This window comes from Saccopteryx leptura, chromosome 1, assembly GCF_036850995.1.
Source record: "Saccopteryx leptura isolate mSacLep1 chromosome 1, mSacLep1_pri_phased_curated, whole genome shotgun sequence".
In the NCBI taxonomy this organism is placed as follows: Eukaryota; Metazoa; Chordata; class Mammalia; order Chiroptera; family Emballonuridae; genus Saccopteryx; species Saccopteryx leptura.
Window position 1 is genome coordinate 270503854 of NC_089503.1, and position 71413 is coordinate 270575266.

General features: G+C 43.3%; 2 protein-coding genes and 3 pseudogenes across 4 annotated transcripts in view; 3 read left to right on the plus strand and 2 right to left on the minus strand.

Annotated features, from left to right (window-relative positions):
- Window positions 1–4121, plus strand: part of RNF187 (ring finger protein 187) — a 4638-nt gene extending 517 nt beyond the window's left edge. Inside the window, exons 2-5 of the mRNA XM_066360239.1 lie at window positions 1–421; window positions 2732–2824; window positions 3017–3238; window positions 3796–4121. The exon at window positions 1–421 is cut by the window's left edge and continues 177 nt beyond it. Coding sequence (XP_066216336.1) covers window positions 1–421; window positions 2732–2824; window positions 3017–3238; window positions 3796–3798 — 739 coding nt within the window. The 3' untranslated portion in view covers window positions 3799–4121. The remainder of the gene's footprint in view (window positions 422–2731; window positions 2825–3016; window positions 3239–3795) is intronic.
- Window positions 4122–9948: 5827 nt separating this feature from the next.
- Window positions 9949–19167, minus strand: LOC136388331 (putative butyrophilin-like protein 10; annotated as a pseudogene).
- Window positions 19168–25912: 6745 nt separating this feature from the next.
- TRIM58 (tripartite motif containing 58) lies at window positions 25913–49620 on the plus strand. Of its 3 annotated transcripts, XM_066361111.1 has the most exons (6): window positions 25913–26340; window positions 36539–36634; window positions 40937–41167; window positions 43434–43456; window positions 43547–43647; window positions 48790–49620. In XM_066361111.1, exons 1-6 carry the CDS (start codon window positions 25921–25923, stop codon window positions 49377–49379), a joined length of 1461 nt encoding a protein of 486 aa, XP_066217208.1. In that variant the 5' UTR covers window positions 25913–25920; the 3' UTR covers window positions 49380–49620. The 3 variants fall into 3 exon arrangements, with proteins under 3 accessions (XP_066217208.1, XP_066217210.1, XP_066217209.1); XM_066361113.1 differs by lacking the exon at window positions 40937–41167; XM_066361112.1 differs by lacking the exon at window positions 36539–36634.
- LOC136397505 (rRNA-processing protein UTP23 homolog pseudogene) lies at window positions 38133–38962 on the minus strand (annotated as a pseudogene).
- Window positions 49621–68341: 18721 nt separating the features above from the next.
- LOC136389303 (olfactory receptor 2W3-like) overlaps window positions 68342–71413 on the plus strand; it is a 4914-nt pseudogene continuing 1842 nt past the window's right edge.

Genomic DNA, 71413 nt, shown 5'->3' on the forward strand with positions numbered 1-71413 from the left:
CTCTCTCGGAAGATCCCCCGCCGCCGCCGCCCTGGCGCTCCCCGCGGGCCCCGCCGAGGCCACCTGCGCCCTGTGCCAGCGCGTGCCCCGAGAGCCGGTGCACGCCGATTGTGGCCACCGCTTCTGCCGGTCGTGCGTGGTGCGCTTCTGGGCAGAGGAGGACGGGCCGTTCCCGTGTCCCGAGTGCGCCGACGACTGCTGGCAGCGCGCTGTGGAGCCCAGCCGGCCGCCGCTCAGCCGCCGCCTGCTGGCGCTTGAGGAGGCGGCCGCAGCCCCTGCGCGCGATGGTCCAGCCTCGGAGGCGGCTCTGCAGCTGCTCTGCCGCGCGGATGGAGGCCCGCTGTGTGCTGCCTGCCGGATGGCGGCGGGGCCCGAGCCGCCGGAGTGGGAGCCCCGCTGGAGGAAGGCGCTGCGCGGCAAGGTGCGCTGCCATCCCCTTCCCGATCCGGTTTACCGTCCCCAGACGGCGTCCTGAGCCTCCCCATCCTACTGCGGACGGTGCCCTGTCCACCCTCCCCGTCCTCCGGACGATGTCCTATACCGAAATTCCCCACCCCGGGTCAGTGTCTCTCCGTCTTAAACCCATTCCCTCTTGCCCATCCTTTTCCCTTTGGACTCTCCTTTCCCACCTCCCACCCGCAGATGGCGCTCTGCTGCCGGTTCCGCACCTATGCCTAGTTTTCCCTAAACCTAATCCTTGCATTTTACTGCTCCTCCTTCGGGCATGACGTAATTCTGCGGCTTCCTACCCGTTACGTGTGAATACTTATTTGAGCCTGTTTAGCGGATAAGACCCCTCTGAATTCCAGTATCCTCCTCTCAGCCCTCCCTAGGTCTTTCCAATACTTTCTTCTGGTACCTTACCTGCATTGCATATGGTACCTGACCCTGGGTGGAAACCCACCAACTGGCGACCCAGGGACCCGCCCTTGGTTGGTTGTGGGTGCTCAACGTCATTTATGAGAGAATAGCCAATCGGACTGTACTATGTATTAACTCTTGTTGGGCGTTCTTCCTGCCAGGTGGTGAGGGTCCTAACATCTGGGTCAGTGCACACAGCCAGTGCCAGTGGCTAGCGGACCCTGGGTGTAGCTGTGCTCACTCTGAAGGGGCCACATGCAGTTTCATTGGGATTTCCAGAGTGACCCTGCCAGGGCTGTACCTCCTGAAAAGGATGTGGTGACTACTTTTGGCAGAAACCACCCAAAATCTTTTTTTTTAAGACAAAGCTTTTTTTTTTTTTTTTTGAGACAGAGAGGGATAGACAGGGACGACAGACAGGAACGGAGAGAGATAAGAAGCATCAATCAGTTTTTCGTTGTGACACCTTAGTTGTTCATTGATTGCTTTTTCATATGTGCCTTGACCGCGGGCCTTCAGCAGACCAAGTAACCCCTTGCTCCAGCCAGCGACCTTGGGTTCAAGCTTGTGAGCCTTGCTCAAACCAGATGAGCCCGTGCTCAAGCTGGCGACCCCGGGGTCTCGAACCTGGGTCCTCCGCATCTCAGTCCAACGCTTTATCCACTGCGCCACCACCTGGTCAGGCAAGACAAAGCTTTTTTTAAGTGATTGATTTTAGAGAGAGAGGAAGGGAGATACAGTGGGAAAGAAAAAGAGAGAAACATTGATCTGTTCATTTATTCATGTATTCATTGATTGATTCTTGTGTGAGCCCTGAGTTGGTATCAAACCTATAACCTTGCGGCCCTGGCTGGTTGGCTCAGTGGTAGAGCGTCTGCCTGGCGTGCGGGGGACCCAGGTTCGATTCCCGGCCAGGGCACATAGGAGAAGCGCCTATTTGCTTCTCCACCCCAACCCCCTCCTTCCTCTCTGTCTCTCTCTTCCCCTCCCGCAGCCGAGGCTCCATTGGAGCAAAGATGGCCCGGGCGCTGGGGATGGCTCCTTGGCCTCTGCCCCAGGCGCTAGAGTGGCTCTGGTCTCGGCAGAGCGACGCCCCGGAGGGGCAGAGCATCGCCCCCTGGTGGGCAGAGCATCGCCCCTGGTGGGCGTGCCGGGTGGATCCCGGTCGGGCTCATGTGGGAGTCTGTCTGACTGTCTCTCCCCATTTCCAGCTTCAGAAAAAAATACAAAAAAAACAAACAAACCCTATAACCTTGCTGTGTCAGGATGATGTTCTAACCAACTGAGCTGTTGGGCCAGGGCTCTGGTTAGATTCTTTTTTTTTTTTTTTTTTTTTTGACACAGACAGTGAGAGAGAGGGACAGACAGACAGGAAGGGTTAGAGATGAGAAGCATCAATTCTTTGTAGTGGCTCCTTAGTTGTTCATTGATTGTTTTCTCATATGTGCCTTGACTCCAGTAGAGCGAGTGACCCCTTGCTCAAGCCAGCAACCTTGGGCTCAAGCTAGTGAGCCTGTGCCCAAGCCGGATGAACCCGCCCTCAAGCCAGCGACCTCGGGATTTCAAACATGGGTCCTCAGCATCTCAGTCCGACGCTCTATCAGCTGGTCAGGCTCTGGTTAGATTCTTAGCATGGGATTTTGTATAAGGCTTCCTTTCGGAGCAAGCTGTGTGGGGTCACTAAGATCCCTCTGGTACCTGCAGACTGTTTGTACCATTCTAGCAGGCCAGGACCATGAGGTGGGGCTTTCTGGATAGCCAGGCCTTTACTGAACTTGGGAGGTATGATGTCCTCTGGCCTGGGTTATGGGAGCGGTGTCCTAAACTTTCAAGTGTGGCCACCTACCAGATAACCAGTGTCTCTCCCCAGGAGAATAAGGGGTCCGTGGAGATCATGAGGAAAGATCTGAATGATGCTCGGGACCTACACGGCCAGGCTGAGTCTGCTGCTGCTGTGTGGAAGGCAAGTCAGAGTGGCTTGGGGTCTGCACGAGTGAGGGGACACGGGTATGTACTCTGACCCTATCTGGCCCAGCCTTGGGATGCAGCTGAGCCCTCTGTAGCAAGACACTCCTTGAGATGGTCAGCAAGGGGCTGTGGGCTTTCCTGGGTGCAGCCTGAGGACACCGGTGTCCTTCCTGCCCCCACCCTGCAGGGACACGTGATGGACCGCAGGAAGAAGGCCCTGACAGACTATAAGAAGCTTCGGGCCTTCTTTGTGGAGGAGGAGGAGCGCTTCCTGCAGGAGGCAGAAAAAGAGGAAGGGTCCCCCGAGGATGAGGATGCTGACCCTGCAGAGAGGTTCAGGTCGCTCCTGCAAGCCCTTTCGGAGCTGGAGCGGAGGCACTGCAACCTGGGTCTCAGCATGCTGCTCCAGGTGGGCCTCCACCCAACCCTGAAGGCCTGAAGCTACCAAGAGGAGGCTTAAGGCTGGGCCTGGCCTTTGTTTTGGGCTGAATTTCAAGAATGAATGATCCAGGAGGCTCCCCAGCCTCCACATCACTAGCGGTGTTGCATGGTGGGAGTACTGGGTCCCTGTCCTACTCTAATGCTTTGTAGGCAGGAGCTGCCCATGGGGTTCAGGCTGTCTGAGCATCAGGCACAAGGACCCCTAGGAAGGCAGCAGTCACCTGACCTTTGCCCTGCATGTCCTCATACCTTATACCTAACCCTTAAGGCTCTGGGTTCTTTGTACCTCCTCTTATCCTGAGCCAGAAACCCCTTCCTTCCATCCCCTGGGTTGGGAGGTGTCATTTTACTCTAGGAATGCTGGTGGGTGGTGATTTTGGGTGATGCTTGGGGGTTTGGCTTCAGTCTTGGGGAGACGTCTATGACTGGTGGGACTATGACATGGTCACCTGGGTTTCAGGACAGCAGCTCCCTCCTTCCCCCCTCCCTTCTACCCCTTTTTTTCCTGTCTCTTTCTCCCTGCAGTGATGCCAGGCAGAGGAAGCTGACTTGACCCTGGCCCAGCCCCCAGCAGCTCCTCCAGCCGCCTCCTTCAGGACCCTGGAGGGTCTTCACCTAGGTATAGACTGGGCTTCCTACTGTAGGTGCCACCCTTGGTTGTCCCCTCAGCAGCGTGTGTTTTTCTTTACCCTCGAGTATTTGTGTTTCTGGGCTATAAAATCAGCCTCACTGTGGAGACCTGAAGTGGTGGTGGTGGTGATGGTGGTGGTGGTGGGGGTGGTGGGGCATAACCTGACTGTGTCTTGTTCTGTCTCTTCATAAAGCTGTTGTTGCTGCTGTCTGGTCTCTTTCGATCTGCCTGGGGTCTCTGGGTGGCTGGGTTGTCCACACCTGGCATCTGCCCCCTTTAAATGCTGTTCCCAAGGGACCTGTTCCACCTAGGCTTGAAGACACCTGTCTGAGCATGAGGCACAGGAGTTAAGGTTAAATTTGGGTTGATCATCAAAGGAAAGGCGGCCTAGGGCTTCCAGCTGGGGAAGGTGGGCAGTTAGGTGGATCTGTCACTCATGCTTGAGATCCTTACAGTGTGTTTCTTCCATAAACCACCCATAGCTCAATTTCTGTGTGCAGGAATGCCTTCTAGGTTCTTATGGGTCTAAGAAGTCAACCCCCTTGCACCTCACGTTGCAGCTCTGTCACCTGTGTCTCCCAGTGTGTCTGTTGGCTATTCTTTCTTCTCCATCATTGTCCCTTAGGAGCTGGGTGGGAGTGCTATCAGTCCTGCTGTGCCCCTATCTTTCTTTGATTCATAGTTCCTCCCATGGGGGAATTTAGTAAAATCTCTGACTTTGTGGCAGTTTCATTGTGTAGATGAGTTTCAAGGGACTGAAATGCCACATAGTTATAGGACAAAGGGTTTGTGCATTAGCACAGACAGACATTTAGGATGGCTGGGAGTCACCCTGAACTAGTGGCTTTGTTGTGATCAATGGGCCATTTCTGGACAAAGTCTCTCAGGCTTGGGTGCCACCAGCTCGTGTTTTTGTGAATTTGGGGCTGGCACTCCTAGAGCTCAGATCAGGGTTTTCTTGCATCCCTCCTTCCTCTGTCTCCAGTGCCTCATGATTAGGGCTGGGGGACTTCTGCAAGTAGGTCTTCTCTCTTATGGGCCCCCACCTCCCACCTCCACCAAGTGACATTGGAGAGCTGGCCCAGGCCACTGTGGACCGAGCCCCAGATGTCTGCTGGGAAACCTGCCCATTCTTCCCCTCAGTTGGAGACATGTGCAGCCAGAAGGGTAGTGCCTAGTGGTGCTGGGCTCTGGGGGCTGGGGAGAGACATGAGGTACACCGGCATAGACTTGCTTTCTTTGTGACAATGGTGGACCTCTTTGCAGCTCTCACATGCTATCTATATAAGGGTGATTGGCAGATTGTATATCAGAAAGAGAGAGAGAGTCATCTTGTCAAATCGAATGACTTGGGCCAAATAACACTAAGTAATCCTGACCCCTCAGATTAGGAGTCAGTACCAGGGCACCCTTCTGGCTTCTTCCAGACTCTGGGGGACATAGGACAGAGCCACTCGACTTGTGTCCAATAGGGAGCCTGGCTTGGGCTCCTTGAGGCTCCAGTGAGGCCTGACTACTCCCTCACGGCTTTTCTGAGAGTATGGGCAGTGAGAGCTTACAGCATCTTTATTTATGGGTTTATGTATTCAGTACTGAGATGCAGTACCTACCTGTCATCATCAGAGCTCAGTGGGAAAGTCATAGGTAGTTGGGAACTGCCGCCCATTTTCAGTCTCAGATCCGTAGTACAAGGGGAGCAGAGACAGATGGTGAGGGCAGTTTCACACTCAGCGTGTTTATGCATCATATTAATGGGAGCTGCTGACACCCTTTGAGACTTGCATGTGGAGACACTGGTGAGTTACCCTACGCAGAAATCAGAGACCCAAAGGCAGGGTGTGAGTGGGAATGCCATGTGGGGTGTGGACTGGCACTTTCATTTGGGAGAGCACCCAAAGGGTCAAACTAAATAAGTGTGGGAGTCAGGCCAGCAAGTCAGGCCAGTGGAAGGTTAGAGGGAGCCAGTCCCCATGACCAACCTTGCTTCCCATACCACGTGGAGGTTCCAGTGTTTACCAGAACCCCCTTGGGGCTCAAAGATTCACTATAAATTCTCCCAGAGCTTGCTGAAGGTGTTTGTTCACGGTGATGTTTATCATGGGGAGAAGGGACAGGTTAATGGGCTGCCAACTTATCCTAGAGGCAGTGGTGCCACCTGCAGGAGAGAGCTGCCTTACCCTGGGGAAATGGGGGTCAGAGGACGTGAGAACTACCTGCAGCAATCTGGCGGGAACACTGCCATTGGTTTACTGCCACCAGTGGACAAGGTGGTGCTCAGAATGGTTTCCACAGATGAAGTGGTTGGACTTACAAAAAATGCCTCTTCAAGGGGTCCCAGGGCCATAGTAGCAGAAAGAGCACTAGCTACTTAACAGTGGTTCACACAGAGTAAGCAGGTAACTCCTACAGATCAGGAAGAGCCCAAAGCAGCTGGAGTGAAAGAACACAGGCCAGGGTGAGGACAAGCAGGTGAGAGGAGCCACAAGCCCAGAGGGAGAGGCTCAAACCTGTTAAACCCGGAAATCACACACCAGCCCCTGGCCCTGCACTGCTGCTGAGTTCTGCAGCATCACTGACAGATGTCATCTGATGTAGGGCGTAATGACCCAGGGACCCTGCCCCCTGATGTTTCCATTATAGTCCCTAGACCCAGGGACCCTGCCCCCTGATGTTTCCATTATAGCTCTTTCCAGGCCTACAGGGATTGCACGTGCAGGTGTTCCTCACTGTGGAAGCCGGAGGTCAAATGGGGAATGTATGCTGTGGAGGATGCTTAACCCTGGGGACACAGAGGAACTGGACACAGTCATTCAGTGGTGCTTAGGGCACCATACTGAAAATGAAACATAAAACTGCACTATTTGTGTAAGTTTTAAAATACATGGCTATAGGACAATTTACAGTTGCAAGAACACTTAAAACTGACAAGTGGGACCCATTAAGATAGTTGCCTATGGGGTGTGTGCGAGGGGGTTGAGTTTTGAGTTGACGGTGAACCTTCTCTGGATTCGAGTCCTCTGGAGACTTGAGCCAGCCCCTGCCCCACCACTGTCACTTGAGAGGCCAATCACATGTAGTAGGGTCCAGGTTGTCCACAACTTCTGGCCGACTGGCTGTAAATCAGGTTTGTATGGCACCTCCTCACGTTCTGTTGTTTGCTGTTGGAACACATTTATGGTTTAAAGGACCTGACACAGGATGCAGGTGAATGGCCAGATGAAGGACATGGGGTGAGACTGAGAGGATCCCGAGTGTAAGAGCTGCTGTCCCCATGGAGCTGGGGTGCATCACCCTCCTGGCATGAAGATGCATGCACCTGCCCAGAAGCCCCTATTGGGACTTTCTGGAGACTTTCATGGAGGCATGATCGGTCATTAACTATTTTCAGCCCTCTCTCCTCAGGAGGTTGGGGGTGGGGCTGAGAGTTCCAGGCTGTTGATCATGACATCCTTCTGCTGGCAAGCCCCCATCCAGGAGCCCACCCATCATCCTTTGTTAGAGCAAAAGACTCCTATCTCAGAAAATTCCAACGAATTTAGGAGCCTTGTGCCAGGAACTGGGGACAGAGCCCAATATACTAATTTCTCATTTCCCAGCAAGAAAGAAAGGAAGAAGGAGGTCCCAGAAGGAATGCTATTCTGGGAAAACCTAGTCTCTAGGGTCTCCAGGATAAGCCCCTGAACTTGAGGTTCATCTAGGCACAAAAACCCTTAGATGCTGTACCAGGCAGAAATTCAGTGGCTGTAAAGAAAAATACAGGTTGGCACTATGATACAAGGACAAGAGACCTTTAAGTTCTACTTGTGTGGCTATTGTATATATGCTGGTCAATGTGCCAAGGGTTCTCCAGACCCCATGGAGCTTAAATTTAGAGCAGTGAAGACATGCAGAAGCAAGTACGCCAGGGGCTGACCTTATACAAATGGGTCTGTGCAGATAATGTGAGACCACGTGGGTGGAGGAGGGACCCTTGGCAGAGGCCCTCAGTCCAGCCCCTTCCCTCCTCCAGCTTTCTGAATACTGAGGTCTTTCAGTCTGTTCAGTTTTCAGTTCTTGCGAGGGTCCAGGGCCATGCAGAGGCTGCAGCACTGAGACTTGGATTATATCATATGTTTCTTGTTTAAGCATGTGGACATACACATTGGCTGTCAATTGGTTTCTAGTTTCCAAACCTGAATGGACTTAAAACCCTACCCTGATGGTGGAGTGACATAAACCCAACCAGGAACCAGGAACCAGGAAACAATGACCAAGAGTGTATTAGAGTTCTGAGATATGGAACCAATAGTTATAAATACACAAGAGGAAATATATGAAGGTCGTCTGGAGACAGTTCCTTCTTTCTCTGGGGACATTGGCCTTCACTCATAAGGTTTTCAATTGATTGGGGGAGGCCTACCCATATTGCAAAGAGTAATCTGCTTTACTCAAAGTCTATTGAGTTAGATGTTAATCACATCTAAAACACACACAGCTCTCCAGCACTGTCTAGACTGATGTTTGAACAAATAACTGGGCACCATGGCCTGGCCAAATTGACATAACATAAACTGTCTGTCGCAAGGACTGAAAACTGAACAGATTGAAAGACCTCAGTATTCAGAAAGCTGGAGAAGGAGAGCGAAGGGGCTGGACTGAGGGCCTCTGCCAAGGCTTCCAGTGTGGCCATGTTTCATTGTTTTTCTCACTACAACATTCAAAAAAAGTAAGTAAAACAAGGAAACAGCAAGACTTAGAATCTGAGAGATGAGGCAAGACATATCAGCTGCATGCTAGTAGCTGCTAGCCACTGGGTGACAGGCCCTGCTGCGTCCTTGGAGTGGGTGGTCTACGCAGAAAAGTCAGAGAGCTTCCAGGCTCTCACCACATGCCCAGATCCACCAGACCCTGCTGTGCCAGGCCAGGCAGGGAGGGTGAGACCCTGCGTGGGACTTGCAGTGATTGTGGGCCAATGTTCCACTGGGCAGACAGTTCAGAGTGGCTTTGTCCTGGGGCTTGCTCTCCAATTCTCTTTACAAAGCCACATAGGATGATCCTCAGCTGTGGTTGTGCATGGTCACACATGGAGAGGTGTACAGCTGCCTGTCCCCACTGCCATCCTTTCATGCTCAGCCCATCTGTGTCAAGCCTCCTACTGCTCAAGACACCACACCCTGTCCTGTGTGTCCGCCAGCTTCTGAGGACCTGACCCCCAAGGAGTGGCTGGTGCCCAGCCCCCAGCCTGGGCATCTCGTCACGGTACCTCCAGAATATCTTCCTGATAGTTGATACCAAGGAAATCACTTCGGAGTTTAGCAAAAATGTAGTGACTGACTTTATTATAAACAGCAAAAAATTGGACACAACCCAATAAAGAGGCACTTTTACACAGATACTGGGCACTCACACAGTGAATGGCACATGGAGAACAGCTGGCATTTATTAAGTACCTACTACAAGTTCAGCACCAGGGTCAATGTTTCACATGTACCCCAACTTTTTCCCAAATCACACAGTGGTGTATAATTTGGTGTATCAGTCAGCTTGGGCTATGTAACAAATACCACAGACTAGAGGCTTAACCACTAGACATTTATTTCTCTCAGTCCTGGAGGCCAGGTTTCTGGGACCCAGGTGTGGGCAGGGTTGGCTCTCCTGAGGCCTGTCTCCTTGGTGTGTGGACTGGCATCTCCTCCCTGTTTCCTCACATGGTCATCCGTCTGTGTGTATCTGTACCCTAATTTCTTTTGATAGGGACACCAGTCACGTTGGATGAGGGCATACTCAAGTGGTCTCATTTCATCTCCATCACCTCTCCAAAGGTCCATCTCCAAATACAGCTCCATTTGATGTCATGGGGGCTGGACTCCAGCTGGTGGACTTGGGGGACATAGTTTAGTCTATAATATAATGGCATCATTTTGCAGAGGATAAAAAAAGGAAGCTAAAGTGGGGTAATTTGCAAGTTGCTGCCCTGTGTGTGGTCCAACTGGATTCTAGAAGAGGGGAAGAGGGTGAGAGAACATGGGCCCCATTGGAGGAGGGTCCAAGGCCTTTGGGGGCTGGTGTCATGTGTCCAGAGGCAGAAAAGGCCACAAGGGGGTTGATAAAGGGAGCCCAGAGAACCTGTAGACCAGGGATTCATCTGTCACATTGTGGAAGGAGACCTTGCCAGCCTCAGTCTAGGAGGCCCACCTGGCTCAGGGGCTACAGAGGATGAATGTGGACCCTTGGGAAGGTGAAGGCCCTGAGCACCTTCCTATACAACTCCAGAGCCCATGCGGGGGGGGGGGGGGGGACTTGGGAATCCTTCCCTTCCGACCCAGGCTCTCCAGACCACATGCAGGGCCCAGGCCTTCCTGTTCCCTACCTGGACCTCCCAGTAATACCTTGCAGAGGAGAGCTGCTCACAGCCCAGCACACAGGGGTCCTGGCTGAATTGTCTTGGGTGGCAAGGCAGCTCCTGCTCCAAGAACAGGTGCCTCACATTCTTCTCATCCTCAGGGCGAGCTTGGAGCTTTCAGTGTCAGGGTCCAGGGTTGGGCCCACTGTGGGAAGAGGAGAGGGTCAGGTTTGGTTCTGGCCCTGACCCTCACTCCTTCATGGAGAAGAACCCAGAGTATTCCTCATATCCTTGGAAGAGGAAGAGGCACAGCTGCCCTGAGAATTCCTCTGGTGTCCCTGTTTTCCTCACAGGGCACTTCAAACAGCCTCCCAGAACCATGGGCAGCTCCAGCACAGGGGCTGAACACATTGCTGGTGCCCTGCAGGATCTGCTCATTGCCCAGTGCTCCACTTTGCAGTGTGTGTGTGTGTGTGGGGGGGTAGTTAAGAGGGAGAGAGAGAGAGGCAGAGCTGATGGGGATAACATGGGAGGACACCAGAGAACAGAAAATGGCATCACATGTGCATTGAGGCAGGCAGGGCAGCTGTGATATCAACCACTGAGGATATCACATAAGTTCCCCAAAAGGGATCTTAGCCCTCCAAAGACAAACATCTTACCAAACTGCAACCTTCTCTCTAGCTCTCTCTGTCTTGCTGTTCCTTGGACCTCTTGAGCCCCCAGAGTATGATCTCAGGGGAGGGTTTATATACTGAGCTCCTATCAAAAGGCAGAAGGCTGTTTGGGGACCAGCAGGTACCCAGTTTTCCTGGAAGCCACCTTTACAGCAAGGGAAACATTGGGGCTTGGCACTATAACCACAGCTGCCCTTGTCCTTTCTAGAGCCCCACATGCTGTTACTTGCTGGGACTCCACCTGGGGGCCCGAGACACTCATGCTTCCTGAATTGGTCCCTGTGGGCTTAATAGGATCCTTGCTCTCTGACTACAAGCTTTCCCCATAATGAGCTAAAGGGAAATTAAGAGAACAATTCCATTTATAATTGCTTATAATCCCACCACCACCAAAGGAAAAAAGTACCTAAAAAAAATTTAACCAAGGAAGTAAAAGGCTAGTATTCAGAAAATTATAAGACATTGAAGAAAGAAACTGAAAAAGATACAAACAAATGGAAGCATATACTGTATTCATGGATAGAGAGAATTAACATATTTAAAATGTACTACCCAAAGCAATCTATAGATTCAATGCAGTTTCTGTCAAAATACCAATGGTGTATTTCACAGAACTAGAACAAGCAATCCTAAAGTTTATATGGAACCTCAAAAGACCCTGAATAACCACAGCAGTCTTGAGAAGAACAAAGTTGGTGGTACTATGAGGCCATAGTAATCAAAACAGGAGAGTGCTGGCATAAAAACAGACACATAGATAACTGGAACAGAATAAATAACCCAGAAATAAACTCATGCCTTTATGGTCAACTAATATTTGACAAAGGAGGCAAGAACATACAATGGGGTAAAGACAATCTGTTCAATAAAGGTCACTGGAAACATTGGACAGATACATGCAAAAAAAAAAAAAATGAAACTAGAGCACCTTCTTACACCCTATACAAGAACAAACTCAAATTGGATTAAAAACTTAAATGTAAGACTCAAAACCATAAAACTCCTAGAAGAAAAACTAGGTGGTATAATCTATATAACACTTCTCTTAGCAATATTTTCTTCTGCTATATCTCCTTGGGCAAAGGAAACAATAGCAAAAATAAACAAATGGGACTACATCAAACCAAAAAGTGATATTTGGTTTTTTTGGAGAGAGATGAGAAGCAACAACTCGTAGTTGCAGCACTTTTTTAGTTGTTCATTGATTGCTTCTCATATGTGCCTTGATCAGGGGCGACAGCAGGGGGCTGCAGCTGAGCAAGTGACCCTTTGGTCAAGCCAGAGATCTTAGGCCCAAGCCAGCAATCTTGGACTTCAAGCTAGCGACCTTTGGGCTCAAGCCAGCAACCATGAGATCATGTCAATGATCCCACACTCAAGCCAGTGATTCCATGCTCAAGCTGGTGAACCTGCACTCCAGTCAGATGAGCCTGCACTCAACCCGGTGACCTTGAGATTTTGAACCTGGGACCTCAGCATCCCAGGTTGATGGTCTATCCACCACGCTACCACTAGTCAGGACAAACTAAAATGTTTTGCACAGCAATGGAAACTATTAAAAAAACAGAATTATGACCTATTGTTTGGGAGAATCTATTCACCAGTGATACATCTAATAAGGGGTTAATATTCACAATTTATAAAAAAATAAGATAACACCAGAAAAACAAGCCAATTAAAAAGTGGGTAGAAGACCTGAATAGACATTTCTCCAAAGAACACATACAGATGGTCACTAGACATGTGAAAAGTTTCTCAACACCACTAATTCTCAGAGAATTGCAAATCAAAACCACAATGAGATACCACCTCACACCTGTCAGAATGGCTATCATCAATAAGTCAACAAAAAGTGTTGGCAAGAATGTGGAGAAAAGGAAATCCTTTTGCACTGTTAGTGGGAATGCAGATTGGTGCAACACTGTATAAAACAATATGGAGTTTCCTCAAGAAATTAAAATTGGAGCTGCCTCATGACACAGGGATCCCACTTCTGGGAATACAACAAACAAGGGAAGTTTCTTTATTCCTAGAGAGGAGAGCTGTTTGTAGAACAGAGCCCACTGGCCTCAGGCTTCCCTCATCCTTCCCAAGTCATAGTGCAGGCTTTAAACCCCGCTTAGGGACAGTCTCTACTTGCAGTATCAGGGCCTGACAGCTGTGGGAAAGTCTCCAGCTCCTGAAATGAATGACACAGGAGGCAGGGAGTGGAGTAAGTGGATGAATGGAATTATCAGTATTGACTATAACCCTAAGGACAATAACAATTCCTTCAGGGGCTTTATCTGATCGCTTTAGCAATATTTTAGGATGGTATCATCACCCTCTAGGGACAGACATACTTGGGGTCAGGCTGATTGTTTTTGAGAGCAAGACCCTCCAGTCTAATGAACATTGCCAGGTGAAAAATAACCCAGATTCCTGCTCAGACCACTCCTGTCCCACTGCGGGGGAGGCTGCGAGGGTCCCTGTGCACCGTGGAGTGGTGGGTCTCTGTTCTTGCTGGCTTCCAGATCCTGCGCCTCCACTGCACACACTCTTTTCTCCCAGCTGCTTCCTGCTCTTTTCTCGTAGCCGCTTCCAGAACAGGCAGATGACAGTGGCTACTGTGAGCCCCGCTGCAGCGAGGATCAGAGGCAGAGCTATTCTCCATGTCGTGGACAGGAATTTTCTGGAAAGGGGAGCTAGCAGAAATTTTGGAGTGTCATTAATACAAGCGAGAGCACTTTCGTGTTCTTAACACAGAGACACTACAGGTTTGTGGGTCGCCAGCAGTGCTTACACACTGCTCTGAGATGATTCAGAAAAGCATCTGTGTGCAATGGTATAAACAGATTTGTACAGATGTATAGGAGACACAGCACATGGGGAAGCAGCAAAGCAGGAGGCAGATGCTGCAGGTGGATGCATCTGGGTGTACAGAATTCTGGGTATTAATCTTGCAAATTTTTTGTAAGTTTAAAATAATTTAGAAATGAAAATTTTATATAAAGCTAAACTGGGGAGCAACCAAGATGTCCTTCAGTGGATGAATGGATGTATAAATAAACTGCTACAACCATGCGATGGACTATTTCAGCAGTGAAAAGAAGTCAGCTATCAAGCTATGAAAAAGATGTAGAGGAAACCTAAGTGTGTATTACTAAGTGAAAGGAATCAACTGGCGATGGCTGCCTGCTGTACAATCAGGTTATCTGACATTCTGGAAAAGGCAAAAACCACGGAGGCAGTAAAAAGATCAGTGGTTGCCTGACGTTGGGGGGGGGGGGGATGGGAGGGCAGAGCACAGATGATTTTCAGGGCAGTGAAGCTACTCCTTATGATACTACATAGTGGATACATGTCATAATCCATTGGTCCTAACCCACAGAATGTGCAACACTACAGGTAAACCTAAGTCTAACTATGGGCTCTGGGTGATGATGTGTCCAGTAGATTCACCCCTTGTAACAAATGCACCACTCTGGTGGGAATGCTGAGTGAGAAGTTCCCATACCACAAGTACATGGGAAATCTGTAACTTCACCTCAAGTTTTCTGTGAATCTAAAACTTCCCTAAAAAATGAAAGCCTAGCCTACCAGGCAGTTACGCAGTGGATAGAGCATCAGACTGGGACATGGAGGACCCAGGTTTGAAACCCCGAGGTCTCCGGCTTGAGTGCGGGCTCATCTGGTTTGAGCAAGGCTCACCAGCTTGAGCCCAAGGTCGCTGGCTCGAGCAAGGGGTTACTTGGTCTGCTGTAGCCCCTCAGTCAAGGCACGTATGAGAAAGCAATCAATAAACAACTAAGATGCCGCAACAAAGAATTGATGCTTCTCATCTCTCTCCCTTCCTGTTTGTCCCTATCTGTTCCTGTCTCTATCACACACACGCACACGCACACACACACACGCACACACACACACACACACACACACACACACACACACACACCACTATTAAAAAACTTCAGAAAGTTGTGGTAAATCTTTTTGCTGGAAGGCAAAATTCTCCTTAGGGCTCCCTTTGCATCTCATCTCTGCCACAATTTTATGTCTACACAGCCTCTGGCCAGGCCGTGGACAGGGACCAGCTGCCAGTCCTCTTCTGCTACAAGCTATGGGTCCCTCCTAAACACCCCAGGACCTGGGAACATAAGTGCCTATACTCAGCACTTTTGAGGCAAGAACTTAACAAAACACTCACTGGGCGCCCAGCTTTCAGCCACCTTCCTTTTCAAGAAAGGGGGACTAGAGATGGAGCAGAAGAGGGCCCCACAGTGTGGTCCCACTGGAGGGTCACGCTGGATGTCACAGCCCACAGTCCATTTGTTGAGGCTGAGAGATTGGTCACCGAAGACAGGCTCTGTCCCCTGAAGTCTGTCCACTCCTCCTGGGGCTTTGGGTACCAGTTTGCCGAGGTGCACTCCACCTGGTCACCTTCATCTTGGTCAACTTGTACTCGGATTGTGGGATTTGAGCCCACACCTTTTGGAAAAGACTCTCAGTCCAATCTTTGCAGCTGCCCTGCTTCTGTAAAAAAAGAAAATCTTGAGAATTTTCAATAGGCATCAGGGATTTTTCACAAACTACCTACTCTGTGTAATATTTACCAAATATGTTACCCTCATTCCTAGAAAAAAATAGGACAAAATAAGGAAGGCTCAGGAAGATTTTTTTTTATGTTGCAAAATGAGTAAATATGGGCATTGTACACAGATTTGTTGTCTTCAAACACAAGCTCTGGATCACCAGGGAGACTTCCTACACCCTATACACTGTCCTCTCTGTGTCTCTCTCTCTTGCTGTCTCTGTCTCTCACTTTATCGCTATGTCTGTCTCTTTATCTCTCTGTCTCTGTTTCTCGGTCTATCGGTTTGTCTGTCTATCTCTCTCTCTCTCTGTTCCTCCCTACTTTCTCCTTCCCTTCCCATCTTTCCACGTAATTGGGGTAATGGAGGAAGCAGAATTAGAAAACAAAGCTGCACATTCAGAACCACGTTTTCCAAGAAACCTGCCCCTGTGAGAACACCTGGGAATGGATTTGCCTGGAACTCTATATTGTGGGAAGTTCTCAGGCATAGGAATTTCAGTCCACAATGGAACAATCTGGAGTGGGGACTACACTTTGGGGGAGAAACTCTACGGAAAACATGGGGCTTTGCGTCACCTGCCACCCTAAGCCACAGTGTAGCCTTATCAGACACAGTACCATCTTTGAAGTGGCAGTGGAATGTCCCATTATCAAAAGTGCTGACATTGTGTATCCTCACTGCAGCGTGGTCACGAGCCAGACTTGCCCTCACAAAAGTCATCCTTCCCTGATAATGCTCCAACTGCTCCTCCTGCATGTCCTCTCCTTCCTTATACACATGTATGGCTTGGGAGGGCTTTTCCCTGTACCACCACAACTCCATGTTCTCGGTGCTGATGTTGATGGACAGATGGCACGGTAGCTCTGTGTCTTCCCCTACCATGGCCAGAACAGACTCTGCAGGCCCACGGGTGGTGAAATTGGCTTTCCCTTATAGAGTAGATCCAAAAGAACTGGTTAGGCCAGGTGCAAGGAGACCAGGGGCTTTCTCACCCATGGCCATGGTCCTCTTGGAAGGTCTCCCTGGATCCTGAGTTGACATGGAAAGATGTCAGCTCAGCTCCCCCCCCTCCCCCCCGCCTTCAGCTCCTTGTACTGGGCCATCCGCATAAGGTAGGGAAAGAGGGGCTCTTACCATTTCTAAGGTTAAGACTGAACAGGAATTGCAAAAGGGTGAGGGTGATGGAGAGCCTGGGCAGAAAGGCGTCTTGACCACAAGTCTTTTTAATCCCTGCTGGAGACAGAGAAACCGATGCCCTTGATATTGAATACAAACAGGGACCAAATTAATTTCTCTACCTGTCTCTGTCTCTCTGTCTTTGTTTTTCTGTCTTTTTGTTTGTTTGTTTGTTTTTTACAGAGACAGAGAGAGTCAGAGAGAGGGATAGATAGGGACAGACAGGAACGGAGAGAGATGAGCAGCATCAATCATTAGTTTTTCGTTGTGACACCCTAGTTGTTCATTGATTGCTTTCTCATATGTGCCTTGACCGAGGGCCTTCAGCAGACCCAGTAACCCCTTGCTCGAGCCAGCAACCTTGGGTCCAAGCTGGTGAGCTTTGCTCAAACCAGATGAGCCAGCGCTCAAGCTGGTGACCTCGGGGTCTCGAACCTGGGTCCTCCGCATCCCAGTCCGACGCTCTACCCACTGCACCACCGCCTGGTCAGGCTTTTCTGTCTTTCTTATCTGTGTCTATCACTCTATTTCAGTCTGTCTCTGTCTCTATCTTTCTGTCTCTGTCTTTCCTGTTTTAGTGGGAAACAAGGCGTGACCAGAAGGCTAACAAGAGTGAAGAAAAAATTACTTGGAGGGAAAAAAGGGCAATTTTAAACCATCTCAGTCACTTCCACTTCCTAATAAATTGGTAATCCCTAAAGACAGGGAAACAAAAACTGCCATCTACTCCTGTGTCCATCATCCATGAGCAGCATTCCATGGAAACATCCTCCAGTGTGAAGGGTTTTTACTTCCTCACCTACTCCCGTAAGATTATTGCTTGATCTTTAATCATGTTCTGTCTTAAAACACAAGGACACTGGGAGAGAAAAGACAAACTCTGATTATGAGAATCCAAGCTCAGAATTCTATCTCTGAACCCCCTAAATTTCTCTGTTCCTTTTCTCCGCAAGAGGACTTTCACAGCTGAAGGAGAGGATACAAACCTGAGGCCAAGATGCTCCATATTAATTATTATTGTGATCTCAGTGTGGGGAGCCAGTGTTCTGAAACACATCTGCTGGCCTGGATGATTCTGTCTGCACAGCCTCACAGCATTGGTGTTTATGTGAATGCATGGATGAATGAACAGTTCTGTTAGCAAATGTTCTCTTCCTACTTGGAGCTTACCTTCTAGGAAAGGCCCCTGGCTCTTCTGGCATTTGAGGATGCGGAGAAAGTGGAGAAAGTGGAGAAAGTGGAGAAAGCAAAAAGATACAGAGAATGCCGCCAAATAAAAAATTCCCAACAGAGTCCAACTGCAGGTTTCCCAGGGGAATTCTAGTGGTGTTGAGGGAGTCACTTAGTTCTCCACAAGTTTCAGGTGAGGTGAAAACTAGTAAACTGTGTACAGGTGATGATATGTAAAGGAAGCCGAGAAATCCAATGTAAACAGGTGGGTTTCCCAGTGTCTGTTAAATCCTATTACTTTTGTTTTGTTTTGTTTTTTGAAAAAATAAGCAAGTATGCCTGTTTTTGCACTTGCAACAGAAAGAAAAGTGTTTTCTAAGGGGTGTGAGCAACAGAACTGAGCATACTGAGGAGCATGACTGGTAATATGAGATAAGGGGAGAGATGGAGATCAAGTGAGGTGGCCCATGGGAGACAGTTGCTAGGAATGGTGCCAGGAGCTTCAAGGAAGAGACCTGAGCCTCAGGAACTAAGATCCAGGCCAAGGGCACAAGCTGGGTGCTTCAGATACAGTTTGTCCATTATCAGAAGATCTCCAGTCCTGGTCAAGCTGGGCATGGATCCTTCTGGGAAGTATTTCACAATCCAGTTGAAATTGACCAAATTCTGTCATTTCCCTGCAGACTCCTGTGTTTGAACTTGAGGTAACTACCTCCTCCATCCCTGTGGCCTTGCCCATTTGTCCTCGCCAAGAGCCTGGTTTGGGCTGAGCTCAGAACACCTCAATTTTTCCAAGTAAAATACTTGGTTGAACCATGTCCCCATGTATTTTTCCCTCTTGTGGACTCAAAAATCTGGGATTTTCCAGAAGGGTTTTAGCTACAAGGAAGAACTGCATTCTTTTTGGAGTTGGACTGTTTATCCTAAGTCAGCAGACTGTGATGGACTTAACGTTTATGTCCTCAGCCTAGATTCAGTGCTCACATGGAGGTAGATGCTGCCAAAATGAACCCCAAATTCTCTCCTGCATCCCTCCTCAGGGGAAGAAAGGTTTCTTGTCCTATTAATATATTTTTTAAAAAGTTGAACACCATTTATGGACTGCATCTAGTCCATTGTTTGAAGTGATCTCTTCACATCCAGTTTAAAATCTAGATCATGTAACTCCTGCATGTTTGCAGAAAGAATCCAAAGCAGATTGTGTGTCCATTTCCTGACAGCCTCAGAAATAAAGATAGAACCTGTGTCCACATTAGCCACAGCTATGGACATGGCATGGCAGGGTGCTAGGACTACAAAGGCCATCACTGCCTGCACATAGGAGAGCCAGCCAGGGAGCACAGGCATCATGAGCCAGACAAAGCCGTGACCAGGAAGTGCCAGCTCCACAAGTCAGCCAGCTCCCTACAGAGCAAGGAGTGCCAGAACCCTTCCCTCTAATACTGAACCATGTGGAGACATGTAGGTGTCTCTTCTATGTGGTAAGAACACATTAGAAGAAAGGTAAATAAATATCCCCCCCTTAGAGTAAAATGATTATGATAATTAAAAACATGTCATGAAATACAAAAATTATAAGCCAGAGTATATTTCTGCAAGTTTCAAATGGTGCTAATGACATAAATGATTAGGAAACTACAAATGTATATTATAACTTTGGACATTTTTTCCCAATAGCCTTTTGTTTACCATGAGCACCACAGCTTCTGACAAGTACAAAATATAACATAACCTAAGCAATGTTCAATTATGGGTTTGCTGTGTGTTTTATTTCATATTGAAGCAAGAATCCTGTTATTGATTTCTCATTTAAAACATGACAAGTGTAATTTTACTAAAGCTTATTATATATGAAGAATTGTAGTTTCACATTAAACTTAAACATCCACTTATGTGTATCACACCAAAACAAATTTACAGATATTTTTAAATATTCAAATTTTCATCTAGAAACAATATTTTTAAATTCCTCTTTTATATTTTTCAATATAGCCATTTTTAACTTTTCTTTATAATCACAATATATGAGTAATTTGAAAAATAATATATAATTTAAAAAGTAACCAACTGTGCCTGACCAGGAGGTGGCGCATTGGATAGAGCGTCAGACTGGGACATGGAGGATCCAGGTTCAAGACCCTGAGGTCGCTGTTTTGAGTGCTGGCTCATCCAGCTTGAGCGCAGGGTCGCTGGCTTGAGCATGGGATTATAGACATAACCCCATGGTCGCTGGCTTGAGCCCAAGGTTGCTGGCTTGAACAAGAGTTCACTCTTGGCCCTGGCCGGTTGGCTCAGCGGTAGAGCATCGGCCTGGAGTGTGGGGGACCCGGGTTCGATTCCCGGCCAGGGCACATAGGAGAAGCGCCCATTTGCTTCTCCACCCTCCCCTCCTTCCTCTCTGTCTCTCTCTTCCCCTCCCGCAGCCAAAGCTCCATTGGAGCAAAGATGGCCCGGGCCCTGGGGATGGCTCCTTGGCCTCTGCCCCAGGCGCTAGAGTGGCTCTGGTCGCGGCAGAGCGACGCCCCGGAGGGGCAGAGCATCGCCCCCTGGTGGGCAGAGCATCGCCCCTGGTGGGCGTGCCGGGTGGATCCCGGTTGGGCGCATGCGGGAGTCTGTCTGACAGTCTCTCCCCGTTTCCAGCTTCAGAAGAAAAAAAAAAAGAGTTCACTCTCTCTGCTGTAGGCCCCCCTCATCAAGGCCCATATGAGAACACAATCAATGAACAACTAAGATGCTGCAACAAAGAATTGATGCTTCTCATCTCTCTCCCTTCCTGTCTGTCTGTCCCTATCTGTCCCTCTCTCTGTTCTGTCTCTGTCAAAACACACACACACACACACACATACACACACACACACACACACACACAAAAAAAAAAAAAACTAAACAACTGTTGCTAAGTCATTTCAATGTAAGAGAAATGATATTTTATTATAATAACAACCTAACTTCATTGTAAATGCAAAATTATGATAATTTTATTGCAATAATACAGCTGATGATTCCTGAGCATGTATTTAGTTGGAGTCACAGTGCTTTGTGTCTTGTATTACTTTAGCTCACCTTCACAATAGCTCTACACTAATCTACAAATATAAAAGCTGAGGCCTAAAATGTAAGTGATTCACTCAAGGTCACCCAGCTCAAGGTCACTATGGCACTATGACTTCCACTCAAAAAGTCTGGATATGGAAGCCTCTTTGTATTCATAATTCTTGCCTGCTTCTCTAGGCGCAGAGAGTGGTAGAACCCTGCCTTAACAAATACACTTATTTACAAAATAATGAGGGAGAAGGGGTGCTTTTAAGATGACAGAAGTCTCACACAGTGAGCCTAAGGAGGGACAGCTTTATCTGCAGCTGTCCAGGAGCACTTTCACTTGTGAGGGCTGTGCTTCAGCGACTCCTAGATAATGTGGCATGTGCTCATGGGAGAATGTTTTGAGCTCTTAGAATTATACCAAGAGAAGAGGAATAAAAAAAGAAATGGAGATATTTCATCTGATTTCAGAAGATAAACATGGATACATTTCAAGAAGAGTTTTACAAGAGGAATTAAATTGCTCTATGCCACCATAAACCTCACCCATGTATTGGACATGAGGAGTTTGGGGTGTGAGCAAATTTAGGAATATTTTAACTCTAGTTCAAAATCTGTGTTCAGTGATGCTCCTGGGGTGCAGACCTGTACAAGCATGGGATTCCTCCTTCAACAGATGGTTTTTGGAGCCACACACCAGGTATTGGGCTCAAATGCCAAGCTATTGAAACCTAGTATCACTCATATAAACAGTTACTTGTATCCTTTAGTGTCCCTTAGAGCCTGATTCCACTGACAGAGCACCTGCAATCCCCAGAATCACCCTGAAAACTGCACTCTGGTGAAGAAAGTGGATTTGAGGTGGACACACACCTGCATTCAAACACTAGTGCTCTGATACACCTATGGGACCCTGGGGAGCAAAATGGGCTTTTGATAAAGATGATACAGGGTCCTAGGCATGGAGAGGCTGGCAGCTAATATGTATTCAACACATTCTTGTCCAAATGCCTTACTCTCCAATCACATAATGCATCTGAAAGAAAGAAAGTGAAAACTTTTGGGGACATGTTCTGTTCCACCATGTACAGGGCTAATCGTTCTGAAGTTTCCATACCCTCACTGTGTTTCACGAATTTCTTCCTAGTTATGTGCCAGGAGGTTTGTGAAGATAATAACAAATTATCTGCTAATTTCAAGATGCAGCTGTCATGAAAGGAGTATTGTTGAGCTCTAGATGGGTGATTTATCTTCTGTGGCTACTTGTCTCAATTACTTCACTAGCTTTATTCAATTACTTGATTGTAGAGAGTGGTTATTTTTATTGTTTGTTTTGTGAGAGAGACAGAGAGAGGGACAGACAGGAAGGGAGAGAGATGAGAAGTATCATTTTTTCATTGCAGCTTCTTAGTTTTTCATTAACTGCCCCCTTGTATGTGCCTTGACCAGGGGGCTACAGCCAAGCAGTGACCTCTTGCTCAAGCCAGTGACCTTGGGCACAAGCTAGTGACCTTTGGGCTCAAGCTAGTGCCCATAGGGTCATGTATATGATTCCATACTCAAGCCAGTGACCCTGCGCTCAAGCTGGTGACCCTGAGCTCAAGCTGGCGACCTTGGGGTTTTAAACCTGGGTCCTCTGTGTCCCAGGCTGACACTCCACCCACTGCCATCGCCTGGTCAGGCTAGAGAGTGGTTTTAAATTATAAACAACGATCTTGTCTAAGTTTGCCCTTAGACATAAAGGAATTCTAAAAAATACATATAAAGTCATTCATTACAAGGAGCAGTGCGTGTTGATTCATTCCAGAACCTATGCTGGCCCTTTACCCTGTGCAGGCCCAGAGTGAAGTGACTTTGGAATAAAAGTATGAATAGGATAGATTTTTGTCTATGAATTTGTTAAATTGCTTAAGAGAAAATTTTAACGTCAAATACTCTTCACCTATAGCATTACTACATACATCTTTGTTAAAGTGCACATGTGCTGATTAAAGCTCCTGTGTTGGGAAACAGGCCAGGGGCTAGCTCTTCTCCTCCTACCCTCATCAGTGTCTCAGAAACCTGGGCTCTGCCTCAGTCAGGAGGAGGCTTCTCTGCTTCATGTGTCCTCTCTGAATTCCTTCCATGGAAGAACAGAGATGCCTGGATGCAGGTGCCCCTCACCCAGCTAGGGAAAGCTGAAGCTGTGTGAACAGATGTGAGACAAACTTAGCTCAATAAATCATCAACATCGTCTCTAGAAAAAAGAAATAGTAAAAATCCAGGGTGCAACTGATGAAATGACAAGCAGCACAAATCCTTGTAAAGATCACCAGCAGGAAGGAAATCCTGCATCATTGGCTGTTGCTTTTGAGAAGTTTTTGAGATTTGTGCTGGCTGTTTTTTGGGGGGGAGGTTTGCATGTTTGTTTGTTTGTTTTCTATTGTGGAGTGGGCTGAGCTTGGGGCAGGAGAATGTGAGTTCCTGGAACTAGGGCCTGGTGGAAAGGACTGAGGCTAGGGAATAAAGCATGGATACCCTGGGGAGATAGTTTTAGGAGCCCAAAGCCACGGTAACAAAGGCATTAGGCAAGGAAGAGTGGGAAGTCAGGTCAGAGGATGAAGGACCCCATATTGTCAGAGAAGGCAGAACACCAATGGAGAAGAGAATGGCATGGCATCGTGGGGGTAGCTAAAAGGTCTGGAACTATGAAAGCCACAAGTAAGTCAGATAATGGAGTCAAGGTGAGGAGAGAAAGGGAGTATACCACGGCTGTACCAGCACAAATGCAGGGAAGTTTTATTTATTCCAGAAGAATGATCATGAGAAAATGCATGTATAAATTAGACCCAACTCTACTAAACAAGAAAGTGTCCCAGAGACCTTTCAAATAGCGTTTGTAAATAAAGGACATTGAGTTATAACCCAGTCCACTGCTAGCATGCGTGGGTGGGCTTGTCTACCAATGTTGAAGACAGAACAGACCCTAGTGTTCCTAGAACAAGTCAGGGAAGACATGCTATCTGGTGTTGGTTCATCCCCTCCACTGCACCCTCCTGAAAATCACTGTGACCTCTTCAGCAGAATCCAATCACCTCCTCTTACCCCGTGGACACTACGCAGTCTGCACTCACATGAGCTGCGCTATGTTGCTTTGTTATGTCGCCAAATAAAATAGAAACAGGTTCTAGTATTTTCCAGAGTCACAGCAGTAAAAAGCATGGCCATATATGTAAAATGCAGAAAAATATAGATATCACATTTGACATCATATGGTCAACTTTGAAATTCTCTCCTCCATTAGCTTCTAGGATAAACAGTACTGATTCTGTTCATTCATTATTTGTTCACCTAGTATTTATTGGGTATCCATATGTGCCAGGCGCTCTCCAAGGAACTTGAGGGTACAGCATTGAACCAAACAGGAAAACACACCCCCTTGTCCTCATGTAGTGTACATTCTATCTCACTCTTCTTCCAGTCATTTTGCTGTGTTCTCTTTTTCTTTAATTAGATACACTCACTATATTACAGGACCTATGTTAAATGTGTAATATCTTTTAGCTTATTCGATCTTTAGTGGCACTAGCACAGTTGTCACATGTTAAAGTGGGCACAGAAAGTTGACACAGCTTCTCTATGCCCCTCCTCTGTCAAGTCTTCAGCACAGGCAGGGTCAGGGTTCACTCTTCTGTCATGAGCCTTCTGTGCTTTTGCTTTCTTTTCTAACCTCAGATTTTGCTCACACCTGTCTATGTCTGTTCTCAAAGAATCTATCCATTTCATTATCCACCTAACCTTTCAGCAGAGAGTTTGAACCTTTTAGAGTTGGCCTTGTGCTAAAGCTCCAGGCCAAGCCCTGGTCCTTAGAATAAGGACCCACAAGTGTCGTGGCAGGGGTGCCACAAGGTCCTGAGTCATCTAGCCTTAGCCTCTCCCTGGGAGCTTATCTGCTGCCACATACCAGCCGGCCTGGGGCTGGAGTAGTACCACATACCACAGCTCATCTAAACTCTGCCCTCTTCCTGTGCTGCTTGTCACAGCCCCCTCCCCACCCGTGGTTTGCACTCACCCTTCAGGTGTTAGTTAGCTCAGGGTCCCCGAGGGTCCCATCCGACCTAGTGATCTCACCATACTCATCCTGAGTCAGGAACACATGCTTTCTGTCAAATCACCTTTCTCCTTTCCTGTCTTACTCAGTTTCCCCGTGTCACAGGTGCAGCAGTTCTGACAGCCTCTGCTTGATTGTACTTCTAAGGAATGTCTTGGCCTACAGTGTTGTTACCTCCAAGATTTGCTTTGCAACAATCATAACACTCATGCTGTCCTTACAGAACCCTCTCTGAACCAAGCCAGATATTTATTCAAACGTTCTGGATGTTGCTGGATTATAGATCTATCATCATTACACATACATCTATTCAGTTATCTATCTCCCCTTCAGCTTATCTACTCATTTTTTTTTATTTTTTTATGATGAGCTAATTAACAAGAGGTAGACACATTGAGGTTTGGAAAAGAGATGTTAAAAAAAATCATTATGCGGCCTGACCTGTGGTGGCGCAGAGGATAAAGCGTCGACCTGGAAATGCTGAGGTCGCTGGTTCGAAACCCTGGGCTTGCCTGGTCAAGGCACATATGGGAGTTGATGCTTCCAGCTCCTACCCCCTTCTCTCTCTGTCTCTCTCTCCTCTCTCTCCCTCTCTCTCTCCTCTCTAAAAATGAATAAATAAAATAAAATAAATCATTATGCGTGTAAGGAGGAGGAGGCCATGCGGTAGTAGTCTAGAACCTAGTAGAAGGAAGGAGCTTAGCCCTTCTCCAGATTTACTGGTGCTGAAAACAGAAGCAGAATAAGGTATACATACAGTGAAGGGCTCCAGTTAGAAATGTCCAGTTACTGGGAGGTCTGGAATGTTAAATTACCCTGATGTCCCAGGGCCTGTGTATTGTCACTTTTCACAGGGAGTGGTTCCTCTGACCTCCTAAACACAGGCCTGCAGATAAAACCTGTGCCGTGCCTTCTCATCTCCAGTGTGCAAATAGGACAGAGATAGCACGGTTCGCGTGGAGAAGGCAGGCATGGCCTCAAGGTCACCCGCGCAGCGTCTGTGCGAGGAGGCGCGGTGCCCCGTCTGCCTGGACTTCCTTCAAGACCCCATCAGCGTGGACTGCGGCCACAGCTTCTGCCTGCGCTGCATCTCTGAGTTCTGCGAGAAGTCAGACAGCGCCCAGGGTGGCCTTTTTGCCTGCCCACAGTGCCGCGGCCCCTTTACGCGGGAGGGCTTCCGGCCCAACCCACAGCTGGCCAGCCTGGTGGACGGCGTGAGGCAACTGGGGCCGAGCGCCGGGTCCGCGGCTGTGCGATGTGCGCGGCACGGCCATGAGCTCAGCCGCTTCTGCGAAGAGGACCAGGCGGTGCTGTGCTGGGCGTGCGATTCCGGCCCTGAGCACAGAGGCCACCGCACAGCGCCGCTGCAGGAGGCCGCCCAGCGCCACCAGGTGAACTGCGCTTGCGGGCGCGCGGGCGGACCCACCGGGCCTGGAAGGGCCCTCGGACAGACAGACGCGGGCGCAGCGGGGGTGTCCAGTGAGCTGCCCAAAGACGTGGCTGGGTGCCAGCATCTGGTCTCCAGGACTCCACGCCTGCCCCCGCGCTCTCCCGAGTTCCCTCCCTCCTCGCCACCCCTGCGTGCCCCTGACACTCAGCGTCCGGTGCGCCAGCGCCCTCATTCCCGCGCTACCACCTCCCCCCAACCTCCATGCGACCCTGGAACTCCCCCTCCGAGCCTCGCCCCCAACAGCGCTCACTCAGCTGGAGGGGTCCCTGCCTTTGCTCCGTGGTAACCCACTATGGGACCACTCTTAAGGAGCTCAGATACACATTACTTGATTTGTGTTTTGTTGTAATTGTATAGATGCACATTACTTTAGGGTCCCTCTCTCCCCATGTAGCCTTCCCAGGTCATTTTCCTTCTAGTGTCCTTTACCGCTGTTCATGATCTGGGCCCACTGCTAGAGCTCTGGTGTGGAGGGCTGTGTTGTTTACTTGGGGCTTGGTTTCAGATGTGCTTCTATATGGTAAAAGCTTCCTAACCACTACCATTGGCATAATACCTTTCTTTTGCATAGTGTTTATCTCTACCTTAATTAATACTGTTACCAAAACAACCCTTGCTTTTGAGCTTTAGTAAAGAATAGCGCCTGAGAGGGCACAGGCTCTAGAGTAGGAATTTAGGAGCTAAGAGCACAGGCCAAGTCTTTATTCAACTCATATTTGGGGTCTTAGGATGTGAATGCTTCAATGGAGAGATGCCTCCTATGAGTATTTGATTTCCAAAAGGGATATCTGTGAAACTGTATGTAGAATTTTCCCTCCTTGTGCTCTTCAGAAGTTCTTGGACATAGTCTAAACATAGTACTGACATCAGGAAAGCTATCAGCATAAAGGTCAAGTCTTGTATAATATACTGACATGTTTATCTGAAATACCATCACAATGAAATAAATTAAATATACTACCTTTCTTACTTTTTTATTATTTTAAACTTAGTTTTATTGTTTTACATCAAGATCTGGGTTATTTATCCCCTCAACTTTCCCTTGGACTTAGCCTAGAAGTACCTCTCTGAGTTTGGTTTTTGGTTTTGGTTGCCATCTACAAAATTCAGATGCTGCCTATTTTCTTGCTAGATGTTTGCAGAATTTTTCTGCCTTCTTTTCATTCAGAAAGCACCTTATACAGCATGACTAGTTTAATATTTCTAGAGAAATTTCCTATATTTTAGTGGTCTTTCAATTAACTACCAAATAAATAACATCTGAACTTCTTAGCCTGTCAATCTTGACTTGCGAAGGCTTTATCTTCTGTTTCTATAGTTACCTTAAGCAGCCAAGACCCAGAAACACTAGCCTGATCACTGTTGTCTCCAAGCGCGCCTCCCTGATTTTGTTAAAATTTCTCCCATTGGAGGGAGCTTTTCTCCATCTAAGTGTTTCTATTCCTTGCAAACACTAAAATGAATGTCACTTCAGTTATGTTCAATCCTCTATGAATCCTGTATTTTTTCAGCCTAATTTGTGTTATATTATTAATTTGTTTTTTAGAAATAATTGGTGAGTAGGACTTGTGAATGACTTTAGCATTTTTTTCTGTGACTTATTGAATGACTGGGTGGAGTGTTAAATTGTGTGTGTGTGTGTGTGTTCTCTGTAAATGAAATGTGTTTACTTTTCTAGTAGGGAACTAGAGTTGAAAGGAGATTTAGTTTTCCTTAAAGTACTTTTTTACTCTTTGTAAAGATTTGCAACATTCTGTATTTTTTTTCATTTAATAAATACTGATTTACACGGTTTCTTGTCACCTAATAATATTAAATACTTTTCTGATTATAGAGTAGTATATAATTTTCAAAAGTTGACATACACAGATGTAGGAATAACATCATTTCTCACCTGAGCACTAACAGGTGAGGTTTTTAAATTTTTTAATGGAATGTTTCAACTGACCTCTGTTTAGTTTTTTATAAAATTTCATTTAGCCTGACCAGGTGGTGGTGCAGTGGATAGAGCGTCGGAGTGGGATGCAGAAGGACCCAGGTTTGAGACCCCGGGGTTGTCAGCTTGAGCGCGGGCTCATCTGGCTTGAGCAAAAAAAAAAAAAGCTCACTAGCATGGACCCAAGGTCGCTGGCTCAAGCGGGGGGTTACTCAGTCTGCTGAAGGCCCGCGGTCATGGCACATATGAGAAAGCAATAAATGAACAACTATGGTGTCGCAACGAAAAACTGATGATTGATGCTTCTCATCTCTCTCTGTTCCTGTCTGTCTGTCCCTATCTATCCCTCTATCTGACTCTCTCTCTCTCTCTGTCCCTGTAAAAAAATTAAAAAAAATTTTAATTTATTTTTTATTTTTAATTGATTTTAATTTATTGTGTTTACATAGATTCTAGTGTCCCCCTGAATGCATCCCCCCCGTGTTCCCCTCAACATCCACTTTGCCCCCCTCCCCCCAACAGCCTTCCCCTCCCCTCTAGGATTTGCTTTTCTGCTCTCTATAACTCTGTGTTATGTGTATATAATTTCACCAATCTCTTTCCCTTCTCTGATCCCATCCTATCATCCCCTTCCCCTCTGTCCGCTTTCCCTCTGGTCCCTTTCATCCCTCCTCTGTCTCTATTCCGTTCCTCAGTTCACATTGTTCATTGGATTCCTCAAATGAGTGAAGTCATATGATATTTTTCTTTCTCTGCCTGGCTTATTTCGCTTAACATAATAGTTTCCAGGTCCATCCATGTTGTCGCAAAAGGTAAGATTTCCTTCCTTTTCATGGCCCCATACTATTCCATTGTGTATTATGTACCACTGCTTTTTAATCCACTCATCCACTGATGTGCACTTGGGCATTTTCCAGATCTTGGCTATTGTAAACAATGCTGCCATAAACATGGGGGTGCATTTCTCCTTTTGAATCATTGATATGGTGTTCTTGGGATATATTCCTAAGAGTGGGGTGGCTGGGTCAAAAGGCAGTTCCTTTTTTAATTTTTTGAGGAATCTTCATACTGTTTTCCACAGTGGCTGCACCAGTCTGCATTCCCACCAGCAATGCAGGAGGGTCCCCTTTTCTCCACATCCTCGTCAGCACTTACCCTGTGTTGTTTTGTTAATGAGCGCCATTCTGACTGGTGTGAGTTTTAATTTGTGGTTTTAATTTGCATTTCTCTATTGACTAGTGATGTTGAGCATTTTTTCATCTGCCTATTGGCAATCTGTATGTCCTCTTTGGTGAAGTGTCTATTCATTTCTTTGGCCCATTTTTTGATTGGATTGTTTATCTTCCTGGTGTTGAGTTTTACAAGTTCTTTATAAATTTTGGTTATTAACCCTTTATCAGATGTATTGTTGAATATGTTATCCCACTGTGTGGTTTGTCTTTTTATTTTGTTCATATTGTCTTTAGCTGTGCAAACACTTTTTAGTTTGATATAGTACCATTTGTTTATCCTGTCCTTTATTTCACTTGCCCGTGTAGATAAATCAGCAAATATATTGCTGTGAGAGATGTCGGAGAGCTTACTGCTTATGTTTTCTTATAAGATGATTATGGTTTCCCGATTTACATTGAAGTTTTTTATCCATTTTGAATTTATTTTTGTGAATGGTGTTAAGTTGGTGGTCTAGTTTCATTTTTTTGCAGGTAGCTGTCCAATTTTCCTAACACCATTTGTTAAAAAGACTGTCTTTACTCCATTGTATGCTCTTACCTTCTTTCTCAAATATCAATTGTCCATAAAGGTGCGGGTTTATTTCTGGGTTCTCTGTTCTCTTACATTGATCCGTATGCCTGTTCTTATGCCAGTACCAAGCTGTTTTGAGTACAATGGCCTTGTACTATAACTCGGTATCAGGAAGTGTGATACCTCCCACTTTATTCTTCTTTTTCAAGATTGCTGAGGCTATTCGTGTTCTTTTTTGTTTCATTATGAATTTTTGGAATATGTGTTCTATATCTTTGAAGTATGTCATTGGTATTTTAATATGAATTGCATTGAATTTATGAATTGCTTTGGGTAATATAGACATTTTAATGATGTTTATTCTTCCTATCCATGAACACGGTATATGCTTCCACTTGTTTGTATCTTCCTTGATTTCTTTAATCAATGTTTTATAATTTTTTGAGTACAAGTTTTTAACCTCCTTGGTTAAATTTACTCCTAGGTACTTTATTATTATTTTTTGCAATAGTGAAGGGGATTGTTTTCTTAATTTCTCTTTCAGACAGTTCATTGTTGGTGTATAAAAATGCCTCTGATTTCTGAATATTAATTTTATATTCTGCTGCCTTGCTGAATTCATTTTTTAGGTCCAGTAGTTTTTTTACTGCGACTCTAGGGTTTTCTATGTACAGTATCATATCATCAGCAAATAATGATAATTTTACTTCTTCTTTTTCAATTTGGATGCCTTTTATTTCTTCTTCTTGTCTGATTGCTGTGGCTAGGACTTCCAGAACTAGGTTGAATAAGAGTGTTGAAATGGGGCACCCCTGCCTTGTTCCTGATCTTAAGGGGATTGCTTTTAATTTTTGCCCATTGAGTATGATGTTGGCTGTGAGTTTGTCATAGATGGCCTTTATCATGTTGAGGTATGTTCCCTTTATTTTCACTTTGCTGAGAATTTTGATAAAATGAGTGCTGGATTTTATCAAATGCTTTTTCTGCATCTTTTGATATTATCATGTGATTTTTATCCTGTCTTTTGTTTATTTGATGAATCATATTGATTGATTTGAAAATATTGTACCATCCTATATTGCAATATTGCAAATATTGCCTCCCCAGAATGAATCCCACTTGATCATGATGTATGATTTTTTACATGTATTGCTGGATCTGGTTTGCTAATATTTTGTTAAGAATTTTAGCATCTATATCCATCAGGGATATTGGCCTATAGTTTGTTTTTTTGTAGTGTCTTTGCCTGGTTTTGGAATGAGAATTATGCTGGCCTCATAAAAGGAGCTTTGAAGTTTTTCATCGTCTTGAATTGTTTGAAATAGCTTGAGAAGGATAAGAGTTAGTTCTTCTTTGAATATTTGGTAGAATTCACCTGTGAAGCTTTCTGGCCCAAGGCTTTTATTGTAATCGGTCTGTTAAGGTTTTCTGATTCTTCCAGATTGAGTTTTGGAAGATTATATGTTTCAGGAATTTGTTCATTTCACCTAGGTTGTCTAATTATTTGGCGTACAGTTCTTCATAGTATTTTTTTTTTACAATCCTTTGTATTTCTGCTGTGTTGTTACTTCTCCACTCTCATTTCTAATTTTATTTATTTGAGTCCTCTCTCTTTTTTTCTTGGTGAGTCTGATTAAAGGTTCATCTATCTTTTTACCTTTTTTTTTTTTTTGTATTTTTCTGAAGCTGGAAACTGGGAGAGACAGTCAGACAGACTCCCGCATGTGCCCGACCGGGATCCACCCAGCACGCCCACCAGGGGGTGACGCTCTGCCCACCAGGGGGTGATGCTCTGCCCCTCCGGGGCATCGCTCTGTTGCGACCAGAGCCACTTCAGCGCCTGGGGCAGAGGCCAAGGAGCCATCCCCAGCGCCCGGGCCATCTTTGCTCCAATGGAGCCTCGGCTGCGGGAGGGGAAGAGAGAGACAGAGAGGAAGGAGAGGGGAAGGGGTGGAGAAGCAGATAGGTGCTTCTCCTGTGTGCCCTGGCCGGGAATCGAACCCGGGACTTCTGCACGCCAGGCCGACGCTCTACCACTGAGCCAACCGGCCAGGGCTAACTTTTTACCTTTTCAAAGAACCAGCTCTTGGTTTTATTGATCCTCTGTATTGTTTTTTTAGTCTCTATGTCATTTATTTCCGTTCTGATCTTTATTATTTTCTTCCTTCTACTTCCTCTGGGCTTACTGTTCTTTTTCTAGTTCTTTTAGATGCAGGGTTAAATTGTTTATTTGAGCTCTTTCTAGTTTCTTAAGGTATGCTTGTAATGCTATGAACTTCCCTCTGAGGACTGCTTTTACTGTGTCCCATAACTCTTGAGTTGTTGTATGCTCATTTTCATTTGTTTCAATGAAAATTTTGATTTCTTCCTTGATCTCGTTGTTAACCCATTCGTTATTTAATAACATGGTGTTTAGTTTTCAAGTGTTTGAGTGTTTTTCAATTTTTCTATTGTAGTTGATTTCTAGTTTTATGCCATTGTGATCTGAGAAGATGCTTGATATGATTTTAATCTTCTTAAATTTATTGAGACTCGTTTTGTGTCCCAACATGTGGTCTATCCTAGAGAATGTACCATGAGCACTTGAAAAGAATGTATATTCTGCTGCTTTAGGGTGAAAGGTTCTGAAGATATCTATTAAATCCGGTTGATCTAGTTTGTCCTTTAAGTCTGCTGTTTCTTTGTTAATTTTCTTTCTTGAGGATCTATCCAGTGCTGTTAGTGGGGTATTGAAATCCCCTATTATTATAGCATTGCTGTTGATCTCACCCTTTATGTCCTATATTAGTTGCATAGATATTTATAATGGTTATATCTTCCTGTTGGATTGCTCCTTTTATCATTATGTAGTGACCTTCTTTATTCTTTTGTTTTAAAGTCTATTTTGTCAGATATAAGTATTACTACTCCAGCTTTTATATCATTTCCATTTGCATGAAATATTTGTTTCCATCCCTTTACTTTCAGTCTATGTGTATCTTTTGTTTTGAGATGGGTCTCTTGTAGACAGTATATGTATGGGCCCTGTTTTCTTGTCCACGCAGCTACTGTATGTCTTTTGATTAGAGTATTTAATCCATTTACATTTAGGGTTATTATTGATATGTAGTTGTTTATTGCCATTTTATTCTTTAAATCTACATTTCTCTTTTTCTAGATACCCTCCTCCTTTGTTCTGTTTACAACAGGCCCTTTAACATTTCTTGCAGCATTGGTTTGGTTCTAATGAATTTCTTGAGTTTTTTTTTTAATTTTGTCTGGGAAGCTTTTATTTCTCCTTCAATTTTAAATGATATCCTTGCTGGATAAAGAAGTCTTGGTTGTAGGTTCTTGTTCTGCATTACTTTAAATATTTTTTGCCATTCCCTCTGGCCTCAAGTGTGTCTGTTTGAGAGGTCAGATTCATCCTTATGGAGGCTTCTTTGTAGGTGATTGACTTCTTTTCTCTTGCTGCTTTTAGTATTTTTTCTTTATCTCTTAGCTTTGGTATTTTAATTATGATGTGTCTTGATGTATGAGTTCTCTTTGGGTTCCATTTTAGTGGGATTCTCTATGCTTCTTGAACTTGTGTGACTTTTTCCTTCATCAATTTAGGGAAGTTTTCAGCTATGATTTCTTCAATCAGGTTCTCTATCCCTGTTCTTTCTTTTCTCCTTCAGGAACCCCTATTATGCAGATGTTGTTTTTCTTCATGTTGTCACAGAGCTCTCTTAGAGTTTCCTCAGACTTTTTGGTCCTCTTTTCTTTTTACTGTTCTGCTTCTGTGCTTTTGCTTATCTTGTCCTCTAAATCGATCCTCTGCTGATTCGATTCTCTGCTTCGTCCAGCCTGCTTTTAATTCCTTCTAGTGTAGTCTTCATTTCTGATATTGTTTGTCATTTCTGTTTGATTCTTTTTTATGATTTCAATGTCCTTTTTGATGCCAGCATCTCTTTGTTTAGGTGCTTGTTTTGTCCATCAATGGTTGCTCTAAGATCCTTGAGCATCCTTACAATCATTATTCTAAACTCGGCATCTGGTATCTTGGCTATTTCCATTTCATTCTGTTCTTTTTCTGGGGATTTCTCTTGTTGATTCATTTGAATTGCACTTCTCTGTCTTCTCATTTTGTCTCTGTATAGTCTAGATACCACTCTAACTATGGTTGTTAGGTTCTGAGCTGATGCTCTCCATATCTGGCCACTGATGTACCAACCCTGGACCTCCCTAGCTAGAACCTGGCACACCAGTGGTGGTCATTGCTTTTGACTGGTCCTTAATAACCTTGTTGGAGCTACAGGCGATTCTGAATTTGTGGGTGCCTCTGCTGGGCCCTGAAGCCATTGTAACTATCAGCTGCACTTGTAGGCTGACTTTTATTTATTGTTGGCCAGTGTGTGTGGCCTCTCTATTCTTGATGTGAGGTCTTTCCCTGGGCCCCCCTCTGCCTCTGCCTCCTCAGGCACCCAGGCACCAGAGCGAGCTTGTGGGCCATAGATCGGGCTACTCCGCGGGCACGGGGGACTCCTTGCCTTGCTGGGCTCTGCCCCCCTGTGGGCGTGTGGCACCCCTCACCAGTTATCGCTCCCATGGGCGTGTGGGATGCCTCTTCTGGCTCTACCCCTCTCCCTTGCAGTGCAGGCCTCTGGGCTCCGCCCCTCGTGGTTGCTTCACGGGCTGCCTGGCTCCACCTCCTGCAGATGTGCGGCACCACTTGCCGGGCTCCACCTCCTGTTTGCATGCAGGATGCCTCATCTTGCTGTGATCTGCGCCACGCTGGCGCAGGGGACACATTGCTTCATAGGGTTCTGCCCTCATGGGCATGCGGGAGGCCTTTCCTGGCTCTGCCCGCTGCCGCTGCAGTGAGGGCTGCCTCACTGGGCTCCGCCACCAACTGCCCACATGGGCCAGGTGATGGGGCCACCACCTCAGCCAGGCCCTCCTGCCCTTTGGAGGGTACTCAGCAGGTTGGGGGGGCATGTAACCCAGACCTCAGCACTCAAAACCTGTGTCCCTGATGTGCCCCCCTGCTTCTAAGTGTCTCTCTGCACTGACTGGAGCAGGAGAGCCTCTGGTGTGCAGGGTAATTGCTTCCCTTTGCTGGCTTGGTTCTCCCAGGAAGAATGGGCACTTTAGGTTTGGGGAGTGACCCAGTACAGGGGTCAGGGTGGCTGTCTCCCACAGTCTCTTCCTGTTTCCCCTAGACTACACTCTTCTCTCACAACTCCAGTCCTCTCAGTGTTCCCTGCTTCCGGAGCCCCAGGTAAGTGGCTGTGAACGAGGTTTTCTGCACAGTCCCTTTAAGAGGTAGCCTGGGTCTGAGAGTTCTGTCTCCCTCTTGGAAACAGTAACCTGACTCTTCTTTCAGCTAACTACTTTGCATACGCCTCCTTTAGTCTCTGGGGCTCCAGTTCTAGGGCTGAAGGTCCATAACTCTCCCAGAAACCCACCCCGCCATGAGAGATCTTCCAGGTCGCCGCTCACTCCTGGGAGCAGGACAGCCCTTTCTGTGTCTCCACTTTTCCTACAAGCTCAATGTGGTTCCTTTGGTGATGCTTGGTTATAGATTCCTCTTAGTTTAGTCCAAAGTTGGTTTTTGAAAATGATTGTTCCTAAGTTAAGTTGTAATCCTCTTTGGTTCTGGGAGGTAGGAGTTGTAACATCCTCCTACTCCATTGCCATTTTTCCTCTCTCTGTCTAGTTTTTATACATTCCTTAAAGCAGATTTTTTCAAAATTGGTATCACATTACATAAAATACACATATTTTAATTGGCTTTATAATTTTGAATATTTCTTGGTATTAAACACCTTATTCTTGTTATTAAGCACATTATTTTAGTTTCATCTTGTTAATGTAAAATATAGTTTTGTTTTGTTTTAAGTGAGAGTAGGGAAGATACAGAGACAGACTCCCGTATGCACCCCACTGGGCAACCCGGTCTGGGGTGGATGCTCTGCCCCTCTGGGGTGGCTGGCAACCCAGCTATTTTTAGCACTTGAGGTGGAGGTTCCTGAGGAACCAGTCAGCCATGGCTGCAGGATAGGAAGAGGGAGGGGAGGAAGAGGGAAAAGGAGAGAGAGAGGGGAGAGGAAGAGATGGGAGAGGGAGGGGTGGAGAAGTAGATGGTGGCTTCTCCTGTGTGCCCTGACCCAGAATTAACCCTAGACTTCCACATGCTGGGTCAACACTCTACAAATATGTTTTTCTTACCCCTGACTTTTAACATTTTGATTAGTTACAATTTTACTATTGTGAATAATGCCATCATGAACATATATTTAGATAAATACTTGAAAATGTCTGGCATTAACATTTAAAGTGTATTTATGTTTAACTTATTTATAATGAGGTTGGACATGTTTGTATGTTGATGGAGACCTACCTGTTTTAGGTGATCTTTGTAGCCCCTGACACACCTAGTTAGGAGAGGTAATGCATGAGGACTCTATAATGGTCTTAGCAATATCTTTCCAAACAGGCAAAGCTCCAGACTGCCCTGGAACTTGTGAAGAAAGAGATGGAGGAGGCCTTGACTCAGGAGGCCAATGTGGGAAAGAGAACTGTCGTTTGGAAGGTACGAGAATGTTGTGACTTCAGGAGGCTTGCCTGTCTGAAGGGTCCAAATTTGGGCCATTATATCATTCTTCCTTGCTCCAACACTTTTTTTCACATCTGTGTCCTTCTTATCTATAACCCCAACCCACATCATAAACAGCTTTGCTGATCTGGCTTGCACTGTAATTCACTGCCTCATCCCTGCAACCTCCAGCAGTCTTACACTGTCATTGTGAATATAAAGATTGTATTTATGGATGAATGAGTAATAAACATTTTATAGCATTGATGTAGATGAAACATAGCTATATGTGATCCATCATACATAGAAGAATATTAACTAGACATTCAGTCTCTACCATATACATTTTCTCTATTCTATACATGATTGGGTCATTGTTTTTTTAAGCTACTTATACACACATACACAGAATGGTTCTCATTTGGGTGGTTTTGCCTTCCTAGGGTAATTTTACAATATTAGTAGATATTATTTATTGTCACAACTTGAGGTGGGGGTTCTAGCATCTAATGGATAGAGGCTAGAAATGCTGCTAAGCACCATTATTTAATATTTTTTCATTATAATTTAAAACTTTCTTATAATATAATCTAGTTTTGTGTACCTCTTTTGTTGTTCTTACTTAAGTATTAAATGCATGAAATAATAAACTACCTTTCAGTATATCATTTTTTTATACTTAAAATGGTCATTAGGGCAGAGAACTGGTTGTTAAATTATTTGAATCCCACTGGTCATATCCTCTTTTTGTATTGATCTCCATATCAAGAAAAGGGTCTTACATTTAAAAAAATCTACACAGTTATTCTAAAGTAGAGATGATGCTAAGATTCCTGTGCTAAGCCAAGCCAAGTAATTGTCATGATCTTTACTGAGAATGTATCCATGTGAGCCAAATACAAGAAGAACAGGTTTAATAAGATAAACTCTAAATTCTACAAAACTTTTTTTTTTTTTTTTTACAGAGACAGAGAGAGTCAGAGAGAGGGATAGATAGGGACAGACAGACAGGAATGGAGAGAGATGAGAAGCATCAATCACCAGTTTTTTGTTGTGACACCTTAGTTGTTCATTGATTGCTTTCTCATATGTGCCTTGACCGCGGGCTTTCAGCAGACCGAGTAACCCCTTGCTCGAGCCAGAGACCTGGGTCCAAGCTGGTGAGCTTTGCTCAAACCAGATGAGCCCACGCTCAAGCTGGCGACCTCGGGGTCTCAAATCTGGGTCCTCCACATCCCAGTCCGATGCTCTATTCACTGCGCCACCAACTGGTCAGACTACAAAACTCTTTTCCTTCCTATATCTGTAAATATAATTGTAGTACTGGAAATGATAGTATAAGAGAAAGATGCATTGTAGCCAAACCTCTTCTCACCACATCATCCCTCATGCCCTACTTGTGAGTCATCAGCCCCACTCCTTTTTAAAACTTCTAGTTTTAAAAAGAAATTTACTTTTCACATTTGAATGTCTTTTGAAATATCCAAAAGATTTCTTATCCTTCTGCATTCTCCTTTTCAGAAAGTATACTTTTGAGGTCTATCTGTTCCGGATTCTTTTTCTTTTCTTTTCAGAGGTAGATGGTTTTGTATCCTGTGCCTTTTAATTTTTCTTCAAACAGCTCAGAGGATTGGGACCACTTATTTTCTTGCACTTTTTTCTTCTTTTCTGCTCAGGGGTTTTCACTAAACCCTGTTCCTCTTCGAGTTACTTGATACTTTGCTTCTCATAAGTTGAGACAAGCTGACCTGATTCTACTGCCTTAACAAAGGCAATCGTTTTTGGAAAAGTTTTGTCCAAGACTATAGTGTTCTGAATAATAAACATAAGAGGAATTCCCGGCCTTTTTCTCAGTTTCATAGACAAATTCTGATCCTGAGATGCCACAAAATGATGATGAGGACTTCCCTCTTCAACCATGGAAAGCAGACATTCTGATCCACTCACTGCATTCTTGAAATGGGAACAATTTTGAGCCTGGCCTTTTTGTGTTGTCAGTTTTGCTCCATATAAGTCCTTTCCCAACATTTCTAACTCTTTTAACACACACCTGGTGGTGCACAGCTGTGTCTCCCCCATCAGGTAGCGGGGAAGTGTTCCTGCAGCTGGGTGCGACCTCGCCGCACCGCCTGACTGAAGGTACTGTCCAGCACGATCTAGTACGGCTAGTGGACTCCGAAGTCCGCGGAAGAAAGAAAGAAAGAAGCCCAGATGTTGCAGAAGAAGCCCAGATGCTTCTTCGCATGTTATGTCTTGTGATCTTCATGCCTAGCTTCCACGGACCGAGGCCACGGGACCATGAGGAACCGGAAACACACCCTTCATCGCGGCCTGTGACGCCGTTACTCTCAGAAACGCTATTATTAATTTCTTAAAGGTGATAGTTTATGCTCTTTAATCAAACCAAGATGGTATCTTTTTTTAAAAGGACCAGGGAATTAAAAATGTGGAGATACTGCAGGAGAGTAATTTGCCTATTACATTCAGTTGAGATAGTAACAATGCTATGTCAAAGTATATTCCTTAGGTGTAATAAAAATTCATAGAGGTGAAATTTGGGTAGAAATAAATTAACTCCCTGAGGTTAAGACTACAGTCAGTGGTCTGAGGATTGCTTAGCTCTTTCTGGGCTCTGGAGGTAATGCTGGCCCCAGGGTCCCACAATGCAAGACTGTGAAGGGACATTCACATTCTCTAATCTCTAAGCCATTCCTTCTTTGTATCTATAGACCAAGGTCTCTGTTCTCTCTTCATGACCTCACTGTTTCTGCACAGTGCTCCTTCTAGTGACCCCTCTGATAGTAAATTTCAACATCTCTGTTAGTGACTATGCTAAAGAATTTAGTAGCCATTCAATTCTAATACCCTTACTCCTCTTTTCCCACATTTTATATGTGGTGCCGAAGCTTGAATATAAAAGTGCATTGTCCTCAAGTCCAAATCCATCTCTTTCTTAAACTCTTAGTTTGAAAGCTCTGTCAGGCCACATGTTATGCCTTTTTTTTTAGCAATTTATTTTGAAATGATTTTTTAATTTTTAATTTTGTAAAATTTATTTTTAACGTATTGGGATGACATGGTTTGCTAAACCATACAGGTTTCAAGTGTACAACTCAATATAACACCATCTGTACACTGTATCGTGCACCCCACCCCATACAAAGTCTTTTCCATCCCCATTCCCTCTTTTGCCGCCCTATACCTACCCCCACTTTCCCTCTGGCTATTCTCCACACTGTTATCTGTACCTATGTGTTATGTATCTTTTGGATAATCTCTTTACTTTCTTTCATCCAGTCCCTTCACCCTCACTCCCCTCTGACGACTGTCTCTCCGTTTCATGTGTCCATGCTTCTGTTTCTATTTTGTTCATCAGTTTATTGTGCTTATTAGATTCCATATAAGAAGGAATTAATAATCAAAATTTATAAAGAACTTATAAAACTCAACACCAGCCTGACCAAGCGTGGCACAGTGGATAGAGTGTCAGACTGGGATGCAGAGAACCCAGGTTCGAAACCTCGGTCGCTGGCTTGAGCGTAATCTCATCTGGCTTGAGCGTGGGGTCACTGGCTTGAGTGTGGGGTTATAGACATGACCCCATGGTCACTGGCTTGAAGCCCAAGGTTGCTGGCTTGAGCCTAAGGTCGTTGGCTTGAGCAAGGGGTCACTCGCTCTGCTGTAACCCCCCCCCCCATCAAGGAGAAAGCAATCAATGAACAACTAAGATACTGCAACAAAGAACTGATGCTTCTCATCTCTCTCTCTTCGTGTCTGTCTGTCCCTATCTGTTCCCCCCCCCCGTCAGAAAAAACTAAACAAAACAAAACTCAACACTAAGAAGGTAAACAATGCAATTAAAAAATGGGCAAAGGACCTGAATAAACACTTCTCCAAAGAAGATTTACAGATGGCACAGGCATATGAAAAAATGCTCAATGTCACTAATCATCGGAGAAATGCAAATTAAAATCACAATGAGCTGTTACCTTACACCTGTCAGAGTGGCTATCATCAATAAATCAACAAACAAGAAGTGCTGGTGAGGGTGTAGAGAAAAGGAAATCTTCCTGCACTGTTAATGGGAATGCAGACTCTTACAGCCATTGTGGAAAATCGTGTGGCATTTTCTCAAAAAATAAAAAGTGGAAGTACCAGTTTTTAAAATGAGCCAGGGAGTCCCCAGGGCTGGAGAGAGCCTAGCTCACAAGGGACATGGCCTTTTCAGTCGTCACTGCCCCACGAAGGCAGCAGCAGGCTCTGTGCCTGGCCCTGATGGCACTCAACATATCCTTCCAGGAGAAAGTGGAATTGCAAAGGCAGCGCTTCAGACTGGAGTTCGAGAAGTTTAGCGGCTTCCTGGTCCAGGAGGAGCAGCTGCAGCTGCGGCGACTGGAGCAGGAGGAGCTTGCCACGCTGGGGAGACTCCGTGATTACCAGAGGCAGCTGGCTCAGCGCGGCCAGGCCTTCCGGGAGCTGGCGAAGGAGCTGGAGGAGCGCTGCCAGCTCCCTGCCCTGGGGCTGCTGGAGGTGAGGCAAGGGAGGTGCCCTGCACACAGCCACATGGGGAGACACCCTTGAGCTTCCTAAAAGCGCATTAGAATCAGAAGATCCCACAAAGTCACACCTAATAGTTCACACTGAAGAGAAAAACCTAAATATTTTTAACAATTAAACTTAATTTGATGATTTGCTTAACATGAAACAGAAAAAGGCTGAAACATTTCTTAAAACTTCACAATCTATCAATGACTATATTGCCGTATTCTGAGATGGCCGATTCAGGAAATCTTTGGTAACCTGTCTCAGGCAACAGCCAAGCATGTAAATAAATTTTAAATAGTCCAAGTTGGAATGTTCACATTAAATTTAAGGCAAAGAGTTATATTGCATGCCTGCTCCAGGCACAGCGTCAAATACATGGATGCCTCTTGCTCACATTCTCTGTGGGATTATAGAATAGAAAAATAACTGGGAGAAGGAAACATTCATTTCAATCTTCCATTAAGGCATTAATCCAAGTGAACTGGAAAAGCTGTCACTGATGGATGCATGTCATCATGAAAGAACCACTGTTATAGAAAGTTTCTGGACACCCTTTATCCTATTTCATCCCTTTGACTTCTCCCTTCCCTTCCCTTCCCTTCCCTTCCCTTCCCTTCCCTTCCCTTCCCTTCCCTTCCCTTCCCTTCCCTTCCCTTCCCTTCCCTTCCCTTCCCTTCCTTTCCTTTCCTTTCCTTTTCCTCCCTCCCTCCCTCCCTCTTTCTTTCTTTCTTTCTTTCTTTCTTTCTTTCTTTCTTTCTTTTTTTCTTTCTTTCTTTCTTTCTTTCAGTGAGAGGAGGGGAGGCAGAGACAGTGACAGACTCCCACTTGTGTTGGGAAGAGGATGGCAAACCCACTTGGGGGAGCTGCTCTGCCTATCTGGGGCATTGCTCTGTTGCTCAGCAACTGAGCTCTTCTTAGTGCCTGAGGTGAGGTCTTGGAGCCATCCGCAGTGCTAGAGATCAATTTATTCCAGTTGAGCTATAGCAGCAGGAGGGGAAGAGAGAGAGAGAGAGAGAAGTGAGAAGGAGAGGAGTGGAGAAGCAGATGGGCACTTCTTCTATGTGCCCTGACCGGGAATCAAACCCAGGACATCCCATACTGGCCAATGTTCTACCTCTGAACCAACTATCCTGGGTCTATTTATAGGGATCTAAATTAAGTGATTCATATCCTCATATAAGTATGATGACTAAGCACAATGGTGGTCATTACAAAATATATTTAATTTTATTCATTTTGTCTTCAAAATATCTATATGTAAGTCAAAATTACTGTTGTTATTGTTGCTATATCTATATATTTCCTTGTGAGAAAACTAAAGGTCAGAAAGGATTTTGTTGTTTAATTTTAGATAGTAGGTAAACACATATACTTCAGCATTTTTAATAACATTCATTGTCTTATTATGTCACAATATGACTTATTTAAATGAGCACTTATTAACACCAAATACATGTCAAAATGATTTATAATATAAGTCCTAGGGAGGATATACTCAAATAATTTATTTTTATTTTCATCCTCACCTTTCCCTTTCCTCCACAGGATCAATAGGCTACATTTTACATACAATGGCCAAGATCAAGGCTTGCCATAAAAAGTAAAACTCATTGTTTTCCTACTTTACAAAAATTATTCTGATAAGTGAACTTTTTTTTAGAGGGAGAGGAGAAATGTAATGCAGTTGATTTATCTAATAATCTACTTTGAGATGAATGGTGAGTTAGGGAACCTGCTCACAAAGTGAATACACAGATATGGTGTGTGGTTCAAAGAATGAGGAATTTGGGGTTTCCTTACAGAAACCTTGAGAGTAACATTTTATGTCTGTACCTTTTACTGTTTCTCAAACACATTCTGCAGATATTTAAGATTATTTTTACCCTAATTCCACATATATCTGTTGCAGAATATAACTATTAAAATATCCAAATGTTAAAAAAAATCCAAATGTTAGACTTATCAACTTGAAACTAGTTTAATTGGTAGATATTATAAGAATTAACCTAAACTTTGTGTAGGCTGATTTTATTCTCACAGAAGCAAACTGATTCTATTATTTTAAATTCATGAAAGAATTCAACAACAGCCTATTTTTGGTGTTTATTAAGAGAGATTCATGTCTCCTATACTTTGTCTTAATAGTGATTACTAATAATTCCTAAAGAGATATGCATGGTTTGTCCCCTGTCTGTCAAAAGCAGTTATGGCCTCGAACTCACACCTGCTTGTATTTTTCTTTTACTTCCAGGGGATGAGAGAATCCTTGATCCGGTATGTTTAATTTCCGAAGCTAAGGATGGGTTTGGAGAGGCTGAGGAGGTTGGTAGATGCTGAGAACTGTGGGTTTTGTGCTCTTCTCAGAAGTAAGAGTGTCCCACAGCTGGAACCAGAGACCATCCCCTTGGAACTGAAGACAGTTTGTCGCATCCCTGGGATGAGAGAAATGTTGAGGAAGTTCCAAGGTAGGTTGCACCTTAGAGCTTGGGATAGGGGCTGGAAGGGATGGTGCCTGGGGTCTGCTCATACACCAGTTAAGTACAGTAACAAGCAGAACCCACGGTTTAGTGACTGAAGTCAGCTAAGTTATTTTGAAGTCATGTTATTGGTTTATTACTGGATTATGAAGGGTTTGGTTTCACATCATCTCACTCTGGAGCTCATGTAGCAGCCCACCTCCTTATTGGTAGCATGGGGGACTTTATGGTGAATCAGGCACTGCTCCTGAGGGCACACATGGTGACATAGTGCACATGGCTTCCTGACCATAGTTTTGATAGCAATTGGTCCTATGGAAATGCCAAACTGTAATGGGATGGGAAAGGGTACCGTGCCCAGAGGAGAGAGGACAGGGATGTGTGTGAACAGTGCTGATGCCATATAAACTGCATTTGGTTAGAACAGTGGGCTTAATTGTCCTGAAGCACTGAGGTTGCTGGTTCGATTCCTGGTCAGGGCACATATAGGAACAGGTTGATGTTCTTGTCTCTCTCTCGCTCTTTCCATTCCTCTCTTTAAAAGTCAATGAAATAAACATTTTAAAAAAGAAAAGAATAGCGAGCTCAGTAGCTATGACAGGAGTAACATTAGTTTCAACGAGTCTGCATTTTCTTGTTTATAAAATGCTAAAACAGTATTGTTTGAAAGACTAAGCATAACATATTTGAAAACAGAAAAAAGCATCAGTATGAAAGTATTGCAGAGTATAATAAGTTTGTTTTATCTCATTATCTGTCAATTTGATGAGTTGCTTAAATTAAAGAGTAAAAAAAGCCAAAAATGATCAATCAGTTACTTTCATGTAGGAATAACTGTGGTGCCATAAATTAATTGGTTTGGTCTGATTATGCTATTATTTAAAACAACACAGATTCATTTTTAAAATGTTTTTTGTAATCCAACTTATACCAAGTAATGAAAATAAACTATGACTCTATAATGGTTTCACTACTTAATTGGAAATGGCTTTGTCCCACAGGGAGAAAACCCAGCATTAGCAGTCTTGTGCAATGATTTCAACCATGTTCTGAGATAGGTAGACTCATATATACCAACTGTGTAAATGTTTTAAATCATGCTCTCAGAATCCATGTCCTCATACTCCCAATGCCATATATAGAATTAAATAATCATTAATCAATTCAACAAATAGTATCTTTTTTATACTGGCCACTTTTCTAAGCATTGGAATATATAATTGAATAACAACAAAAATGCTACAAATCCCAACCTCATGTTGCAAATATTTACTTAAATTATTCAATACACAGGAAATGTTAGAAGATGATACAGAATATTGAAAACAAGGGGTAAGATAAAGGTGATCAGAAGTTCTGGGGCTAGGGCATCTACTTTTTTTTTTTTTTAAATAATTTTAATAGTTATTTTATAGTTATTATCCACTAACTTTACTTTATTTTATTTATTTATTTCTTACAGAGACAGAGAGTCAGAGTGAGGGATAGACAGGGACAGACAGACAGGAACAGAGAGATGAGAAGCATCACTCAGTTTTTCGTTGCACATTGCGACACCTTCGTTGTTCATTGATTGCTTTCTCATATGTGCCTTGACCGCGGGCCTTCAGCAGACCGAGTAACCCCTTGCTTGAGCCACCAACCTTGGGTCCAAGCTGGTGAGCTATTGCTCAAACCAGATGAGCCCGCGCTCAAGCTGGCGACCTCGGGGTCTTGAACCTGGGTCCTCTGCATCCCAGTCCGATGCTCTATCCACTGCGCCACCGCCTGGTCAGGCATAGGGCATCTACTTTTGAATTTTGTGATTGAGGAAGACCTGACCCAGGGGATAACTCAGCAAACATCTGATCTGAAGGAGAGACTTCCAGAAAAAGAAATATAAAAGATGTCTTCCAGGTGCTGTGAGGAGACCTCTCCTTTGTGGGCCCAGTCAGGAGGAGCACAGGACTGTGTAGACAGGCCACTGAACAGGATGCGTTATCTCTGAGTGAACTGAGGAATTAGGTGAAGTGTTGTAAGTGGAGAAATAGCATGATTGGATTAATATTATGTGGGGATCATCCTGTTACTGAGACTCAGTTAGAAAGGGGCAGGTCTTGAAGTGGGAAAAGCAGTTGGGACCTTTACAATACTTCAATCAGAGGTCATTATGGACTGGGCCAAGGCGCTGGTATTAGGGGTGCTGAGAAGTGGACAGGATCTTGGCATATTTTGAAGATAGAGTTGGGGAGATGTGCTTCTCAATTAGACAGATGTCAGAGAAAGAGAGCACTCATGTGTAGTTTCCAGGTTTAATTATCCAGAACTGACATAGTGAAGTGTTGTTTCCTTTGACGGTATAACTGCAGGTAAGACAGAAGAAGGGGAGCTGGGTTTTGGACATATCAGTGTGTAAAGAATATTAAACATGCAAAGGTAGATGTCAGGTTGTCAGATGAATTTACAAATATGGAGTTTTAGGAGAAAGGTCTAGGCTAGAGCTATGCATTTGGAATCAGCAAGCTTATTCTTGAAATTTTAGTTAAGGCACCGAGCCAGCCAGCCCAAGAACATATGGGAGTGAGATGAGAAAGAGAGAAGAGATCTCCATCCTGAGACTATTGGCTTTTCCAGTGGTGGTGAATAGGAAGAAGAGAAAGCAGCAAAGAAGACTGAGAAATGGAGAGGGAGGGAAAGCATAATGACTGCTGTTTTGCAAAAAGAAGGGAGGTTTTCCAAGACAAAGGGTTTCTCAACGGTGTTCAGTGCTACAGAAAAGGTGTTTAAGATGTCTACTCTAGTCACCTTTTTGGACATTATTGGGAAAATGGACACGTGAGGTTCAATTAGGGTATAGTTCTTTCAGGGTGAGCAAGTTGAGTTTAAGAGAGATGGGGTAAAGAGCAGAGTTAGAAATAGGCTGCATAATTTCTTTTCTTGTAAATGAAACAAAGAAGGCTCCTGGAGCAGGAATGATGTGTAATATATAACATGTTAAATAGGCATAATGATCCCACAAGATTGACATTCAGACCCTGCTGCTTACAGTTCCTAGAGTTTGGGGAAACAGTGACATGAAGTCTTTGTCTCTGAGTCTCATCATCTACAATGTGAAGATGATAATGGCCACCTTGTGGTGTTTTCATGGGTCAGCATCAATGGTGTGCTACCTGTGTAACTTACTCAGGTATGAGCATCAAAAAAAAAATCACTAGAAATGATTTAGAGACAAATAAAAATGGCAGTTGGAGTAGTGATATTTATTATTGTGATACTAAAAATAAAACTATATTAATGAAATTTTATATTTTTGATTGCTTATAAAAACATTCAGAAAGCACTGGATATTTCCCATTCTTCCTTCTTTTCTGAGGAGATTTCATATGTAGATTTATGTAGTAATTATGTATACAAGTAAAATTTCACATCAACTTCATTGGGATTGTACAGTATCAGTATTTATGTCCTATTGCTGTCTAACAAATTGTCACAGACTTAGCTACTTAAAACCACACTCATTTATTAGCTCAGTGTTCTGCAGATCAAACTGCTAGGTGAAGTCAGGGGGCTTCTTTGCTTCCAGTTTCACAAGATCAAAATCAAGTTGTTGGCAGGGCTAAGGTGCTATGAAAGGTTGGGGAAGAATTACTTCCAAGCTAACTTAGGTTGTTAGCATCATGTACTTCCAGGTAGTTGTAGGACTGAGATTTCTATTTCCTTGTTGAGATCACTTACCTTTCTCCTCATGGGGCGTCCCCTTCATCTTTACAGCGAGCAATGACAAATCAAATTTAAAATTTTCTGATTATCTCTTCTGCCACCAGCCTAATAACCAAAGAAAACTTTCGAATTAAAAAAAAAAAGATTGATGGCCTGACCAAGCAGTGGCACAGCAGTGGATAGAGCATCAAACTGGGAGGCTGAGGAATCAGGTTCAAAGCCTTGAGGTCATTGGCTTGAGTGGGCTCATTGGACTTGGGCGCAGGCTCACCAGCTTGAATGTGGGGTCTCCATCTTGAGTGTGAGATCATAGACATGATCCCATGATCACTGGCTTGAGACCAAGGTTGCTCGCTTGATCAGGGGTCACTCCCTCTGCTAGAGCTGCCTGGTCAAGGCACATATGATAAAGCAATCAATGAACAACTAAGAAGTCTCAACGAAGAATTGATGCGTCTCATCTCTCTCCCTTCTAACCTGTCATTGTCTGTTTGTCTCTCTATCTCTTGCTTAAAAAATAAATAAATAAAATAAAGGTTGATGTAATTATATTAGACACACCCAGATAATCTTCCTCTTGTTGCAGAATTTAACAATTATAAAAGTACCACCAGAGTATGAAGGTTGTGGGTTCTATCTCAGAATTCTACCTACTACTGTAATATAGCTTTGAAAGTGGTGTAGTTCACATTAATGATTTTTTGTAGTTTTTGAGAAGAAAAAAATACATTACAAATATTTTTTTGTGACAGAGACAGAGAGAGACAGAGAGAGGGACAGATAGGGACAGACAACAGGAAGGGAGAGAGATGAAAAGCATCAATTCTTTATTGCGGCACCTTAGTTGTTCATTGATTGCTTTCTCATATGTGCCTTGACCCAGGTGAGGGGGGGGAGTGCAGCTATAGCAGACCGAGTGACTCCTTGTTCAAGTCAGCGACCTTGGGCTCAAGTTGGTGAGCCTTGCTCAAACGAGATGAGCCTGCGCTCAAGCCGGTGACCTCGGGGTTTCGAACCTGAGTCCTCTGCGTCCCAGTCCAATGTTCTATCCACTGTACCCATTGCCTGGTCAGGCTCATTCCAAATAGTTTTAAATTTTATTTTGAATTCTAAAAGATCTTCCTCAGAGCACCCAAGTGCTTTGGTGTAAACAAGAAGATGGTAAGTGGTCATGTACTTGTTTTGTCACAGCATTGGTGATTATGTCTTCAGTGGTGCAATAATGAGAGCTCTGGATGTAAAGGAGCAGTGGAATACACCCAAAAGTAGTGAAGAATATTCTCAGTGACATGCAAGGTGAAATACTTACTGTGTTTTCTCTAGGAGTTGTTAGAGAATGAGGAATGCTGTGACCATTCTCCTTAATATAATGGCTAAGTGTTTACTAGCTTTTTCCATTCTTTTTCATGTCTCATAAATTTTTTTTCACAGTTGATGTACAGCTAGACCCTGCCACAGCACATCCTAACCTCCTCTTGACTGCTGACTTGCGCAGTGTGCAGGACGGAGAACTGTGGAGGGATGTCTCCAACAACCCAGAGCAATTTGACACGTGGCCCTGTGTCCTCGGTTTGCAGAACTTCTCATCAGGCATGCATTACTGGGAAGTCATGGTGGGAGAAAAAGCGGAGTGGGGTTTAGGAGTCTGTCAAGACACAGTGCCAAGAAAGGGGGAAACCACACCATCTCCTGAGAATGGAGTCTGGGCCATGTGGCTGCTGAAAGGGAATGAGTACATGGTTCTTGCTTCCCCATCAGTGCCTCTCCTGCACCTAGAATGGCCTCGTCGCATTGGGATTTTCTTGGACTATGAAGCAGGTGAACTCTCGTTTTACAACATCACAGATGGGTCTTACATATACACATTCAGCCAACTGTTCACTGGTGTTCTCCGACCTTACTTTTTCATTTGTGACACAACTCCTCTTGTCTTGCCACCTATGACAGAAGCAGAGTCAGGAAGCTGTGCATCCAGGGGTCATTCTGAACCTGCTTCTAATGTTAGAGATGACCATTTTTAAAATTCTGTCCTGAGATACACTCCAAGCATAGCAGTTGTCTGGAGGTGAGTGGAGAATATGCAAATGTGAAGCCTCAACAAATATTTCCATTCAGGACAGTACTTTAGTCATTGTTGCTAAGGAAATTTTCCCACGAGACAAAAGACAAAATATGAAATATTTGCATTTGGACAAGCATTGTGAAATAAAATCATATTAGAAATGGAATATTCTCATCACTATCCAGATGGTTCCACGTGCTTTCTTGGTGAGTCTCTTCAAATGAATGGATTTTGTATTAAACAAATACATCTACACATTCATTTAATTTCTCATTCCTTTTTTAAATGTCTTTTCATTCCAAGTCTTGCACATATGAACAATTTGAAACGACAGTTCTTAAATTGAGAATTGTCCAATAGCATCAGATTTGTAATTGTTTCTCCTCTTCATTTTTCTTCTCTCATTCTCCCCTCTTCTTTCTATTTCTTTGCCTCTGTGTCTTTCCATTTGTCTCCCTCTCATACTCTTTTCTTGCTTCTTACCTCTTTTTTTTTTTGCATGATACTTGTTATTGCTTCACCTTCTATTTTCTTCTAGATTAATATTTTGAGAACCATTCCTTTATAGATTTACAATAGCTATGACTATTCAATGACTTTTACATTCTCCATTCTGGGACTGATTTTTGAATCTAATATCACCGAAACTCACATCAAACCCCTCTGGGATTGCAATATTTTCTTTATGTGTGTATGTGTGTGTGTGTGTATATATATATTTTTTGTATTTTTCTGAAGCTAGAAACAGGGAGGTAGTCAGATAGACTCCTGCATGTGCCCAACCGGGATCCACCCGGCATGCCCACCAGGGGGCGATGCTCTGCCCATCCGGGGCATCGCTCTGTTGTGACCAGAGCCACTCTAGCGCCTGGGGCAGAGGCCATGGAGCCATCCCCAGTGCCCAGGCCATCCTTTGCTCCAATGGAGCCTCAGCTGCGGGAGGGGATGAGAGAGACAGAGAGGAAAGAGAGGGGGAGGGGTGGAGAAGCAGATGGGCCGCCTCTCCTGTGTGCCCTGGCCGGGAATCAAACCTGGGACTTCCGCACATGAGGCCGACGCTCTACTGCTGAGCCAACCGGCCAGGGCCGTATATATGTTTTAGAGTAGGAATTTCTCAGAATTTTGATTCATTTGGTTTTTGACATAGTCTTTACTAGTTGTAAGAGCTCAAACATATAACCCCTTCAGTATCAGATATTTAACACAGTTCCTATATGTGGAACAATGATATGGACCTGACATTATGGTAAATATTTAAGGTCATGATTGATATGGTTAATTAAAATTCAACTTTGCTACTTAAAGTCTATATAAAGATGATGTGATAATGAAGAAACAATAATATTTGACTTATTTTTAAACTATATTTTGTATATTCCCAACAAAATTTTTCTCATTGAAGACTAACTTTGCCACTATATTTTTGTGTATCTATAACTAAAAAATAATTGCCAGCCAAGTGCTAAATTGCTTAAATGCTAAATGTTTAAATCCTAAACAATGATTAATTAATGCAGATTTGATTAACATTACCAAAACTTTAAACCTTCTCTTTACACCTGGAATTTTACAGTGTTTATCTTTTCCAGGAGATTGTTTTTGACTAAAAGCTTTCACTTGCTTTCCAATAACATTATTAACTGTTTTTTCCCTAGAGTTTTAAGCATTTTTGCATTTAGAAGAGCATTATAGAGTCTAATAACTTGGGAAATGGAGCTAAGTCATCAAACTCCATTTCTGGATGGATCTATCTCCTTATTAATGAATCCTGGATTAAGCTCAGATTTCTACATTCATGTTTGATACACTATGTTTGATCCTAAGCCAACATTTTTGCTCTCCATTTCTCATTTGCAAATAGACCTGATTATAACATACCTCTATCTCTCATTCCTGTTTTGTAGACCACACATGCTCTCAGCCTGTCCACGTATCATCTGGGTGAGGAAGAGGCACCTGTTCTACATCTCAGACCATGCCTCTCCATCATTAGGGCTGAGCGCCTTAGTGCTTGAGTCACAGCAAGGCCATTGCTGAGTGACAAGAGTCATGATGGATAACATGCATTCAGCAGTACCACATCTTCATGGGGATCAGCAGGCATAAAGTCATTGTTTTTTTTTTTTGTTTGTTTGTTTGTTTGTTTTTTTGTATTTTTCTGAAGCTGGAAACGGGGAGAGACAGTCAGACAGACTCCCGCATGCGCCCTACCGGGATCCACCCAGCACGCCCACCAGGGGCAATGCTCTGCCCACCAGGGGGCGATGCTCTGCCCCTCTGGGGCGTCACTCTGTTGCGACCAGAGCCACTCCAGCGCCTGGGGCAGAGGCCAAGGAGCCATCTCCAGTGCCCGGGCCATCTTTGCTCTAATGGAGCCTCGGCTGCGGGAGGGGAAGAGAGAGACAGAGAGGAAGGAAAGGGGTGGGGTGGAGAAGCAAATGGGTGCTTCTCCTGTGTGCCCTGGCTGGGAATCGAACCTGGGACTTCCGCACGCCAGGCCGACGCTCTACCCCTGAGCCAACTGGCCAGGGCAAGTCATTGGTCTGAGATCTTACTTTCTTGAGGGCTCCACCCCTCAGGACAAGGAAACCTAATATGTGGGAAGGAGACCACCAGCATAGGCCTTCTACCCACTCCAAGGGAAGAACAGAGGGTCCTGGAAATTCTACTTCAACCCAAAGCCAGCATCCTGGTTTTCACTGTCACCCTTGAATCCTGTCATCTCCTTGTGCACTCATTAAACCAACTTCCATCTTTCTTCATCCCTTGCATTCCAAGAGCCACAATAAATTAAGCATCTCCTAGCATGAGCCTTCTTCTTTTTCCAGTTTCTGAAAGGTCTCTAATGTTCTCTCTGTAATTCTGACTTATTACTAGTAAAATCTCGTAAATCCATATTGATTTCCTGATTGTCCTTGTTCTTCTCCATCTCTTTTGAATGCCAGATTTCTATATTGAGCTGTCCACTTGTCATCAAAATACACATGTTAAAGTCAACATGCCCAAAAGTTGACCCCAAATGCCTCCTTCAAGTATTTCCCTAATGAACACACACACACACACACACACACACACACACACACACACACACACACACACGTTTCTTCATCTCCAGGGAGGGCAACTCCATTCCTTCAGTTGCTCAGGTCAACAACTGGGTGATTCCTCTTTTGAGTTCACGGGCCTACATTCAGTCCATCAGCATATGCTATTGGCTCTCCCTTCACAGAGTCACCGGAGCTCCACCAGCCCTACCTCTGCCTGCTGTACCCATGGCCTGAACTCCCCTTCTCTCCCTTGCATCAGTTTCCTAACAAGTATAATCCTGGCTTTACTCTGGCACTTCCAACATCCATTCTCAATGCAGCAGCTGGTCTGACCCTCTCAGTCAACTCAGAAGGAAAGCCAAAGTCTTCACAATGAACTCTTAGGTGACCTCCGTTTCTTCTCTGATCCTGCCTCCCCACTCTTACTTCCCCTTTTCATCCTGCTGCATCTAACCTGGCCTTCCTGCTGACCATTTCATACCATCAGGACTTTTTCTGTGCCCTCTACCTGCAGTTCCTTTTCCCTAGATGTCTCCTCTACTCATTGTGTTTAATCCTTCAAGCCTGCTCAAACCTCAGTGAGGATTACACAGTCCTTACTCACCACTGGGTCCACCATCCCAGTACCCTTCACCAGTCCCAATGGAGGCTCTATTTTTTAACATATTATTTATCAACTTCTAATGTGTTATATTGCTGTCTTATTTATTAGTTCATTTTGTTTGGTTGCTTTGGCCTTTTTTGATAGACTGTAAGCACCTCGTGGGAAGAGTTCTTTGTCTATTGATAGCAATATGTTCAGCATCTCCCAAGCACTTCAAACGCTAGTTTATCCCTGGTACCACACATTGCATACTTGCTGAATAAATAAACAATTGTCTTGCTGCAGTTGTGGAATTAAATTATGGAGATGAAAGTGTTTTGTGAAATGTAGTACACTACAGTGGTATCATTATTATTTATAGCTAATCATTGACCAATAAAGTTTAATGTCAAGTGCTAAATGAGTAAAATCAATTTTTTGGTGTAGAGAAAATTTGGATTAAAATATGAGATTGCAGAAGTGATGGAGTCTAGTGACAGTATTAGCTGCCATGTCCAGATATGGTCCCACCAAGCCTCTTATAGCTTTAATTTCTTTTGACAACACAGTGACACCTCAGTCACACATTGCCTCACACACACAACACACAACACTGCTGCTATACTCACTGGAAACATTAGGTATGTTCTATAAAATTTCATAGACTAAAATCTTTTTTTAATTTTTTAATTTTTTTGTTTAATTAATTGTGTTTACATAGATTCTAGGGTCACCCGAATGCATCCCCCCTCCCCCCTGTTAGCCTCCTTCCCTACAGTGCCCTTCCCCCTTCCCTTCAGGTTTATCTCATCCTATCATCCCTTTCCCTCTGTCCTCTTTTCCTCTGGTCCCTTTGATCCCTCCTCTGTCTCAATTCTGTTCCTCAGCTCACATTGTTCATTGGATTCCTCAAATGAGTGAGGTCATATGATATTTTTCTTTCTCTGCCTGGCTTATTTCACTCAACATAATAGTTTCCAGGTCCCTTCATATTGTTGCAAAAGGTAATATTTCCTTCTTTTTCATAGCCCCATAGTATTCCATTGTATATATGTACCACAGCTTTTTAATCCACTCATCCCCTGATGGACACTTGGGCTGTTTCCAGATCTTTGCTATGGTGAACAATGCTGCCATAAACATGGGGGTGCATTTCTCCTTTTGAATCATTGATGTGGTGTTCTTGGGATATATTTCTAAGAGTGGGGTGGCTGGGTCAAAAGGCAGTTCCATTTCTAATTTTTTGAGGAATCTTCATACTGTTTTCCACAGTGGCTGCACCAGTCTGCATTCCCACCAGCAGTGCAGGAGGGTTCCCCTTTCTCCACATCCTCGCCAGCACTTATCCTGTGTTGTTTGTTGTTTTGTTAATGAGCGCCATTCTGACTGGTGTGCGGTGGTATCTCATTGTGGTTTTAACTTGCATTTCTCTAATGATTAGTGATGTTGAACATTTTTTCATTTGTCTATTGGCTATCTGTATGTCCTCTTTGGAGAAGTGTCTAATCACTTCTTGTGCCCATTTTTGATTGGATTGTTTGTCTTCCTGGTGTACAGTTTTACAAGTTCTTTGTAAATTTTGGTTATTAATCCCTTATCAGATGTATTGTCGAATATGTTCTCCCATTGTGTGGTTTGTCTTTTTATTCTGTTCATATTGTCTTTAGCTGCACAAAAGCTTTCTAGTTTGATATAGTCCCATTTGTTTATCCTGTCTTTTATTTCATTTGCCAGTGGAGATAAATCAGCAAAGATATTGCTGTGATAAATGTTGGTGAGCTTACTGCCTAAGTTTTCTTCTAGGATGCTTATGGTTTAACGATTTACATTTAAGTCCTTTAACCATTTTGAGTTTATTTTTGTGCATCATGTAAGTTGGTGGTCTAGTTTCATTTCTTTGCAGGTAGCTGTCCAGTTTTCCCAACACCATTTGTTAAAGAGACTGTCTTTACTCCACTGTATGCTCTTCCCTCCTTTGTAAAATATCAATTGTCCATAAAGATGTGGGTTTATTTCTGGGTCCTCTGTTCTCTTCCATTGATCTATATGCCTGTTCTTATGCCAGTACCAAGCTGTTTTGAGTACAATGGCCTTGTAGTATAACTTGATATCAGGAAGTGTGATACCTCCCATTTTATTATTCTTTTTCAAGATTGCTGAAGCTATTCGTGTTCTTTTTTGGTTCCATATAAATTTTTGGAATATGTGGTCTATATCTTTGAAGTATGTCATTGATATTTTAATTGGTATTGCATTGAATTTATAGATTACTTTGGGTAATATAGACATTTTAATTATGTTTATTTTTCCTAACCATGAGCATGGTATATGCTTCCACTTGTTTGTGTCTTCCTTGATTTCTTTTATCAATGTTTTATGATTTTCTGAGTATAAGTCTTTAACCCCTTTGGTTAAATTTATTCGTAGGTACTTTATTTTTTTTGTTGCAATAGTAAGGGGATTGTTTTCTTAATTTCTCTTTCTGACAGTTCATTGTTCATGTATAAAAATGCCTCTGATTTCTTTGTATTAATTTTATATCCTGCCACCTTGCTGCATTCGTTTATTAGGTCCAGTAGTTTTTTGACTGAGACTTTAGGGTTTTCTATATACAGTATCATATCATCTGCAAATAATGATAGTTTTACTTCTTCTTTTTCAATTTGGATGCCTTTTATTTCTTCTTCTTGTCTGATTGCTGTAGCCAGGACTTCCAGTACTATGTTGAATAAGAGTGGTAAAAGGGGGCACCCTTGCCTTGTTCCTGATTTTAGGGAATTGCTTCTAATTTTTGTCCATTAATTATAATGTTGGCTGTGGGTTTGTCATAGATGGCCTTTATCGTGTTGAGGTATGTTCCCTGTATTCCAACTTTGCTAAGAGTTTTGATCATAAATGGGTGCTGGACTTTATCAAATGCTTTTTCTGCATCTGTTGAAATTATCATGTGGTTTTTCTCCTTCCTTTTGTTTATGTAGCGAATCCCATTAATTGATTTACAAATGTTGTATCATCCTTGCCTCCCCAGAATAAATCCCACTTAATCATGATGTATGATTTTTTTCATGTATTGCTGGATCCAGTTTGCTAATATTTTGTTGAGGATTTTAGCATCTAAATTCATCAGGGATATTGGCCTATAATTTTCTTTCTTTGTGTTGTCTTTGCCTGGTTTTGGAATCAGAATTATGCTCACCTCATAAAAGGATCTTAGAAGTGTTTCTTCCTCTTGAATTTTTTGAAATAGCTTGAGAAGGATAGGAGTTAGTTCTTCTTTGAATATTTGGTAGAATTCACTGTGAAGCCATCGGGCCCAGGGATTTTCTTTTATGGGAGCTTTTTGATAACTGTTTCTATCTCTTTTGTCATAATCGGTCAGTTTAGGTTTTATGATTCTTCCAGATTGATTTTTGGAAGATTATATGTTTCAAGGAATTTGTCCATTTCAGCTAGGTTGTTTAATTTTTTGGCATACAGTTCTTCATAGTATTTTCTTACAATATTTTGTGTTTCTATTGTGTCAGTTGTATTTCTCCACTCTCATTTCTAATTTTATTTATTTGAGTCCTCTCTCTTCTTTTTTTGGTGAGTCTTGTTAAAGTTTCGTCGATCTTTTACCCTTTCAAAAAACCAACTCTTTGCTTTATTTATTCTCTGTATTGTTTCTTTAGCTTCTATATCATTTATTTCTGCTCTGATCTTTATTATTTCTTTCCTTCTACTACCTTTGGACCTTACTTGCTGTTCTTTTTCTAGTTCTTTCTGATGAAGGGATAGGTTGTGTATTTGAGCTTTTTCAAGCTTCTTAAGGAATGCCTATAGTGCTAAGAACTTCCCTCTCAGGACGGCTTTTGCTGTGTCCCATAAGTTTTGAGTTGTTGTTTGCTCATTATCATTTGTTTCTAGGAATTTTATTATTTCTTTTTTGATTTCATTGTTTACCCATTTGTTATTTAATAACATACTATTTAGTTTTTATGTGTTTGAGTATTTTTTTAGTTTTTCTGTTGTGGTTGATTTCTAGTTTCATGCCAGTGTGAACAGAGAAACTGCTTGATATGATTTCAATCTTCTTAAATTTGTTGAGACTGATTTTGTGTCCTAACATGTGGTCTATCCTAGAGAATGTACCATGAGCACTTGAAAAGAATGTATATTCTGCTGCCTTAGGGTGAAATGTTCTAAAGATATATATTAAATTGAGTTGACCTAGTGTGTCCTTTAAGTCTGCTGTTTCTTTGTTAATTTTCTTTCTTGAGGATCTATCTAGTAATGTTAGTGGGGTATTGAAATCTCCTACTATTATAGTATTGCTGTTGATCTCGCCCTTTATATCCATCAAAGTCTGCTTTATATATTTATGTGCTCCTATATTAGGTGTGTAGATATTTATAATGGTTATATCTTCCTGTTGGATTGCTCTCTTTATTATTATGTAGTGACCTTCTTTATCTCTTACTACAGTCTTTGTTTTAAAGTCCATTTTGTCTGATATAAGTATTGCTACCCCAGCTTTTTTTCATTTCCATTTGCATGAAATATTTTTTTTCCATCCTTTTACCTTCAGTCTATGTACATCTTTTGTTTTAGGTGTGTCTCTTGTAGACAGCATATGTATGGGTCCTGTTTTCTTATCCACGCAGCTACCCTATTTTTTGATTGGATCACTTAATCCATTTAAATTTAAGGTTGTTATTGATATGTAGTTGTTTATTGCCATTTTATTCTTTAAAGCTGTATTTCTCTTTTGCTATATTCTTTTCCCTCTTTGATCTGTTTACAACAGGCCCCTTAACATTTCTTGCAACATTCGTTTGGTTGTAATGAATTCCTTGAGTTTTTGGGGTTTTTTTGTCTGGGAAGCTTTTTATTTCTCCTTGAATTTTAAATGATAGCCTTGCTGGATAAAGTAGTCTTGGTTGTAAGCTGTTGTTCTGCATTACTTTGACTATTTCTTGCCATTCCCTTCTGGCCTCAAGTGTTTCTGTTGAGAAGTTGGATGTCATCCTTATGGGGGCTCTTTGTAGGTGATAGCCTTCTTTTCTCTTGCAGCTTTTAATATTTTGTCTTTATCGCTTAGCTTTGATATTTTAATTATGATGTGTCTTGGAGTAGGTCTCTTTGGGTTTCTCTTTAATGGAGTTCTCTGCTTTTTGAGCTTGTGAGACTCTTTCTTGCATCAATTTAGGGAAGTTTTCAGCTGTGATTTGATTGAATAAAGTTTCTATTCCTTGTTCTTTCACTTCTTCTTCAGGAACCCCTATGATGCAGATGTGATTTCTCTTCATGTTGTCACAGAGCTCTCTCAGAGTTTCCTCAGACTTTTTGAGTCTCATTTCTTTTTTATGCGCTGCATCCATGCCTTTGTTCATCTTGTCCTCCAACTTGCTGATTTGATTCTCAACTTCATCCATCCTGCTTTTAATTCCTTCCATTGTGGTCTTCATTTCTGATATTGTATTTGTCACCTCTGACTGATTCTTTTTAATATTTCAATGTCCTTTTTTATACTTGCTATCTCTTTATTTAGGTGTTTGTAATGACTATTCATTGTTGTTCTAAGATCCCTAAGCATCCTAACAATCATTATTCTAAACTCTGCATCCGGCAGTTTGGTTATTTCCATATCACTCAGTTCCTTTTCTGGAGATTTCTCTTGTGGTTTCATTTGAATTGCACTTCTCTGTCTTGTCATTATGTCTGTGTTTTTGGGTGTGTTGTTTGTAGGGCTGGTTGAGTCTAAGTTTGGTGTTGTCTGCCTCCAATTTTCAGTTGTGTTATTTCTAGGTCTTCTTGGGTTGGCATCAGCTGTTGTTTGTAATCCACTGTCAGGTTTGGCTTTTCTAGTAGAGCCACTTTGAAGTCTTGGTTTGTTTATTTTCTTTTCAGTTATCTGGGTGGTAGTCTTGTTTACTGATCTCAGCAGGGGGCTTATGTGAAACTATATCCAGGAATGTGGTGGGTATAACCTGAGATTCTGAAGGCCTGATCTGCCAGTTACTCTCTCTGGGCGTGGGATTCTTTCTCTGCTTCAGTAGGGGGAGGTTATCTCATATCTCCATGGAGACCTGAGTTTCTGCCCCTCCACCCCACGTCTTGTTTTCAGCTGTGTCTTCTTGCACTGATTGGAGCTGGAGAGATATCTTGAGATGGGTGACCAGGAACCGCTTGTCTTGTGTTATATGGAAGGATAAACCCCTCCCTCAGCTATGGCTGCCTCCAGCACTGAATGAGTCAGCTTCTCAGGTCCTCCCATGCATTCCTCTGCCCCTCACTGTCTGTCTCTCCCTCCCCCCTTTCCTTTTGGAAGATAAGCCAGTCCTTTCAAAACATCTTGTTCTCAGGTCCCCAGGCAAGTGGCTGTGAGCAATATTTACTACTCTTTTCCTTGGAAAGAGAGCCCTTCTGTGTTCTCAGCCTCACACCCTCTTTGTTCCTGTAAGCAGGAGAGACTCACCACTCCTTGGCGCTCCCTAACAGGCTCAATGTGGCTTCTTCTTTGCTCCTTGGTTTTTGAGAGCTGTTCTTGTAGTCCAGAGTTGGTTTTTCATGCTGATTGTTCCTAAATTAATTTGTAATCCAGTTTGGTGATGTGAGCTGGGAGTTTGTGCATCTGCCTACTCTGCTGCCATCTTCAGGTCTCCTAGACTAAATCTTTTTAAATGAATTGACTTATGCTCCATGTGTCCCTTCTCATCTGAACTGCAGAGTAGTGCCATCTGCTCTAAGCACAGGGCACCTTGAGTCTGCTTTCCTCATCATCACTTTCCTGCTACCATGCATTCCTCTGTTATTATACATTGGCATTTTTCTAGCCCACATTTTTATAAAGAATAATTAAAAAGTCATCCCCTAACATTATATAACTAGTTTGTAGGCCTACAGTTTATTAGAAACTGGATTATATACTTAAATAATTAATTTGATCATTTCATCCACCTTTACCCCACAATAGAGTGAGTGTTTTATCAAATTAACTAACTAGCTAATTATTCTAGCATGTTGGGAAGGTTCTGAATGATAAGAAGTGGGAGGAGGGTAATATGTGGGGCTGGTGGGAACAGGAAGTAAAATAGTTTTATTAGCTGGCAGAAGGAACTAAGCACATTTAGAGTAGCAATTTAAACTCTGGGTGTCTCAAAGTGCAGAAAAAGTGGGGCACTGGAATTTAGTATACTCATCTGCTCTCCAAGCATTGACCCTCTGTACACATTTCTGGGGAGCTGCTCTTCATTTTAAAATGAAGAGGGAAGGATGGAGGTGGCCTGCATGTGAACAAAATGTACATTTTACACATCTACAGGGTCTACACATTCACCTACATGGAATATTCTCTTCACGCCTGACTTGTTGACTGTATTTATTCAAAAATACCCAAATCATTATTTTGTCATATTCCTTAGTCAACTCACTCAAAAAAAAAAAAAAAAGAGTATAATTTTGTTCTGCTGTTGCCTGGCTGACTGCAAGGACTCAGTTTTTATTTATTTACTTTAATATTATTTAAATTTTCAGCCTTGTTCTATTATAGGTACCTCTATGAGAGCATTAAAACACAGTCATATAGGCCCTGGCCAGTTGGCTCAGTGGTACAGCATTGGCTCAGTGTGTGGAAGTCCCAGGTTTGATTCCTGGCCAGAGCACAGTGGAGAAGTGCTCATCTGTTTCTCTACCCTTCCCCCTCTTCTTCCTCTCTATCTCTCTATTCCCCTCTTGCAGCCAAGGTTCCATTGTAGCAAAGTTGGCTCGGGCACTGAGGATGACTCCATGTCCTCTGCCTCAGGCACTAGAATGTCTCTGGTTGCATCAGAGCAATGGCCCAGATGGGCAGAGCATCGCCCCCTAGGGGGCATGCTGGGTGGATCCTGGTCAGCTTCATGCAGGAGTCTGTCTCTCTGCTTCCTCACTTCTCACTTCAGAAAAATACAAAAACAAAACAAAACAAACAAAAAAACACACAGTCATATATACACAATATAAGTCAGGGGTTCATGATACTTGCTCCTAGTCAGTTTTTCAAATGGAAGAAATTAAGCAAAAAAATAAAAAGCAAAACAAACTCATAGACACAGACATCAGTATGGTGATTACCAAAGGGGAAGGGGCATGGTGGGAGGCAGAAGAGAGTGGGGGTGGTAAACGATGATAGAAAGAGACTTGACTTGGGCTGGTCAACACACAATACAATATAAAGATGATGTATTATAGAATTGTGTACCCGAAACCTATATAATTTTATTTAACCAACGTTATCCCAATAAATTCAATAAAAGATTTAAAAAATAGGTGTAAAAAATGTATAACTTGACATATGTTGACATCTTTCTTTCAAATTCTAAAATAAAACTAAATAAGTGAATAAAATAAAGTAGTTCACCCTGTTAGCTCCTTAGATTAGTAATAATATTAATTAATGCACCTATAAAATTTTTCCACTGTTAAGGACATTTATTTTCCACTGTTAAGGTTATTTATTTTTCATACATAAAATTATTAGTTAAGAAATGTCAAAATAGTTCTTTATTTTAAGTAGGTCTAAGGAGAAAAAAAGGAAAACATGACCTGTTCCAAGTAGGATGGAACCAATTATGCCTCAATTGTATTTTTAGACATTTAACAATTCTTGGGAGAAGAAGAAGGGAGCAAATGGTCTAGCAATATTTATGTTCATAAAACAACAATGGAGTGAATCCCAACTTTGCTTATGTGAAGTAATAAGTATTTAATATATCAAGGGACAAATTCTCATTGGCCTCATTTTCTGTCTGGACCCTGTAGGGCAGGGGTCCCCAAACTTTTTACACAGGGGGCCAGTTCACTGTCCCTCAGACCACTGGAGGGCCAGACTATAAAAAAACTATGAACAAATCCCTATGCACACTGCACATATTTTATTTTAAAGTAAAAAAACAAAACGGGAACAAATACAATATTTAAAATAAAGAACAAGTAAATTTAAATCAACAAACTGACCAGTATTTCAATGGGAACTATGCTCCTCTCACTGACCACCAGTGAAAGAGGTGCCCCATCCAGAAGTGCGGTGGGGGCCGGATAAATGGCCTCAGGGGGCCGCATGCGGCCCGCGGGCCGTAGTTTGGGGACCCCTGCTGTAGGGTTTGATGTGATGTGCACCCATGGCACACCTCACTGTATGTACTAATGACTCCTGTGGGTTCAGCCCATGAATGATCCCAGATCACCATTCAGGTCCCTCTCCATTTTTTTTCTTGGGAAGGCAGCATCACAGGGGGTCATTTCCATACACCTGCATAAATATCATGGTTTGTTACATTTACAAAGACATAGACCATGGGTAGGACAAGTGCCTTTGTTTTCTCTACATGTATAGTTACACCTGGTAGAGCACCTGCCTGAACTCAGGAAAGGCGAGGACATTACATGCATAGAAGTTCTCCAGCCAGATTTGCATGTTCTGACTTCTGACCTAATGGTACCTGGTAGCACACAAATGAAAATTGTGAGTGGATATCAGTATCTAGGAGCTCAGTTAATAGGTTTGCACCTCTGTATGGGCTTGTTAAATTAAAAAGCCATGTGGAATGTCTCAAAGGAACAGAAAAATAAAAAATTAGGAACATACCCTTTGCTCTTGGAAAATTTATGGATTATGACAGATACAACATGACACAAATCTATACATAAACACATACATCACAACGCATGTTATTTAATTATAACAAAACAAGTTCACCACTACCAAATGATTTTTAAAGGATGAGATATAAAAGTGCTGGAGAGACAAAGTAAGAAGAAACACAAATAAAAGTTATTACTTTTATATGTTGCCACTGGAGTTTGTTAAGGACAAGTTTGTCAGGTAGACTTGAGAAAATACCATCTGTAGTGTGAATTTCTTTTTGAAAAAAAAAATTCCAAAAGAATGATGGGGAAATGTCATTCTTGACTGGGAAGATGCAGCCCTGCTCCCACTCTGAAAAACATGGGTCCTGTTTCCTGTCGTCTGTCATTGTAGCCACATATTTTGTGAGTTTTAAACTCTTTAGTCTTCAAGGTTAAAAATGTTTTGAAAATAAAGTCTATAAGAGACATTGATAAGAGTGTGGTGGTTATGGGGGGGGGGAGAGGGAGAGGGGAAGGGGGAGGGGGAGGGGCACAAAGAAAACTAGATAGAAGGTGACAGAGGACAATCTGACTTTGGGTGATGGGTATGCAACATAATTGAACGACAAGATAACCTGGACATGTTTTCTTTGAATATATGTATCCTAATTTATTGATGTCACCCCATTAAAAAAATAAAATTATTAAAAAAGAAAAGAAAATAAAGTCTAATCACATGACTACAAGCCCTCCAGGAACTGGGAAAAGTACATTTCTTTGACCTTGTGGTTTTAGTATGGGCATTTCTGGAGTGGAGCAGTACATTTAGGGCTGATAGTGTTCACAATGTTTGTCCAGAAGTTGCAGACAGATATACAGCTTAACTTCAGTGCACTGTGAACATGTTCTCCCAAGTAAATGAGTGAAACTAATGTTTTACACAGCAATAGTCCCCTTTGTGCAGGTGAGCTGCTCTACTGCTGCAATTACATTCAAAGTCATGAAGAACCACCAGTTCTCAGTCACTAGACTAATTTCCTTACCCTTCTATCAGTCGCCCCATGTGGGTGGCAGAGCTCAGGGCTCCAGCTCAGTGCTTTGACCTTGAACAGTAATTGCTTCCCCATGGCATTTAATTGTTCATTCTTTGAACTTCTACACTATATCTATGTATAAAAGGTGGCTCTTGCCCCAGCAGGACAGTGGTGACAAGCCCATGGCATACCATGAAATTTGCTCTGTGTGAGCACAGGGGCACATTTAGGTGAGATGTGAAGATACTGTGGTTGTAGAAGCTACTTGCCGAAGGGGAGCTGCGGGCAGGAGGTAGGCAGGCTGTTAATACTGGACCAGTGTGCTGAGAGGGCCTCCACACAGAGAAAGAAAAACTATTTATGTTAGAATTTAAGGGTATAAAATACCTGCTCCTTCCCAGAACTATTCAGAATGTGAAGGTCTAGGGCACTCCATGTGAGGAACCTATGTCTGCCATGCAGAGCTGTGTGTTGGTGGCTAGGCTGGGCTCTCTCTCTCAGAGCCCTGGGAACATAAACCCCTTTGGTTTCCAATAGAGGAAAAGAGGCAGCTCCAGGTTCAGAGCCTGTAAAATGTGAACCATGAGGATGAATATTTTCTTTCAGTTGCATAAAACCTCCCTGAAGAAGTCACTCTGACTTTGCATCCAAGTGGGGAAAACAGTTCAGGTGACTGAAATACAAATTTTATCTTGAAAATCAAATTTATGCCCTGTCTCCACATTCTGCTCTTTCTCAGCTCTCTAGTCTACTTTTCTGTAATTTCACAGAATTCACAATTTTTGAATATTGAAATTGTGCAGCAGTTTGTATTAAAACTATGTTATTATGGTGATTGAAAATTTGTTTCCTTCTTTCTGCCTTTCTAACTTCCTCCCTTCCTATTTTTCTTCCTTTTCAATTTATTTTTAAAATGACCTATTAAGAAGAATGGGGCAATACTGTCTGTTAAGAAACAATAACAGAGTTAAAATAATATATTAACAGATTTATAAAAAAAACAGAAAATATATCACAAGTAAACTTCCTATTTGATTATACTCGCTAAACAAAAATGATTAGATATTATTTTTAAATTTCATAATACAGTGTGTCCGTAAAGTCATGGTGCACTTTTGACCGGTCACAGGAAAGCAACAAAAGATGATAGAAATGTGAAATCTGCACCAAATAAAAGGAAAACCCTCCCAGTTTCTGTAGAATGGTGTGGCAGCATGTGCGCATTCGCAGATGATGACGGAACACCGTGTATACAGTAGAGTAGCCCATGGCCATGCCAGTTGAGATGTGGACGGTACAGAGGAAAGTTCAGTGTGTTCTGTGGCTCGCTAAATTTGAATCTGTGACCAAAGTGCAACATGAATATCAGCACGTTTATAACAAAGCGCCACCACATAGGAATAACATTACTCGGTGGGATAAGCAGTTGAAGGAAACCGGCAGTTTGGTGGAGAAACCCCGTTCTGGTAGGCCATCAGTCAGTGACGAGTCTGTAGAGGCTATACAGGATAGCTACCTAAGGAGCCCTAAAAAATCTGTGCATGAGCCTTTCTTTTATTTGGTGCAGACTTCACATTTCTATCATCTTTTGTTGCTTTCCTGTGACCAGTCAAAAGTGCACCATGACTTTACGGACACACTGTAGTTCATAATTATTGATTACAATTTAATAAAGAAGAGATCATGAAAAAAGTCTCAAATTCTATCTCACTCTGTAAAAAAGTCTTTTTTTTTTAAAGCCAGATTTTTATTTTATTTTATTTATTCATTTTAGAGAGGAGAGAGAGAGGGAGAGAGAGAGAGAGAGAGAAGGCGGGGAGGAGCTGGAAGCATCAACTCCCATATGTGCCTTGACCAGGCAAGCCCAGGGTTTCGAACCGGCGACCTCAGCATTTCCAGGTTGATGCTTTATCCACTGCGCCACCACAGGTCAGGCTGTAAAAGTCTTTTTAGTAATTCAGTATATATATTTAGATATTGTATCTATTTTAATATAACACATATAGAAAGTTTGTAATAAAAAATTGGGATCTGTGTACAAAAAAGGGGCCACATGCTGAACCTGACAAGATTAGGGGAGGCCTGCAGGATGGTCTGAAATTAAAACTTTATAACTAAAAGCAGTGCATGGTGGGTAGTCATGTCCTAGGGAGGTAATTTTCCTCTAGCAAAGGTCAATGCTCACCTTACCTGTCTGTTGTCTTTTTGTTTCTTTTTTTTCTTTTTCTTTTTTTTTTCTTCTGTATTTTTCCGAAGCCGGAAACGGGGAGAGACAGTCAGACAGACTCCCGCATGCGCCCCACCGGGATCCACCTGGCAAGCCCACCAGGGGCGACGCTATGCCCACCAGGGGGCAATGCTCTGCCCCTCCGGGGTGTCACTCTGTCGCGACTAGAGCCACTCCAGCGCCTGGGGCAGAGGCTGAGGAGCCATCCCCAGCTCCCGGGACATCTCCGCTCCAGTGGAGCCTCGGCTGCGGGAGGGGAAGAGAGAGACAGAGAGGAAGGAGGGGGAGAGGTGGAGAAGCAGATGGGCACCTCCCCTGTGTGCCCTGGCCGGGAATCGAACCCAGGACCTCCGCACGCCAGGCTGATGCTCCACCACTGAGCCAACCGGCCAGGGCCCTGTTGTCTTTTGGTATCTACAATAATGTACCTGATAACATGTCTTTGAAATGTAAGAGTAATCCTCTTTTTCAGACCCCTTAGAGCACTCACCACCCTCCCAGAGCAGAAACTAAAACCCCCTTTGTTGTTATTATTACCATGTTAATTGTTAAGGATAGTTTCTTCTCATTAGACTATTTTTTATTCAGAAGTTCTCTGCTTAGTCCACATGGGCTTAGTTTCCCATTCCCTGTGTATGCGATACATTGGCTTTATACAACATGCCTTTATAGTTACCAACTTCTAATTCAAAAAAATCAAAACATATCTATAAAATAAATAAGGTAGTTTAATGATTACTATTTTAGATGAGAAAACTGTAAAAAGGTAAAGAGCTTTTTGAGATCCCCTAATTGTATCTTATTGGCTAAGTGAATATTCTAACATCCACCCGGTACAACACAAACGTCGGAGACTTTCAGGAATATAGATGTAACTTTATTGGCCAGTTTTACCCGTGCAGGGGCAAATTCCCGAGGTGTCCAGAGACACTGTGCTCACAAGGAGCTGCAGATGGGAATTGCGCCTAGTGCTCACAGCTAAATCTTTTTATAAGCTAAGCAAGCAAGCATATACAGAAGCAGATGTGGCGGTAACCTATTTGCTAAGGGGGCTGCACATAGCATAGCAACAGGGGCTGGGGTCTAGCTCATTGGCGAATTCCAAACATAAACTTCTGATAAGGGTCTTTTAACCAATAGAATGCAAACGTTTGTCTTTTCTTTTTCTTTTTTTTTTTTTTCTCTCAGCCTCACAAGGTCCCTATCTGTCTCTGCTTCTTGAATGACCTTGGGCATGTTATTCCTAACAGAACAGGAGCAGGACCTGCCTGTAACCCTTAAGTTCCCTGTTCCATTAGTGCCCTGCTTATTTTCTGATCTTCTCTTGGTCCTTACAAATATAACAGGGCAATTAGGGCTATAGCCTGAGATGTATTAAATCCATTCCTCTACATTGTCTGTAAGACTTGTGCTCTATGTCTTCAGGATGCTTTGTTTGAATGTGATAAACTCCTCGCATTGTAATTTGATAGAGATTTATGCACATTTGTGTAAATTATTGCATTAAAGTTGTATTACTTGTTACAAAAATACATATTTGATATCTTAGAAACCTAATTGAAAGACCCAATTGAAAGAGAAAGAGAAAGAGAGAGGAGGGAGATTAATTTTATACATGTTACTTTAGTAATATTAATAATATTTAGTAATATTTAATTGTCTCATGTATTATTTGTTTATTCAGACACTTTAATATAACCTCAAGAATAATGGTCAAATGAATGAGATGTGTCTTTGAGTAAAAGAACAAATAAAGTATTCTGCATATAATTAATATTTTCTAAGTACTAGTAATTGATTATTCTGGGATTCCATTTGAACCTTTGAGATTTTAGCAGGAGCTCAGGAATTTGTGCTTCAAGAAAAAAATTAATGGCTGGGCCATGGCAGGATTTAGCTTCTGCTATTAGAATTAGAGGTAGTGCCAGCAGGGAAGAATGAAGACTTGAAGCTCTTTTCCTTGGTTCAAAATCAGCTCTGCCGGATGTGAGGGCGATCTGGCTATGACATCTGTCACCCCATTGATCGCCAGGGTTGATTTGGCTGATCTGGCTGGCTAGGCGGGTGTCCCCTTCCTCCCTCACCACTCCATGTGCGTACTTCCTGAAGCTGCGCGCTCGGTTAAAGAAGTTGACCTTCCCCGATAGAGAAGAGGACCGTTCTCCCGTCAAGGGTATACGAGTAGCTGCACTCTCCTGCTAGAACCTCCAAACAAGTCTTAAAATCAGCTCTGCCTTTTCTAGAATAGGATTGTTTACTTACCACACATCTGTTTCAGTTTCCTATTCTGTAGTCCAGGATAATAAGACTATTAATTCCATATCACTGTTGTTGGGGTTAAAGAGTAAACAAGTGCAAAAAGCATAGAGGAACACCTGGCCTATAGTAAGTGCTGCCTTATATTGTACATTATTAATATCCATATCCTTTTCAGGTGTAGTAGAGATGAATGGAACCAATGATAATGCCTACAGATATTTCATCCTTTTGGGATTTTCTGACAGCCCCATTTGGAGAGGATCCTCTTTGTAGTCATCTGGATCGCATATCTCCTGACCATTGCGGGTAACACCACCATTATCCTGGTGTGGATTCCCACCTCCACATCTCCATGTACTTCTTCCTCAGCCACCTCTCCTTCTTGGACCTCAGTTTCACTGCAGGGCTTGGGAACCTATGGCTCGTGAGCCAGATGTGGCTCTTTTGATGGCTGCATCTGGCTCGCAGACAAATCTTTAATGAAAAAAATAATGTCAAAAATATAAAACATTCTCATGTATTACAATCCATTCATTTCCTACTGCTCATGTTCATGGTTGCAGGTGGCTGGAGCCAATCACAGCTGTCCTCTGGGACAACACCAAATTTTTATTGGATAATACGTAATGTACTCGGGTTGTTGTATGGCTCTCATGAATTACATTTTAAAATATGTGGCTTTCATGGCTCTCTCAGCCAAAAAGTTTCCCGACCCCTGCACTACTGGCTCCATCCCCCAGCTGCTCTATAATCTGAGTGGACATGACAAGACCATCAGCTACACAGGCTGTGCTATCCAGCTATTTCTATTTTTGGCTCTGGGTAGTGTGGAGTGCCTGCTTCTGGCCGTCATGGTGTATGACCGATTTGTTGCAGTCTATAATCCCCTGCACTACATGGTAATCATGAATACTCACCTCTGCATGGTCTTAGTGTCAGTGGCCTGGGGCTGTGGGGTGGCCAACTCTTTGGCCATGTCCCCAGTCACTCTATACTTGCCACAGTGTGGAACACTTCTTGTGTGAGATGCCTGTGTAAACACAGATGCCATTGAGAGCACTGTCTTTGTCCTGGCAGTGGGCATCGTGCTGTCACCCCTGATGGTTATCCTGGTCTGCTGTGAACCAGTGTAGCTAGTAATTCCAGGTCCTGAGGGAGAATGGCATGGAATTAAGAAAACAGACTCACCAAGAAAAGAAGATGGGATTGGGAGGCCTCTTCAATGCTGATGGCAAGATCAGAAAGAGAGAGTCCCTGGTCTGCCTTATATTTACAGTGTAGAACAGGGGTCTCAAATTCAACTCAGCATGTGGGCCGCAGAGCAAGATCACAGCCGTTTGGCGGCCGCACTAGGTCTACAAAAGGCAACTGTTACGCAACACTTTTCTCACTGCAGTTGAAAACAAAAAAAAATCAGTACAACAAGCACAATCATACATGCAGTTTACTCAGTGTCACAAAACGACCAGAAACTGTAGTTCGCATCACAACTGCTGTTAACTAAGCTAATATCTAGCTAGGATGCTAGAGAAATGAAAAATACAAGTAGGCCCCTAGGCTTACTTAATTTTATCCAAAATATTTTGAACTTCGTGGATTAGTCTGCGGGCCGCACAAAATTGTTTGACGGGCCGCATGCGGCCCGCGGGCCACGAGTTTGAGACCCCTGGTGTAGAAATTAAAGCCTTTAAGCCAATATACAAATAAGGAAGTCTCTGATACAAAGCCACTTATCTGAGGCATAAATGGGATTCCTCATAAGAGTGCACCACCCCACATCATGCAACAGTCAAGGGTGTGGGGAAAAAGCTTAGTTTTGAGATCTTAGTATTATAAGGGTGTGTGTAAGATCTTAGTATTACAAGAGTGGAGAAGAGCTTAGTCTTAAACTAAGCCCTAGGCTGTAAGGATTTTGTCAGCTTACAGCCTGTCCCCCACTGGTCTTCTATGACTACATTGTAAGGGCTCTGTTACAAATTCGGTCAACATCAGGGAGGCAAAAGGCCTTCAACACCTGTGGCTCTCATCTCAAAGTGGTCTCACTGTTCTATGGAAACATTATCTACACGTACATGCAGCAGGGAGCAGCTTTTCTCAGAACTAGGGCAAGTTCCTCACCCTCTTCTACAACACTGTTATCCTGCTCTTGAACCCTTTGATCTACACCGGTGTTTCCCAACGTGGGGCCCATGCCCCACAGGGGGGCAATTCGATAGTTAAGGGGGGCAATTTGAAAATGGACTTGACACAACTTTAACTCTTTCACCCCGGGCCATTTAAATGCAATGCTAGATATTGGTGCCAAATTTAACAAAAAATGCAATTCTTAAATAATTGCGGTAAATAATTATTAAGTATATTTTCGTTTGACGAGACCAAAATATCAACTGGGTGATTGGCGTCGTCAAGTAAACTTCGTCCTGGGTTCACCGCGGAGCATGCCGTCTGCCGCAGGGAACCCCGGACATTTTAAAAACTCGCTAAACAACGCAGTTATTCTCACCTAATTGGCCCATCGCAACTTCTGTAGTGTTTCACATCATTCAGATGGTGTTAATTTGAAATAAGTGTCAGTCAAAACTGTTGTAAAAGCTTGTTGATTTAATAAATATACATATATATATTGTATAGATATAATTGGTAAGTATTTGATTTTATTTTTATCAATATTAAACTCTTTATTAAGTACTTCTTGCATCGGGGCTAGAAAGCACTAATATTTTATAAATATTATTGGGGCTATAATAGTGCATGCATGACAATTTTAATTTTAGAAGCATAACTTTCCAGAAAATTTTGTCAAGTGGAAAAAATATAGATACCTTTTGATTTGTGGTGGTAGTGTAATAAATGTGTTATATACATTTAAATAAATATGAATTTTTAGTATACGTTTACTCTATGTCACATTGAATATATTTTAACACATATTTTAATATTAGTTTTTAATTGATCTTATTTTTATTTCTTATAGCCCATAGTAAAATGAGTGGCGCAAGCAAGAAAAAATCTCGTCAATATTCGGAGGAATATTTAAAATTTGGGTTCATACTCACTGTTCACGATAAGCGAATTCCTTTTTGTCTTTTATGCCAGCAATGCTTGACCAACGAATCAATGAAATGAGGTCGTCTTGAGGCGTATTTGAGGGCAAAACATAGTGCTCATATTAATTCAGATTTGAGTTACTTGAAAACTTTAAAGAAAAATTTTGAAAAAAGAACAACATTAAAGTCTCTATTTACTGCTCATACTTCA

Excerpts from the sequence above, each read along its gene's own strand:
- TRIM58 (XM_066361111.1), top strand. The coding sequence starts at position 25,921 with ATGGCCTCAAGGTCACCCGCGCAGCGTCTGTGCGAGGAGGCGCGGTGC. Across the intron at positions 26,341-36,538 it reads AGGCCGCCCAGCGCCACCAG|GCAAAGCTCCAGACTGCCCT; the intron begins GTGAACTGCGCT and ends CTTTCCAAACAG. Across the intron at positions 43,648-48,789 it reads AATGTTGAGGAAGTTCCAAG|TTGATGTACAGCTAGACCCT; the intron begins GTAGGTTGCACC and ends TTTTTTTCACAG.